The sequence below is a fragment of the Triticum aestivum genome, chromosome 7D (assembly GCF_018294505.1).
Source record: "Triticum aestivum cultivar Chinese Spring chromosome 7D, IWGSC CS RefSeq v2.1, whole genome shotgun sequence".
Taxonomy (NCBI): Eukaryota; Viridiplantae; Streptophyta; class Magnoliopsida; order Poales; family Poaceae; genus Triticum; species Triticum aestivum.
This window is the reverse complement of record NC_057814.1, coordinates 33,841,692-33,913,780: the sequence shown is the minus strand read 5'-3', so window position 1 is coordinate 33,913,780 and position 72,089 is coordinate 33,841,692. Positions and strand designations below refer to the sequence as shown.

At 44.0% G+C, this 72,089-nt stretch overlaps 2 protein-coding genes, 1 long non-coding RNA gene and 1 pseudogene across 3 annotated transcripts; 1 reads left to right on the top strand and 3 right to left on the bottom strand.

The window, feature by feature from the left end:
- Nucleotides 1-6,189: 6,189 nt before the first annotated feature.
- On the bottom strand, nucleotides 6,190-6,744 carry LOC123170116 (GDSL esterase/lipase ACHE-like). Its single transcript, XM_044587956.1, has 2 exons — nucleotides 6,486-6,744; nucleotides 6,190-6,400 (listed from the first exon to the last, which is right to left on the bottom strand). The coding sequence occupies exons 1-2, from the start codon at nucleotides 6,709-6,711 to the stop codon at nucleotides 6,207-6,209; spliced, it is 420 nt and encodes a 139-aa protein (XP_044443891.1). The 5' UTR covers nucleotides 6,712-6,744; the 3' UTR covers nucleotides 6,190-6,206.
- A 115-nt stretch (nucleotides 6,745-6,859) lies between these two features.
- LOC123170117 (uncharacterized) lies at nucleotides 6,860-7,525 on the bottom strand. The gene is made up of 2 exons (XR_006485045.1): nucleotides 7,187-7,525; nucleotides 6,860-7,071 (listed from the first exon to the last, which is right to left on the bottom strand). It is a non-coding gene; the product is annotated as an uncharacterized lncRNA (long non-coding RNA).
- A 27,130-nt stretch (nucleotides 7,526-34,655) lies between these two features.
- LOC123170701 (probable indole-3-pyruvate monooxygenase YUCCA11) lies at nucleotides 34,656-62,664 on the bottom strand (annotated as a pseudogene).
- A 366-nt stretch (nucleotides 62,665-63,030) lies between these two features.
- Nucleotides 63,031-64,935, top strand: LOC123170700 (zinc finger MYM-type protein 1-like). The gene is made up of 3 exons (XM_044588499.1): nucleotides 63,031-63,201; nucleotides 63,619-64,537; nucleotides 64,614-64,935. The coding sequence occupies exons 1-3, from the start codon at nucleotides 63,150-63,152 to the stop codon at nucleotides 64,933-64,935; spliced, it is 1,293 nt and encodes a 430-aa protein (XP_044444434.1). The 5' UTR covers nucleotides 63,031-63,149.
- Nucleotides 64,936-72,089: the final 7,154 nt, after the last annotated feature.

Sequence of the window (72,089 nt, the reverse complement as noted above, 5' to 3'; positions counted from 1 at the left end):
TAATCAACGATGGTTTTAATTAGAGAGGTAAAGATGAAAAGTTGACGCACTAATCTTTCCTCAAGAAGTCTTGAACCAAGTATCAAGCATCCATAACTGTAAATGTATGTTATACTATATCAATGCCAAAATTGTCCTTCGAAACATCGGGAAGAACAAAATACATAAAGAGCACAGTTGCAAACGCAGACTTCAAATTCAGGAGAAGATGGTCTCTACCACTTGTCAACAATCTCATGAATCATAAAGAAGGACCAATAGCTCTATGTACAAAACTACATTAAACCAGCTGTAAAAAGCATTGAACATAAGAACTGAATATATTGTGTGACAAAAGAATGTATCGTGCTATATACAGTTTTTAAGGCGATTCAATTGCTTGAGTGATATTTATAAATGAATCATCATTGGTACATGGACAAAAAATATATCACATATTCGAATACTGCCAACTGAAGCATATACTCGGTTCACTCAAATCAATTCGGTGGTGAATAGTAAGTGGCGCTTGAAGAAATATTGATGGCAATCTTGGCCTTGGTGGCAATCTTGATGGGTGCTTGTTTGGTCTCTCTGCACACCAAAATAAAAAACTCCAAGAAGATCGAGAACTCCAACAATTAGTATCTTCAAGTTGCAAAAGTTTTTAAAATAAAATAGGAATTTTGTAACAAAAAAAGCAAATGTCATATCTTGCTCAACGACGCTCCAGAATGAAATAGCTTTCCTGCACATCTTGCTAACAAAAAGTTCACCAAAACTTAATGAAGAAATAGTAAGGATATTTCTTAATGAAAAACCTAATGCATCTAAATATAACGCGTAGTAACGGGAGCAGTCATATTAAATTGGAAAAGATTTGCATACAAGTTTTAGGTTCTTCTATCTATAGTCAGCCAACAACAAAAGTACACATATGTTCCCCAAGGGTTATTATAATCTATGCCACAATCCTCCGGAGCAAACAAACTCAAGACATATGAGTCTAAGTTACTTTTTATTTTGTTAGAAACCATATAAAGTACATTGTTAGAAGAAAATTTGGAAGGTAAAAAGTAACATATTCCATGGGGTGCAACACAAGTGCGATACGTGGCCAACCGAAACTAAAAATTAATCAACTGATGTACTTGGAAATAATCATCATGGACAAGTCAATTCAAATTTTCTTGAAGCGCAAATTCAAAGTCATAAGATTAGATGTTTCTATCTTTAGGGCATGTAAAGGTTAAAACACGGTGAAGAATTCTCGCTTTAAACAAATATCATTGAACTTTTGCTAACATATTCCCGACAACAGTATGCAAGACCTGAAAAATAAAACATATCAAGAGTTTTTCTTGATGAAAAAGCAGCAGATTGCTGAGTTTCATTGATGAAGCGGTAGAAGAAAACAGTTACAGGGAGCTGGAAAGAAAGAAGAAAGAAATCCATGCAAGGCGCCAGCAGCCTCGCCTATAAACATACCAAGAGTAATGTTTCCAATCATTAAATACTTAGTAAATCCTCAAATGCCATCTTACAATCCACCAGAACATAGTAGCATCACATCCTTTCTATTTCACAGTCCTTGTATCATTCTAGAGATAGGTTTATGTCATTGTGTGAGATTTTCCTAGATGGATCACACCAGTAAGCTTAGCTATTTCCAATATCACCAATCGAACATATAAAAAGTGTATCAACTTACATAGTATAACAAAATTGGGTCTTCTCAAACTTGCTATATCGACCAAAAATTACCAATTTGCCCGCTGTTAAGGAAGTAGAATAAGTGTCACTGGTCCCAGAAGTATATTGCATACTCTACGTTGTGAGTGCTAGCACGACCAACATGATCACAGTGGCAAAACCCTCTGAGCTTGTCGTTACCACCGGTCCACCGCAACAGCCCATACTCTCAATACTTAGTTCATCAAGTTGTGTCATTAACCATTACTTAGTTCATGAAAATAGCAACAATATTATGACTTGGATATAGTAAATTAGCAGGCTAACATAATACAAAGGTAACATGAGATTACCTCAGCAATATCTTATTTATGTTTTCATCAAAGTTCTACATGCTTAAATTTTTGCATTCTGATTAAGGCTCTTTCTTTAAGTATTGACACCTGATCACACGCCTCAATTTTTTATCTTCAAATTTACAGCTTGGCATTTGCTTAGTTGTTATGATAATCCTGCTAGTACAACTATGAAAAATAGGAATCACCATGGTGTTTTCATTTGAAAGAAAGAAACACCACCAGTCATGAGGCCCTTAAGGAATCATGACATGACCTGAATCTGATCTGCTACAAGATATTTGTCCTTCCTCATATTCAGATCAAGTGGGCAAAACTCCAAACGAAACGATGTACGCATGAAAGCAACACTATTTTGGCATTTGCTAAATAATCATGGGAGTACATAGAAAACAGAAGATGATTTGGGGCTTCAGGGTCCAGTAGTATATATATTGCCTTTTGCTTACGTGTTTGATGTGACGAAGCCGATGAAGAAAAATGCGATGATTCCGAAGTACGATTTGTCGGGTTTGTAAGGGAGCTTCGTGTGCCTTACCCATAAATTGAAAACCCCAACGATTGTAATGGGAGATGTCCTCCAAAATATTGCAGGAATGGACCTTTGAGAAGCTTAGTAGAAACAAAGGTGAAAAGATGGAGATGTAGTCACTTCATTGTCAGACTCATTATTAACAAAAACAAAGGTTGGTAAAAAAGAGTGGCTATCTATAGTCTCCAAGTCTTGGTCTGATTTACCTGAACAAAGGCTACAGAAAGAATATACCAGCACAACACCTATCTGCAGCAGCTTTCCGCGGAGTTTCTGAAAATGCATAGCAGAAGGACAAGCAGATTGTCAGATACCAAGCAACTTGTCATAATAATCTGCATGGGAGTTCAAAAAATTGTGTGGGATCTCCATTGCCTGGGTAACTAAACCAGGAGGTTAATATTCCAAACTTCTCTATCAAGCTATATCATTTTGGTAGCTTATTTTTGCTTTCTAATTACATGATTGACCAGCTAAGAAATGATTTAGAGTCAGCTTGTACTATTTCCTCCAGAATTGCTCCGTGCAAATTGAATCAATCATCAATCAGAAGAAAAATATCAGCAAAATGTGATTATTTAGATGTTCCAAGAGGCGGTGGTTGCCAACCTACTCCCATAAGTTGAGCACCACCATGCCGTCGTGTACGACGAGCACAACACTGCCGACCTTTGGAGAAAAAGGGTTCTCCAGCCACATGGACCCACCAACACCAATTTATTACATCAAAGAGGCTAACCAAGTCAACGACCCTGTTCTGTTCTTGGCTCTTGAACTTTTCTCTCTAGCATTTTGGCGCTTATAACGTGTTCTTGCTTATAGTAACTAACCAACTGAATCAAAATTCGTTAGTAGTTACCATTTCCACTGTCTGTAACAATCATAGCACATCTAGCAATCAATCGCTAGCAACAAGCATAGCACTGTCTACAACAAGCCTAACATGCCCGCTTTTAAAGGATACAACACTACAGAGCTCACAACAAACAGTTCATATTGGGTAGAACTTCACAGCTTAGGTGGCGTCTGACCAACAAACTGCACATCAACCAAAATTGGAGCTCACCTTGGTGATCGGCAGTTAGGGCATCCACCTTCGCTCGTGGTGCTCGAGATCGGCGGCCGACGAGTAGGATATTAAACACGGCGACCGGGAGGAAGGGTCACGGCTGAGGTTGACAAAGCAGTGTACGGAAGCGGCATCTGGAGGTTGAAGATGCAGTCAACGACGATGAGCACGACACTGCCGACTTTTGGAGAAAAAGGGTTCTCCAGCCACATGGACCCACCAACACCAATTTATTACATCAAAGAGGCTAACCAAGTCAACGACCCTATTCTGTTCTTGGCTCTTGAACTTTTCTCTCTAGCATTTTGACGCTTATAACGTGTTCTTGCTTATAGTAACTAACCAACTGAATCAAAATTCGTTAGTAGTTACCATTCCCACTGTCTGTAACAATCATAGCACATCTAGCAATCAATCGCTAGCAACAAGCATAGCACTGTCTACAACAAGCCTAACATGCCCACTTTAAAGGACACAACACTACAGAGCTCACAACAAACAACTCATATTGGGTAGAACTTCATAGCTTAGGTGGCGTCCGACCAACAAACTGCACATCAACAAAAATTGGAGCTCACCTTGGTGATCGGCAGTCAGGGCATCCACCTTCGCTAGTGGTGCTCGAGATCGGCGGCCGACGAGTAGGATATTAAACACGGCGACCGGGAGGAAGGGTCACGGCTGAGGTTGACAAAGTAGTGTACGAAAGCGGCGTCCGGAGGTTGAAGATGCAGTCGACGATGATGTCTGTGGATGTCAGCTCGCAGCCTCAGACTTGACCTCGACATGCAGCGATGAGGACCAGCGGGCACCGGCCGCCTTAAGCTTTCCCCCACCTACTGCACTGGGGACACCTCACTCTCTCGCCAACGCTAGCGCTACCAGCTCGTGTTGCAAGCTCTGCAACCGACCAACAATCGTCGCGATAGTCTCCGGTCACCGCCAATGTCCGGCGGCGTGGGCCCGACGGCGGGGGGCATCGCGCGGCCATCGATGGGGCAACCGCCCCCGCCGCTACACCCGGAGCCCACCTCGCTCACGGCACGCCCGCACCACCACTACTACCTCTTCTCGGGGCATCTAGGAAAATAAATGCATCCGACAGACTAACAACTTTCAGGAAATTAGACACATGACTGGACTGAATACATCAAATCCTTATCATTTTAGCTAACTACTTAATTACCTCCATTATCAGTAATTCATCTACTCACCTTGGAGCTAGTATTGAACTTCAGTATTTATTATGTGCAATCACAATCGTATCAACCAAAGAACCATTACCACACTACTGTTGACAGCATGCTTGATTCGACCACTTGATGCATGAGTAAAAGTACTTAGATGGCCGTGTTTCAAGAATTTCTCGGTAAACCAAAGGGATCAGCGAATGTAACCAATCATGGTAGGAAACACAAATACAAGTAGAGTTCGACATATCTACTGGTAAAAACTGCAGACGGATACATTAGATCCTCTCATGATTTTCAGTCTCTGGCATTTAGTGCTAAGCAAACTGCATTAAAATTTTAAGGTCAGAAATTGTTGGAACTTTTAAAACTTGACTTGTTCAGTTCACAGGCTATCTGTGTATGAAAGGTGGAACAGTAATATAACACGAAGGCCACATGCATGATTTTTCACTGAAAGAAGGAAAAGGTCGACACATTTAAATATATATCTCCAAACTTCCTTATCAAAGATGAAAATAAGTAGTTCATGCATCCTAATGCAATTTAATTTTTGTTATTAGCAGCATAGTAGTGTTTGTTTGACAATGAATGTCCTTGCCTCAATTTGCAACTTGAAAGTGGATGCATATGCAGGATTGCTAATTTAGCAAAGCTTGGGCCTCATACCCGAGGATTCAGAGGGAAAAGCAACAAGATATTGAGCATCGTAGAACTGGCTCAGTTGTGAGACCAGCCTGGCAATTTTTTTTGAGGGAAACAGCAGGACTCTGCTGCATATTTTTATTATTTTTTTTAAAAATATAGTACAAAGAATAAGGTCTGAAAAATAAAAAAAATAAAAACTATACATCGAAGATACAAACAAAACTAAGGAAAGAAAGAAGAGACAGTAAACAACAAATACAGCAGCAGCATAGCAAGTTATCTAAAGGATTTGATCCAAGCCTCAAATCCACTGTATTCCTTCCTCTTGACTCTGTAGATGATCCATTTGAGTTCTTCTTTTAGCTTCTTTCTGCACCTGTATATGCTTGGCTGAATGTGTTGGAATATGCGATCATTCCTAGTTGTCCAGATTAATTCATTGATAGGAAATTGACAAGCTTCTTCTACAAGTAAATCTAAGGCTGGTTCAGCCTTAGAATGTACATGTCTAGTACTCTTCTACTGCAAGGTATATTACATGTCTAGTACAGAGATAAAACTTGACAAGCTTCTTATTCTTCTTGTACAAGTTATATTACATGTGTAGTACATAGATAAAATTATAAATTCTTTCCATGAACCAAGACTTCGAAGCAAGCATGAATAAACTATAGACAGCATAGATCATGTAATGTTAATTGTGTCAAGAACTAAATTCTCCTTGGTTGTGAGCGAGATTGTCAGCAAATTAGCTTGAATTGTACCTGCATTGCCACAGTGAACCGCTCCTTCGGATCGGGGTCATAGGCCTCAATCTGTTTGGTAGTCTTATTGGTGAAGTAGCCCACGGAGAGATCATTTTGGGCGGAATGGAAGGTGTACAGTGCCTTGGAGAAGTACTCGGATTTAGGTAGGATCTCATGATAAATTCCACCTGTAGAGCAAAATATCAAAAATTACTGTCGCGTTCTCTGAAATCTGAATGAAAATATGGAATATGACACGCCTTTACTCCTCACCCATTCTGTTATACACGAACTGGCTTCTCTTGGTGAATTGTTCCAACTCCCAGGTCTGCACATCCAAGTAGATCGGGCTGTAAATGAATGTCCAAAAAATTATGAGGCTGTAATTGGAGATGAATATACCCCAATTAGATAGCTGTGACTGAGAGTCTGAGATAGATGATGCACTGACATATGTACCGGCCGGCCGGCACCTCTCCGGAGATTTAATGAAAGACATTAGACATGATTGCACGGTATGTCAATTTTTGATATTGAATAAGATTCCTATGGATCTTGCATTAGCAGCATCAGGGAGGGACGAAGCTACATTACTCTCTCGCCGCGATTCAATACTGATCATACATGTCGCTCTCTTCTGCTTTGACATTGACCAAAACTACTGCACCTAATTACACTGGTCATACATGTACGTTCACATAAAGAAGAGAACGAAGCATCTCACTAATTTGACTACAAGAGGAAAAATACGCCACCGCCAATCCAACTCGACATGGCACGAATTCATCATCAGAGCACGTAAATTTCATTAGCTGGTACCATGAACCAAAATGATTAAAGAAACCCTGCATAAGCATCTCTGAAACATCCAACAGGAGATATGTGCACGCATTATGTATTTCAGTACCAATATAATGCAGCACAAATCTAACTATGCGAGGAAATAGACAGGGCTCACGTGAAAATCATCTTACCTGAGCCAATCTCTCCTGCCTCCTCGCAATATTCCTCTCCCTGCTAGCTAGCCTTGCTCTTGGCACGCTTGGCCTCAAACTGGTCAGAGAGGGTCTCCTCTCTTGCCTTCTCAGCCTTGGACCTGTGCCGCCGTCAGAGAAAGCTGATGCTCACACGCTGCGTACGTTGCCGCCACCGCCGCTCGCCGGAGCTCTCCCAATGCCGTGCCTCCCAGGGCCCCTCCATCTCTCTGGCCTGGCTCCGCACCTCTTCACCTCCTTCTTCTGCGATCTCCACGTCTCCACCTTGCGCCTGCACCCCACGGAGAAGTCGCCCGCAGATCCTCTCGAAGGGTATTCTCCTGGTGGCGGACAGAAACGTTGATGGCGCCCGTCGTAATGGCGGGATGGGAGGGCGTCATGGAGGTGCTTGACGGCGGTGGGGCACGCGGCGTGGTCGTCCTGCGGCCAGCGCCGGTGCATTAGAAATGAAGAGACGTTACCGCCGTCGCCATGGCCATGTACCGTCAACAATCGACGAGGTCGAGCATGAACGACCTGACCACCGCCAACATTCGTCGGATTGCTCCTGCAGTGTCGTCTATGTGACGGCGGCCGCGATCCAGACGGCGGCGGTGGCTGCGATCTGGAGAGACGGCTGCAGCCATCCCGACGGCGACGGCGGCGATCCGGGGCGACGAGACGTTGGCGGCGATTCCGACGGCGACGGCGGCGATCCAGATGACGGCGAAGGCAGCGATCCGGGGCGGTGACGGCGGTGATCCGGAGAGGGGCGGCGGTGATCCGGAGAGGGGCGGCGGCGATCCGGAGGACGCTGGGCTGGTCGACAAGCTCCTGTGTAGCGGCGGCGATCTGGAGAGGGGCGGCGGCGATCCGGAGGACGCTGGGCTGGTCGACAAGCTCCTGTGTGGCGGCGGCGCAGGAACCCTAGCGCGTGCGAGGGTACCGAGGAGACGATGTTGCGCGAGGAGAGGGAGGGGAGTGGTTCGTGCGTGGGGGTGGTTTTTTTGGCTGCGTGAGTGGGCGGGGGCAGCAGAGACGAAAAAAACAACAAAAAAAAAATCATGGAGCGGGGGGGAAGCGCTGGGACGCGGGAGGTGGGATCGAGGGCGAAAAAAACCCGTCTCTGGTGGGACGAAAATTTACCGGCGGAGACTACCAACTGCTCCATTAGGAGTAGAGATATCTGGGGTTTGAGGCAATGGTTTATGTGATTAGTATGTTGAATTATGCAGTGATGTACGAGATTCACAAAATTTTTTTACAATCAAGGTGCCTTTCTGTGTCATTCGCAAAAAAAAAGTCCCCTTTATGTGTGCATAAGTTTAGTCTGTATGGGGAATCTGGAATAACTTGTGCATTATCTCCAAATCTAATTGGCCTGCATGATTTTATCTGTTCTTTTGTATGTGATGTCTGGTTTGATAATGTTGTATTGCCCATATGCTGATTTATTAGTTGAGTCCAATTTTTGTAGCTACTAATTTCGCAAAAAAAAAAACTTGTAGATACAAGTTTAACTTAAACCTAGCCAAGGCTCAAGGTTTGTGCACCCATCCCATATTCTCTTGTGCATTTGAATTCAACCCATTGGTCACTGTCAATTTTTTTATGTGGAAAAATTATGTTGTCTTCTTATCGCCTTTGCCCTGTATATGTCATTCGCTCAAGTATGGACACATAAATTTTAATCGATTATCTCCAAGTCTAGTTCACCATTATTTTGCATTTATATATGCAGCAAAAATGACACTCACGGCGGACCTTTTATTGAGTTAACGGACTGACCTTCTCACCTCACTAATCTCTCCCCTGCCTAATCTCAGGCGGGCCTTGCTTCATCCTAAATTCCTAATATACCTATATATACTAATAAAGTAAGGTGCATTTCTTTGACTTTTTAATCTGTTCAACATTGAAAATATTTTATTTCAATCCAGGTGGTACTAATATTTTTTGTATCCGTCTGCTACAAAAGGAAAAACAGTTTGTCCAGAGCTTTCCTACGTGGGCACGCTATGGCCTAACAAAGCCAGCCCATTTATATTCCTGCCCACTTAGCTGGGAAAGCCCTATTTGAGGCAAATAGTTGGAGCTTCGCACGGGGTGCCCAAGACTGGGCCAGCCGGTTTTTATCCCTTTAATCCTTTTCTTTTTCTATTCCTTTCACTTATTTTTTTGTTTGTCTCAAAAAAAAACTTATTTTTCCGTTTCTTCATCCTTTTCCAAGTTTATTTTTATATTTCCCTTTTTCCAAAAGTTCAAAATTTTCAAAAAAAACAGAATTTCTGTTCTTGTCTTAATTTTGAAAAAAAATTAGAAATTTAAAATGTTGTTCCCGTTTTGATAAATGTTCTGAAATTTATTTTTTTTCTAGTTCGGAAATTTGTTCAAAATTAAAAAAAATCCCATTTTTATAAAAAATGTATGTTGTTTCAGAAATTGTTCGACACTTAAAAAAATGAATTTTAGATAATTTTCCAAATTGGAAACATATTCTCTTTTGAGCGAAATTCAAGAAATGCTCATTTTTCTAGAATTTCGTACGTAGCAGCGCGTGCTGTGACCAGCGAAGCCAGCCCATTTATTTTCCAGCCCACTCTACCGGGAAAACCCTATTTGCTGCATGCTGCGGTAAATAATTGGACCTTCGCACAGTGCGCCCAAGAATGTCCGGCCCTTTTTTTTAATTTTATTCTATGTCTTTTTATGTTTTTATGTTCCTTTCTCTTTTTCTTCCCATTCTATGTTTTCCTCTATATTCGTAAATTCAATATTTTCAAAAAAAATCAGAATTTCATAAAATGTTCGGAATTTTAAACTAAATTCCCGTTTAAAAAAATGATTGGAATACCTTTGTTCTCCTTCCTAAAAAATTTAAAATTTTAAAAATATTCCTTTAAAATAATGTTTGTGTTGTCAAACTTGTTTGAGTTTTTTTAAATTATTTTAAAAATGTCCCCAATTTCAAAATGTTATTGTTTTAGTAAAATGTTCACAAATTCCAACTAATGTTTGCGTTTTAAAAATGATTTTTCTCATATTATTCTGAATGTTCTAAACATGTTTCCGTTCTATAAAATTGTTCACAAAATTAAAAAAACATTCGTGTTTTTTAAAGGTTCATATTTTGAAAAAATGTTTTTGAATTTCCAAAACTGTCCTCGTTTTAAAGTTTGTTCGTATTTTCCCAAAAAAGTACGAAATTTCCAGAAAACTATTTGGATTTTTGAAAAATGTTTGGGATTTTAAAAATATTAATTGTTCCAATAATATTCAGCTATTCGTATAACAGCTACCATGCAGTTGGCCCAAGAAAAAAAAATTGCTCTATCGCCTAAGTTGTATTGGGCCTCAGCCGCACTACCCCAGTGGTCCTGCTCCGAATCTGACCCGTCGATCCTCGCCGAGGGAGGCAAAATTATTTTGTGGCCGCAAGGAATTGAACATGCGATGTCCCATCATGTTCCTCAGGCAGATGCCAACTAAGCTACGTCAACTTTGTTACATAAGAACGGCTCGTTCTCTTGTAGTTTCTGGTTTTTTTCATGCATTTCTTATTTTATCGGACGGAGTAACAACAAAAATTTTAGGCCGCAAGAGTTTGAATTATGGACCTTCCGTGTTGTGCGGATAGACAAACCTTCTTTTTTCACGAATACGCAAAATTTACGTATCATTGCACTGACAGAAGGAATAGAATGAGCATAGCGAGGGATATAACACATGACACGAATGTACGCAGGCGTGAACATGATGCCTGGAGTAGAAAGACAAGAGATGCTCGGCCCGAACAGAGGATACATCACAGCTAAACCTACCAAGCCTGAACATATGCGAAACAAATTTGATGCATCCAACGAGCAGCAGTATTGAGGCGCTAAGAACGGCAATGCCGAATTAGCAAGAATTCCAACATTACCTAACCAAAAACCGAGGACACCGCGAGCAAGTAAGATAACGCCTCAAGAAGGAAGCCAACGCCGAGACACCGTCGCTATTCAGTCTGTAGGAACCATACCTAGTGTTTCAGATAAGGATATGAAGAAGAAGAAGAGCAAGAGCAGCAGAAGAGCAATAGCACCAGCAAAAGAGAAGAAGAAACTGCAGCAAGACCAGAAGAGGAAAAGGATGGATAGCACCGATGAACTTTCCCCTATTCAGCCATATGCTTCTTAATAATTTGTATTGCCATTTGATAGTAGCTAGGATGAACTGTCATTTGTTTTCTAGCTAGGACTGAATGCACATATCTTGTGTGGGTAAGGTCACCATGAGTGAGGATTGGTGACAAAAACTTATGCAAGTTGCAACCAAACAACGTGTCATATGTGCGCCCACTACAACGCAGCCAAGAAAATGGCGGGTCAAAATTATTTCCCTCATGCAGCTAGCCCAAATGCGGGCAACCAAACTATATGCAAATGCTGATTTTTAGACTGTTTTTCCTCAGTCAGACCCATCAGAGAAACGCATGCAATGCAGGCAAAAGTTCCTACGACAACCAAACACGTCCTATGCATGTGAATGAACTGCTCTGCATGTAACAATTGACTACCTCTAGCAGAAAGACAAAGCATGATTTCTAGTGGATGAACATCAGTACATGTACTTACCCCGTAGCTGAAAAGAAATTCATTGACCAATAGCTGCAAGCGCAAGTCTGAAAAGCAGTATACATATTATATATAGACAAAACTTGTGCCAATCCGTTATTCTTAATATACTAAACCTAGCTAGGTTTGATTTACCACGGTCGTCTCCCACTGATACCGATCCAGGTCGCATCTTTTGGCCGAAAGGCGACTAGGGTTTGCGCTGGTGGCCCCACCGGCCGCCTCCTTGGCGGCAGGGGGGGGGGGGGGGGTGGCCGGCGTCTCGCTGTCCCAGGTCGACGTCTGAGGCATCGGCGCTGGTCTCTCTCTGTGACGAGTTAGATGGCTGAAGAAGTTCACATGAAGTAGGAGCGTTCTCTACTCTGTTCGTCTTTTGATCGGATCAGCAGCTTGGTCATGAGATTTTGAGGTTTGGCGACTGAGTTCCACCTCCAGAATTTGTCGTCCCCTAGCGATTGGAAGCTAGGTTTTTTCTGTCCTCCGGCGGCACTGCCGACCGAGAGTTTTTCTGTCCTCCTGCAGCTCCACTGTCCGAGAGCTTTTTCGTCAATCTTCGCTGAAAAGCTGGGATCCGTTGCCTTCCGGCGGGTTCAGCGACTGAGAGTTTCCTTCGCCACTGACCATCAGAAGCACGGCCTCCTCGCCGGAGGCTGACAGGTCATCATGAGAATTCTTAGCTGGAATTGTCGTGGCCTGCAACAGGAAGTGGCAGTTAGGGATCCGCTTGATGTATGTTCGAGCAGAAGTCCTGACGTCCTGTTTCTGCCAGAAACCCACTTGGATGAATTCCCGGCAGAATGTCTTGGTAGAAGGTTGAAGATGGATAGAAAGGAGATAGTTTGCAGTGATGGCAAAACTGGAGGCTTGCTACTGTTCTGGAGAAACGAAATAAAGATCTCTCTGAAGTTTAAATCTGATAAGTTCATTGATGTTTTCGTCGGTGATGATATGGAGAATAGATGGCAGTTTACCGGTGTTTATGGGGAACCGCGGTGGGAGGATAAACATCTCACCTGGCAAGGGCTACGTGACTTAAGAGCAAGGATGGATTTGCCATGGCTAGTAATGGGAGACCTGAATGATATTCTTTACTCCTTTGAAAAAGAAGGCGGTAGAGCGAGACCAGAACAGTATATGATGTTGGAATTCTGCCCTCAAGATCAATCACATTAAATCAGACGAACACACGTACAAAACTTTTATAACCAAGGGCCCTTGTCGTGCCCTTATTTCCCCCTTTATTCTTTTTTTTTATCCATGTTACAAATCCATGGCGTACCTGTGTATATATACACAGCCGGCCAAGACCCACCGCATATTACGACTCGGACACATACCTACACTTCCACGTCCTAAATATCCTAGTCGAACACTTATAGCCTAATAAAATACAAACTCCTATACAAACCAATGACTCAACCTGACCTAAACTAGCTAGTACTCACGCATGACACGGCCTGAGTACTAGTCCTAGCCGGACTCCATTAATTATTACTACCACTATCTACTGGCGATCAAGATTATATTAACAATCTCCTCCTAATCTTAACTTGTCATCATCCACGTGTCTTTCTGATCTTGACTCGTTGTTGATCCGCAACTTATTGATCCAAACTCTGACGCAAGATCGGAAACCAGCCCACACGGTCACGTCTACGCGTGCAACATGCAAGACTGGACGCATCATTAGTCTTCACGTCGTTCAACTTAACTGGTCACTGTCCCACTACATGCCGAGCTTGATCTTCAACTGTCATATCCGTACACTATGTATGACCCGCCTGGAAACATGCAGTGCGCCTTGTTGCTCTGCCATGTTGTGCCACCGCCATTGCTTGGCCGCTGCCTTGCACTCGGTCCGCACCATACTCAATATAGTTGCTTGCAGTAGATCGCCTTCTACCGGTCACACGGCTCCTTGCTTTACGATGGCTTCACCTACCATCGTCCGGCTTCGGCATCACACCGAATCCACAGTGGCCGCAACCAGGACGCTCCACGAGGACATGGACATGACTCACGGAACACTGTGCACACCGCTTCCACTTCAACAAATCATCACCAAGACGAGCACTTGGACATGACGACGACTCACAGACGCAACGACGACTGGCCGTGCAAACTCGCACAACTCCTTCACTCATCGGACTCCCCCTGACGACGATCTTGATGAGCTCGAGCACCGCACCTCGGCACCACCTCCCCCATCAACGATCTTCTTCCACCGTCTTCCGGACGACAGCCTGTCGCCTCCCTCCATGTCGCTCTGCTGAACGACGATCGCCAGAACCTCCTCATCGTTGAACCACCCAGTGACTTCATCGCCCGCCCCGAGGCGCTAGTCAGGTCGCCACCCCGGGGCAAGCACAGGTTCACTCGAACCTTGCTCTAGATACCAGTTGTTGGAATTCTGCCCTCAAGATCAATCACATCAAATCAGACGAACACGCGCACAAAAACTTTTATAGCCAAGGGCCCTTGTTGTGCCCTTGTTTTCCCCCACTAGTAGAAAAGAGGGCTTTGGTTCAGGCCGGGTCAGCCCATTAGTCCCGGTTCAGTCCAGAACCGGGACCAATGCAGGCACTGGTCCCGGTTCGTGAGGCCAGGGGCCTGCCGGGCCTCGTGGGGGCATTGGTCCCGGTTCGTCTAGCCCCTTTGGTCCCGGTTGGTGGGACGAACCGGGACCAATGGGCCTCGCTCCTGGCCCACCACCATTGTTCCCGGTTGGTGGCTTGAACCGGGACCACAGGCTGCCCTTTAGTCCCGGTTCATGCCACGAGCCGGGACCAATGAGGTGCCTATATATACCCCTCGCCCGCGAGCAGAGCACTCCAGTGCTCTGTTTTTCTCTGGCCGGCGAGGGGAGGGCTTTGTGGTGCTCCAGCTCACCTCCTATGCACATGAGGTGTTTGATGAAATGCCCAAGCCACACTAGTTAAGCTTTCTCCTCTTGAAGCTCGACCTCAAAGCTCCATTTTCCTCGAGATTTGTCTAGGTTTAGCGGCCCGTCACGTCCCATTCCCGTCTTCACCGCCATCGATCTCGTCGCCGGCACCACCGTGGTGAGCCTCTTGTTCTTATATTCTTTCTGAAAGAAAAAATTCTTACTTTAGATAGATACTTGTCTAATTTTCTTACTATTTATTGCTTGTTATTATATAGTGCGATGGTTTTGGTATCCGCCCCCGTCGGCCCTCGTCCTGTCTATGATTCGGATGTGGTATATATTATCTTTATAACTATTGGTTCATTTATGGTTTATGAAAATTATGCCGACCAACGTGACATAGATTTTATTTATCTAGGAGGTATGTGAACCGGAAATTCCAACCGACCCTATTGTCGAGAGGTTAAATTTAGTTGAAGAAGAAAACAATTTCTTGAAGGAAAAAATAAAAAAATTGAGGAGGAGAAGATGATATTGGAGTTGCATGTTGCGGATGTCGTTGATGATCACAAGATCAAGATGGATGCAATGCGCTTGAAGATTAGAAAGATTAGAAAATATGCCATTCATACCGAGGCTTGGTATCATTATGCCGTTGGATCAATTGTTACCTTGGTTGCGATTATGATCGCATTTGTTTTCGCATTGAAATGTTTTACATAGTTTCAATGTATGGTTTAATTAATTAGGTGCTCTGGAGAGCTATATGTTGTTAGATGAGAACTATGTATGTACTTTGGTTTTAATGTGATGATGAACTTCTATTAATTTGGTCACTTAATTATCTATTCATGATGTTCTGTAATGGTTTTTGACACACTTAATTATATATAATGCACGCACATGAACCGGCAATGGATGTACGGTGACAGACACACCTCCGAGTACATTAAGGGCGTGCATGATTTTCTCGAAGTGGCTGAGGCAAACAAGCAGAATGGTTTTATGTGTTGTCCATGCCCTACATGTGGGAATACGAAGTCTTACTCTGACCGGAAAATCCTTCGCACCCACCTGCTTTACAAGCCTAGGGTTTCATGCCACACTATAATGTTTGGACGAGGCACGGAGAAATAGGGGTTATGATGGAAGACGGCGAAGAAGAAGAGGACGATGACAACTATGTGCCCCCTGAATACGGTGATGCTGCCACGGGGGAAGCTGTAGAAGATCAAGAGGAACCAGACGATGTGCCCAATGATGCTGCAACGGGGGAAGCTGCTGAAGATCAAGAGGAACCAGTGCCCGATGATGATGATCTCCGCCGGGTCATTGTCGATGCAAGGACGCAATGCGAAAGTCAAAAGGAGAAGCTGAAGTTCGATCACATGTTAGAGGATCACAAAAAAGGGTTGTACCCCAATTGCGAAGATGGCAACACAAAGCTCGGTACCGTACTGGAATTGGTGCAGTGGAAGGCAGAGAATGCTGTGCCTGACAAAGGATTCGAGAAGCTATTGAAAATATTGAAGAAGAAGCTTCCAAAGGATAACGAATTGCCCGACAGTACATACGCAGCAAAGAAGGTCGTATGCCCTCTAGGATTGGAGGTGCAGAAGATACATGCATGCCCTAATGACTGCATCCTCTACCGCGGTGCGTACAAGGATCTGAACGCATGCCCGGTATGCGGTGCATTGCGGTATAAGATCAGACGAGATGACCCTGGTGATGTTGACGGCGAGCCCCCCAGGAAGAGGGTTCCTGCGAAGGTGATGTGGTATGCTCCTATAATACCACGGTTGAAACGTCTGTTCAGAAACGAAGAGCATGCCAAGTTGATGCGATGGCACAGTGAGGACCGTAAGAAAGATGGGAAGTTGAGAGCACCCGCTGATTGGTCGCAGTGGAGAAAAATCGAGAGAAAGCACTGGGATGAGTTTGCAGGTGACCCAAGGAACGTATGGTTTGCTTTAAGCGCGGATGGCATTAATCCTTTCGAGGAGCAGAGCAGCAATCACAGTACCTGGCCCGTGACTCTATGTATGTATAACCTTCCTCCTTGGATGTGCATGAAGCGGAAGTTCATTATGATGCCAGCAACGACATTGATGTGTACCTAAGGCCATTAGTTGAAGAACTTTTACAGCTGTGGAATGGAAACAGTGTACGTACGTGGGATGAGCACAAACAGGAGGAATTTAACCTGCACGTGTTGCTGTTTGTAACATCAACGATTGGCCCGCTCTCAGTAACCTTTCAGGACAGACAAACAAGGGATACCACGCATGCACGCACTGTTTAGATGACACTGAAAGTATATACCTAGACAAATGCAGGAAGAATGTGTACCTGGGCCATCGTCGATTTCTTCCAACCAACCATCAATGTCGAAAGAAAGGCAAGCATTTCAAAGGCGAGGTAGATCACCGGAAGAAGCCTGCCATGCGTACTGGTGATCACGTACTTGCTATGGTCAATGATTTACACATAATCTTTGGAAAGGGTCCCGGCGGACTAGCTGTTCCGAATGACGCTGAGGGACACGCACCCATGTGGAAGAAGAAATCTATATTTTGGGACCTACCCTACTGGAAAGACCTAGACGTTCGCTCTTCAATCGACGTGATGCACGTGACGAAGAACCTTTGCGTGAACCTGCTAGGCTTCTTGGGCGTGTATGGGAAGACAAAAGATACACCTGAGGCACGGGAGGACCTGCAATGTTTGCACGAAAAAGACGGCATGCCTCCGAAGCAATATGAAGGTCCTGCCAGCTACGCTCTTACGAAAGAAGAGAAAGAAATCTTCTTTGAATGCCTGCTCAGTATGAAGGTCCCGACTGGCTTCTCGTCGAATATAAAGGGAATAATAAATATGCCAGAGAAAAAGTTTCAGAACCTAAAGTCTCATGACTGCCACGTGATTATGACGCAACTGCTTCCGGTTGCATTGAGGGGGCTTCTACCGGAAAACGTCCGATTAGCCATTGTGAAGCTATGTGCATTCCTCAATGCAATCTCTCAGAAGGTGATCGATCCAGAAATCATACCAAGGCTAAGGAGTGATGTGGCGCAATGTCTTGTCAGTTCCGAGCTGGTGTTCCCACCATCCTTCTTCAATATCATGACTCAGGTCCTAGTTCATCTAGTCGACGAGATTGTCATTCTGGGGCCCGTATTTCTACACAATATGTTCCCCTTTGAGAGGTTCATGGGAGTCCTAAAGAAATATGTCCGTAACCGCGCTAGGCCAGAGGGAAGCATCTCCATGGGCCATCAAAAAGAGGATGTCATTGGGTTTTGTGTTGACTTCATTCCTGGCCTGAAGAAGATAGGTCTCCCTAAATCGCGGTATGAGGGGAGACTGACTGGAAAAGGCACGCTAGGAGCGGACTCAATAATATGCAGGGACGGGCATTCTTGGTCTCAAGCACACTACACAGTTCTACAGAACTCTACCTTGGTGACCCCGTATGTCGATGAACACAAGAACAGTCTGCGCTCCAAACACCCGGAGCAGTGTGACGACTGGATTACATGTGAACACATCAGGACTTTCAGCAGTTGGTTGGAAGGACGTCTCAGAGGTGACACCACTGTTTGTGATGAGTTGTACTCGTTGTCCAGGGGACCATCTTCGACTGTATTGACTTACAAAGGATACGAGATAAATGGGAATACATTTTACACGATCGCCCAAAATCAAAAGAGCACCAACCAAAACAGCGGTGTCCGGTTTGATGCAGCAACCGGGAGGGGAAAGGACACATATTATGGTTACATAATGGACATATGGGAACTTGACTACGGACATGATTTTAAGGTCCCTTTGTTTAAGTGCAAATGGGTCAATCTGTCAGGAGGCGGGGTACAGGTAGACCCACAGTACGGAATGACAACAGTGGATCTGAACAATCTTGGGTACACTGACGAACCGTTTGTCCTAGCCAATGATGTGGCATAGGTTATCTATGTGAAGGACATGTCTACCAGACCGAGAAAAAGAAAAGATAAGGAAGCGAATACATCATACGATGAGCCAAAGCGCCACATAGTTCTTTCAGGAAAAAGAGACATTGTGGGAGTGGAGGGCAAGACAGACATGTCTGAAGATTATGAAAAGTTTCATGAAATTCCTCCCTTCAAAGTCAAGGCTGACCCAAGCATCCTGATAAACGATGAAGATTATCCATGGTTACGGCGCAATAAGAAAATGACACAGGCGAAGAAAAAGTGAAGACTTTCTCCCGCAACTATTATGATGATACCATGCCAACTTTGTAACAGACGAGTATGATACCATTGTCTGTTTTGTACACGAAGTGCATCCAGTTTTTGCCGTAACCCTCTCAACTTTCTTGCACATGCTATGTGGATGAAATGATGATACCATGCCAACTTTCAACCTTTTCAAAGTTCATTTGAAATGCTTTTCAATTTCAGGGTCTTATAGCTCAAAATAAGCAATAAATGCATGAAAAATAACAAATGAAGTTAGAAAGGGTTGAAAATTGATGATGTGGCTTTGAATGGTGCATTTTGAACACACAAAAAGTCAGGAGTTCAAATAAGTTTTAAAAAAATGAAATCCCTTTGTAACAGACGAGTTTCCGTATGAAATCCTCATACTTCGAAAGAGATTGTCCGTTTTGTACACATAGTGCATCCAGTTTTTGCCGTAACCCTCTTAACTTTCTTGCACATGCTATGTGGATGAAATGATGATACCATGCCAACTTTCAATCTTTTCAGAGTTATTTGAAATGCTTTTCAATTTTAGGGTCTTATAGCTCAAAATAATCAGTAAATGCATGAAAAATGGTGCATGAAAAATAACAAATAAAATAAATAAGTAATTAGAAACAAAATAATATAAACTTTAAGAAAATATATAAGTAGAAACAAAATAAAATAAACTTTAATAACATAAATAAAATTTATGAAACTAAAATTATCAAAGTATTTTCTGTTCAAAACATTATAAGCAACCTCTAGTATTATTGAAACTAAAATTATATAAAATTGATGCAACTAAAATTATCGAAGTATTTTTTGTTCAAAATCATTGAAAGCAAAAAGAATTTTCATAAAGAACTTTTTTTGTTAGAAACTTTAATAGCAAAAAGAATTATCATAAAGTTAAATAAATAAGTAATTAGAAACAAAATAAAATAAAATAAATAAGTTTTTTTGTTGTAAGTAGAAACAAAACAAAATAAATAAAGCAAAAAAGAAAACAAAAAACAGGCAAAAAATAAAAATTATGCCACCTACTGGGCCACCACGGCTTGAATACGACTAGAAACCCATCCATGGGCCAGGATACAGGCCCGCAGAAGGCCCAGTAGGCCCATCAGGCATAGCAGTGACAATTAGGCCCGTAAGCCTGCAATGGAGAGGAGCTCGAGAGGGTTGGCGCAGCAGCGCTTATAAACCACTCTCGAGCTCTCTCAACTAGCGAGGTGAGACTAAACTTTGGCCGCAATGCGGGCACATGTCCTTTGGTCCCGGTTGGTGGCACCAACCGGGACTAAAGGGGTGCATTGGTACTGGTTGGTGCCACTAAAGGGGTGCATTGGTACCGGTTGGTGGCACCAACCGGTACCAATGCCCCCCCTTTAGTCCCGGTTGGTGCCACCAACCGGGACCAAAGGCCGCCGCTTCCCGTCCTTTGGGCTGCTGAAAAGAGGCCTTTGGTCTCGGTTGGTGGCACCAACCGGGACTAAAGGGGGCATTAGTCCCGGTTGGTGGCACCAACCGAGACTAATGCTTGGACTATATAACAAACACTTGTGAAAAGTTTCAGTTTTCATCGCCAGTTGCCCCCCCCCCGCCGTCAGGCTGCTCCACCTCGCCGTCTACGCCGCTGTCGCCAACGCCGTCGCCTCCCCGAGCCCGCGCCGTCCTCGTCGCCGGCATCCCTAAGCCCGCCGTCCTCGTCGTCCCCGTCGCCGCGTGCCTCCCCGAGCCCACCCCTCCTCATCCCTGTCGCCGCCTGCCGTCCCAAGACCGCCGTCCCCGTCACCGCGTGCCGCCCCGAGCCCGCCATCCTCGTCGCCGGACTCCTGCCATCGTCGCCCCCCTCGAAGTGAGCCCCCTCCCCTTTCCCATGGTCCCGATCGAGCGCCGCTCTTGCGCCCGAGTGCCCCTTGCTCTCTGCCCCTGCTCCATGGTCGCCGCCGGCCCCGACGCATTGAAGAGCAGAAGGAGTGGAGCAGCAGCAAGACGCCGTCCAATTTTCTGAAATTTCTGAATTTTTTTACATATATGAACAATGCATATAGAGGGTGTTTGATCAAATGCTAGATGGCTTTGGGCATTTTTAGAATTTATGATATTTTTTGTGGTGAGGTACTGATGCAAGACAAAGGTGATGGCAAAATTTCAGAATTTTTGGATTGGTTTAGAATAGGTTTTCAGCAAGGAATTTGAATCTGGTTCAAATTTCATTTGAATGAAATTTGAAAAATTTGAACTATGGATCATAAGGTTTTTTGGTGAAATGGAGTGTGGGTACTGTCATGAAGTTGGAGTAATTTTTGTGGTTGTAAAAGAGTTAGGAAAATTTAGAATGTGCTAAATATGTCAAAAAATGTTTTTTTGTTCATATACAGAAAGTTTTTATATATGACTATGGATATATGAGCAATGATGATCCATGGATGTATGCATTGATATATATATATATATATATATATATATGAGAAATGATGTTCATAGAATATTTACCAAGTAGAGGAAGAAAGGAGAAGAAGAGGAGAGGAAGAAGAGGAGAAATAAATAAGAAGAAGAAAAAAGAAAAAAATAGAAGAGGAGAAGAAGAGAAAATAGAATATTCTATTTTCTCTTCTTCTCCTCTATTCCTTTCTTCTTCTCCTCTTTCTTCTTCTTCTTTTTTTCTTCAATCTTCTCCTCTATTAATATCTTCTTCTCCTCTTTATATTTCTTCTTCGTCTTCTTATTTTTTATCGGATATGTCGTTGTCGATATACCCCGTGTCCCGATAACTTCAACACGAGCGGGGGGGGGGGGGGGGGGGTTCGACCTACCCCCTCCCCGATAACATTATTTTTCCATGTATGTATGTCGTCGTTGTCGATATAACCCCCTCCCGGATAACTTCGACCGTGATAACTTATACCACGGGAGCACCCCCCGGCCCTCTCGCTCGACCAAAACTCTCGAGGACACCCAAACCCTAGAAAAAAATGATGTCGGTCTCCTACCCCCTCCTGCCGTGCCCCTACCCTTGAAGCGTTGCCGAGGCCACCCCAAACCCAGAATAAGCTAGGTCTACGTTTGCACTAATATATCCACCTGCTGTCATGTTTGTGTAATAATTGCCATGTTGTAATATTTGCAGAAACAATGGAGCACGGACGAGACGAGGAAGCAGAAGAGGTGTTGGGGGACATAATCTTAGACGGAGGTGATATCTTGTCGTATCTTAACGACAATGATGGTCTGGAAGAATAGGGTGAAGAAGCAGACTACGGTGATCGAAGAGTGGAGGAGGAAAGACATGATTATGATGGCTCCGGTGACCCAATGCTGGTGCAAGAAGGAGCCCGTGGTGACGGCTCCGGTGACCGAACATAGTCCGGCCAGGTAAATATATTAGTTAAGCCTGTGCTGACTAGCTAATTGATGCTTTCATTGTTTTGGTATGTACACATATTAATTAACTCTCGTCTTTCTTCTTTTTTCTAGCCCTCCGGATCGAGCACAACTTCGGTAAAGAGACGAGGCCCGAAGAGAAAGTTACGCTCGGATGAAAGGTTTGAGATCACAGCAATCGCGCGCGATGGCCAACCGATTGAACCCATCCGGACAAAGGATGCATTTGCTGCTCAGTGCGGGGTTCTTGTTAGGGACAAGATCTCGATCGGCAGCCACCAATGGTATAAGCCTAAGAAGGAAGACCCTGAGGTGTCTTATGTCAATGATATGCAGAAAGATGATCTTTGGACTGAGCTGAAGGCAAATTTCACCCTACCACCAGAGGAGGATCCGGAGAAGACAGTTAAAGAGCAATTAATCAAGTCTCATGCTCTTAAGAAGATGGCAGACCTATTCAGGAGGTGGAAGAATGAGCTGAAAACATTTGTCGACAAAGAAGAGACACCAGAATTCATCGGCCAGTATGAGAAGATCAGAGATCACTGGCCCGCATTTGTGGCCCAGAAGACATCGGAAAAGAGTAAGAAGATGTCAGCGACAAACAAGAAGAATGCTGCGAAGAAGAAGCTTCACCATGGCACGGGGTCAGGTGGCTACCTCAAAGCCCAGCCTAAGTGGGCCAAGGCTGAGAATGATCTGCTTGATAAAGGGACCGAACCACAGACAATGAACTGGCCAGACCGTTGCCGGACTTGGTTCTTCTGGGCTGGCGGAAAATTGGACCCTGTATCAGGGAGGTGCGTTTGGACGGACGAGCTTTTGAGAATACCAGTCAAGAGGCTTTAGCACTATATCGATGCAGCGCAGGAAGGGACGTTCGTTCCAGACAGAGAGAACGACGAGCTCACAATGGCCCTCGGGAATCCCGAGCACCCTGGACGGACACGAGGCACGCCAGGCTCCATTCCGTGGAAGGCTGGTTTTCCGGACGCAGGCGGTTACAAAAGCCAGGAGAGGAGGAAAGAAGTGGAGCAGACCCAAATTCAGAAGCTGCATGAAAGGGTTCAAGCGCTAGAGGAACGAGACGGCAATCGACATGCCGAAACTACCCCCTCCTTCTCCGCCTCGTCAGCAAGGGCAAAAGAGACCGGCCGCCGCTCCGGCTGCTCCGGCGCGTCGTAGTCCTTCTCCTTCGCCTCGTAAGCAAGGAAAGAAGACAGCCGCAACCGCCCCGTCTGCTCTGCCGGCGTCTAGCAGTACAGCCAGAGGCGGGAGGCAATACAAATTCGGTCCTTCTCTGAAGACTCCAGAGAAGTTACCATACGAGAGGACCGAGGAGGAAACGACGAAGATCGTGCGAGCCGAAGTGACAAACTTCTTTGAAGGGGTGAAAGCAAATAAACATCCACCTCCGGAGGAGAAGGTAGATCCGGTGAAAGCGAAGCGCACTCTGGCTGCCCTGACAAAACCACCAAAGTCTCCGCCGAAAGGCAACTATGAGCGCATTATTGCAAAGACATTTGCCGAAGCGGAGCGGTCGGGAAGTACTGTCAGTGATCAAAGGTTAAAAGAACGATGAGCTGGGAAAAAAATTGCCCAGCTCGGCGAACAAGCGAATCAATCGTGCCCCCCGCTCAAGGTGTCTAGCGACATCGTCGCTAATGATCCGAGGATGGTGCCCGGTTATAGCAATCTTGGAGATTACCTGCCCGACGATGTACATTATGATATCTTGGAGGTGGACGAACACAAATACCAATACGGGAAGCCTCTCGTCAAAGATGAAAGATCTCTAACAACGATGATGCGAAGATTACATGATTGGTACATGAAAACCTGCAGAGAGTCTGGGGGGAGGAATACTTTGACGCTGAGCGTTAAACCGGAGCATGACCTCGTTGGAATTGAACTATTGAATGTTCCATTTGAGGAGTTCTTCCAATTTTTCAATCAAAAGGCCCTCGATAAATCAACGATCACTTGCTACTGTCTGTAAGTGTACTACTTCTGTCATTAAGTCTCTCTATATAGGTCAGCTCTTTCATTGCATGTATTTATAATTATCCTCACTATATTATGCAGATTGAAGATCGCCGAATTGAAGAAAAGACAAATTGGTGATATTGGGTTCATTAACACAAATCTCATAGATGCAACTGAGGTTAAATATCATGCCGAAAATACCGAGGCCAACTTGCTACGATCGTTGGTAATAAATGAAAACAAAGATATAATACTCTTTCCTTACAACTTCAAGTGAGTGTTACTGTCTTGTGCATATTCGGTTTCCCTTATTAGTCCAGGTTATAGTAATGTAATTGATGACTTATGCATGCATGCGCAGCTTCCACTATATTCTCCTAGAGATTAAGATTGAGCAGGGAGTAGTAACCGTCTTAGACTCGAGATGAAAAGATCCCCAGGACTATGCGGACATGACTCAAATGCTCCAGAAGTAAGTTAAATCAATCATTATCCACTATATCAGCAACTTTGTTCATTTCTTGATATCAAGTAATTGTTTTCTTTGTCTGGCAGGGTTTGGAGAAAATTCACCAAAAAAGCTCCGGGACTGCCGAAGAAGCTGCAATTTAGGCACCCGAAAGTAAGTACTATAGTAGCATGTTTCGCACATCTCCTAGTGATTCAAGCGCTAGTTTCATCAATACCATTTAGCATGCTTGCTTATCATTTTGATTGACCTCTATTTCTTGTAAGTGGTTGTGGCAGGAACCGGGAATAATTACTGTGGATACTACGTTTGCGAGTCCATCTGCTACACGACCTGTGAGCGGGGCTACTCTGACGAACAATATGAAGTGCGTCAGCAATAATATTCACAATTTTATTTTATTACCATCATTTGTGTTGAGTTTCATTTATTCATATATATATGTATTGACCCCCTTCTTCAAATTAGATCTTTCGGATGCGGGATGAACTCCTAGCACCAGATCGTATGCGAGCAATTCAAGAGGAATTGGCGGCATTCTTCCTTGACCACGTGATCGCTGAAAACGGAGAATACTATGTGGACCCTGTGTTCTTACAATTTAATTAAGGGATTATATTGTAAGAAATAATTATTGTATATATGCAGCCGGTAGTGTCGGATAGATATACGAGAACTTGTTGTTCGACCAATCTCTCGGAGAAGGAGAGGTGGTCGATATCACTTCTCTCTGTGTGCATATGTTCATGACGATCTTCTGTTTCCTTCATTTGATTACTAGCTAGCGTGTCTAGTCCTCTCTATACGTATATAGTACGTAGCGTCGACCAAGCACGGAGATAAGAGAGGACACTTCCCTCTATTAATTACCTAGCTAACACAATATATGAAACACCTAAATTAACCCCCCAAAACCCCCAACCCCCCCTTCAAAAAAAAAAACAAAAACCCCAGCCCCTGAAATGCTGACACGTGGATGCCTATTGGTCCCGGTTAGTGCCACCAACCGGGACCAAAGGCCCTCCTACCTGGGCTCGCCGCACCGGCCACGTGGAGGTCCATCTGTCCCGGTTCGTGTAAAAACCGGGACTAAAAAGTTAGGGCATTAGTAACGACCCTTTAGTCCCGATTCAAAAACCGGGACAAAAGACCCTTACCAACCGGGACAATAGGCCATTTTTCTACTAGTGCCCTTTGTTCTTTTTTCTTTTTTATCCATGTTACAAATCCATGGCGTATCTGTGTATATATACACAGCCGGCCAAGACCCACCGCATATTACGACTCGGACACATACCTACACTTCCACGTCCTAGATATCCTAGTCGAACACCTAGCCTAATCAAATACAAACTCTAGTACAAACCAAAGACTCAACCTGACCTAAACTAGCTAGTACTCACGCATGACACAGCCTGAGTACTAGTCCTAGCCGGACTCCATTAATTATTACTATCACTATCTACTAACGATCAAGATTATACTAACATATGAAAGCTTTCCGGGATGTTTTGAATGATTGCTAATTAAGTGATTGTGGTTACTTAGGCGACAAGTTCACCTGGCATCGCGGAAAACATCCGGGAGAGGTTAGACCGGGCACTCGCCAATGATGCATGGAATAACCTGTTTGTTAATTCAGTGATTCAGCATCTAAATTACTACGAGTCTGACCATAGGCCGATTCTTATGTCGATTGGGGAGGAGATGGCACAGGAGAGAGATGGTCATAAACTGCTGAGATTTGAGTCTAGGTGGTTAAAAGAAAAAGACTTCGCTACGATTGTACAAGGTGCCTGGGAGCATTCTGGACCTACAGCGCAGCCGGTATCTTTAGCAGCGAGGTTGTCGATCATACATGACAGTTTGCACAGGTGGGACAGAACTGTTCTGAAATGAACAAAGAATAAATTCTGAGGCATACAGAAAGAGCTAGAGAAGGTAGCTACTCAAGCACTTACTAGTGAAAATACCGCACAACAAAAAGAATTGTCAGCGGAAGTTGAGAAGCTACCAGAGATTGAAGAGATCCACTGGGCCTTGTGGAGTAGAGTAGACTGGCTTAAGTTCGGTGATCGAAACACATATTATTTTCATAATGCTGTGTCTGCCCATCGAAAGAGAAACCGAATTACGAGATTGAAGGATGCCCACGGTAACCGGCACGAAGGGTCTGCGTACTTAAACCCACTCGTATCAGACTATTTTGCTGGGCTGTCCTCATCATGATGATTTTATATCTCTGGTGATGGCCTGCATTACCTCTGTAAATTATAAAGTAAGGTTCAATGGACAGGAAACATATATGTTCACCCCTACTAGGGGCCTCCGTCAAGGTGACCCTATATCCCCTTATCTCTTTTTGCTAGGTGCAAAGGGCTTGTCCAGTGCTCTGGCTCATAAGGAGGAGGTTCGTGGCATTGAAGGTGTTAGGGTGTGCCAAATGCACCATCGGTATCACATTTTACTTTTTGCTGATGATTCCCTAATATTGATGAAAGCAGATATGACAAATGCAACCTCATTGAGACAAGTACTGGGTGAATACTGTGCAAACTCTGGGAAGCTGGTGAGTGAAGCAAAATGCAGTATCTTTTTTAGCCCCAATGTGAAGGCAAAAATTTGTGCTGAGCTTAATATAATGACTCATAGTTTGATAATGAGCAGCAAGCACAGATAGAATTTTTGTGATTGTCTGACTTGTAAAACGACCTTGTATGAGATATTTTCAATGGCATATCAACACAACAGGAACTGATTACATCACATACCTATTATTAGCGCACTATGTTAACTGCCATTATCGCTTGATTTATTGAAAGCATCCAGTGACATTCCTTAAACTTGAATTGGAACTTGATTGTTCTTCTCTGTGTTGCAGCGCTTCACCTTCCAATTGTAAATCTCCATCAGAGCGGAGCACAACACACAATGAGGGAGAAAGCGGCATTGAAGACCAAAGCCCGATCAGAAGTTTGCGTCATGCCGGGGTGCGATGAACTCGCTTTTGGGCCGTTGACCTAAAGAAAAATCAGGCCGGCTGTCGGATGATGCGCCCGAGAATGGGGCGTTTGCAGATGTTGACCATCCTCTCGAGGTCCCGTCCTGCAGTCGTTTCATGATTTTCATTTCAACCCTGCTCCACGCAGACGACGCCAATGCGGCTGTGGGTACTTAAAAACCTGCTCCACAGCAGGCAAACACCACCACACTCCACGCTCTAAATTTCTCAGATCAATGTAGTGTTTCAGACCCAGTGCACACATGATCTGCTCCTGTGTTTCCTCAGCAACCGAGTCATGTGCAAGTTGCTCTGCTTCACTCTGTTTTTTTAGCATGCAAGTCTTGGCATCGCTTCTGCTTCAGCTCTAGCTTGAGCATGCGTTATGTTGTGCAACAGAGGAGGAGGAAGAAGAAGAATCAAATGGGCAATGTGCATTGCATTTGCATCACAAACAATTTATTCAAGGAATCGATCGATATTCATGGATGCTGGCAATGACATCAGTCACACACTAGCAGTTCAAGGCTCGCTACGGGCAATCACACCTAGCAGCAGTTGAAGCCTCCATGTCCAAGGCTGCTCCTGGCATCATCACACATAGACATAGACATAGACATAGACATACTACTAGGGAGAGAAATCACCTGATTTATTGCAAGCCCAAGGCTGCTGGCTGGCTGGCTGGCATCAGTTGTTGAGCCACGCCACCGCCACCAGGCTTCTGACGTGGTGCTTCAAGCTCTTCCATACGATGTCGCCAAACTCCCACGTCCCTGCCGGCTTCACCGCCTCTATCCTGAACTCCACGGTGTACATCTTCTGCTCCTTGTACTTGTTGAACGCCAGCTGCGTCGGCGTGACGGTCACCACGACCCTGTCGGGCGTGGTCACCGTCACCGACAATATATTTCTTTAATGTTTTTTCAAGAGATTGTTCAATGGTTGTTTATACTTGAATATATGTATATTATAACCATCATCTAAATCGTTTAATTGCAGATACATTGTATATTAAGAAGACTTCATTGATAATTAAAATTACATTTTCTGATATAATTATGACTTCATAATGATTTTCACAATATGTAATAAATACTATATATAGGGAAAATCCATACTACCACCCGGTGGTAGTTAACCTACATATCTCATATACTACCATGTGGTACTATATATACTATTTTATTATTTTAATTATGTTCATATAATATGTCTAAGATATTTCAAAGCAAATTACATGAAAAAATTGCATATGAGTCCATAGTTTTTGTTATATTTGTGAAATACATATATATTTGTACGTAAAAAAGAACGTACTCAAAATATGATACATACTACCTAAAAATTAGTATATATACTACCTAATCATTGATATATATTACATACTACACGTACATACTCTCCGTTTTGACAGATACTACATACAACATACAAAACGGAAGTGGTGGTAACTACCACTGCTTGTAGGAAATATTTGTCCTATATATATATATGTAAAATGTTTCTCATCTATACAAAAAATATGTGTATAAAAAGCTGATCATGTATTTAAAAAATGTTAACCAAGCATTTGGATTTTTAATCAAGAATTTAATTATATATATATAATGTTAAATATGTATATGTAAAATGTTTCTCATCTATACAAAAAATATGTGTATAAAAAGTTGATCATGTATTTAAAAAATGTTAATCAAGCATTTGGATTTTTAATCAAGAATTTAACCACGTGTACATGGTATTTGACCATATATATATATTAACCACGACAAAAAATATATATATATATACCTATATAGGTAAATTGTTTGGGACACCTAGGTGCCTGGGCACCTAGGGCTGTTATGGTAACTCATATTCATTAGCGCATGGCATACAATTGATAATTAATGGCTTTCCATTTCTTTTGCATGCACTAGTAACCTAAATGGTCAATGATTTCTTTCCAAAACAAAAATAATCTGGACACTCATACCTGGGTGCGTATACACGTACATGTAACAAAGAGATAACCACGTGTACATGGTATTTGACCATGACACCAGTTAATGGGTATTATACCTAATGAAAATATGTACGTGTTGTTTTATACTCAATAAAAATATACACATAAATGTCATAAATTTTAATAAGTACGTGTTGGTGTTATATTCAATGGAAATATACACATACATATAGATACCTTAATGTGAATATACACATGAATATACATACCTCGATGTTAATATACACATGAATATGTACGCGTTGGTGTTATACCCAATGAAAATTTTATTTGTATATACCCATAAATTTCACACCTTTTAATAAGTGGTACATGTACCCGAGAAATCCACATATACATTTTATTAGACCGTGATACCGGTTAGCGAGTATCATACCTAATAAAAATATGCACATGTTGGTGTTGTACCCAATGAAAATATGTACGTGTTGGTGTTATACCCAATAAGAATATATATACGTGTTGGTGTTATACTCGATCAAAATGTGTACGTGCTAAAAATGTTGGGTATTATTTTTCTAATAAATTTATCTTGCATCTACCATTCATGCGAAAAATTATGATAAATAAATAATTACAATTTCCAATCAAGAAGGGACAAATAATGACACGTATTAATTAGACAACCATTATTACTTCCCATAACAATAACGCCATGCAAACAAATAGGAAAGTAGTAATGCAAGTATGCATGCAAAATTTAAACACATCTTATCAACAAAATCTAGTATGATCCAACGGCATCTAGGTAAGGAGCCGGGGCACCTAGGTGTCCCAAACTGTCGTTCTATATATATATATATATATATATATATATATATATATATATATATATATATATATATATAAAATGTTTGTCATGTATATGAAAATATATACAGAAAAACAATGTGCATGAAAGACAATGTTGATAATGTATTTAAAAAATGTTAAACGTGTAGAGAAAAATGTTTGTAGTGTATACAAAAAATGTACATTGTACATTAAATAAAATTAAACATCAACAACATATATTTTAAAAAGTTAATTTTGTATTTGAAAAAAATGTTAAACATGTATATAAAAATGTTTTTGATGTATATGAAAATGTATATTATAGGTGAAGAAATGTTTATTGCCATTACAAACAGTCACCGTGTATTAAAAAATGTTGACCATGTATTCAAAAAATAATAATCTTTTTTCTAAAATGTATTCGATATATACCAAAAATTTAAAATGTGTATGGAAAAATAGTCATCATATAATAAGTTTTCACAACATGTTAATCATGTATTTAAAATATTTAAATGTGTATAAAATACGTTTTTGATGTATATGAAAAATGCTGAATGTGCTATAAAAAAGTTGAGATGTGTTGAACAATACGTTTTAAATGTTTCTCATGATAAGCAAGAGGACGACGCTGTCTGGCATCGTGGTGTCGTCGATGGAAGGCCTGTCAAAGGTCGATGCGTCGGTTCCTATTCTGAAGATGGATCGGTGGAAGATGGCGGCGGCCGCCTCTGAGAGTGCGCCGGACCGGTGTGTGCCCCAGACCCGGCATTGTGGCTAGGTTGGGGTCTCCGGATTTAGATGTTAGACTTTGGTGTAAAGTCTGTTTGGTATTGGACTCGGACTTTCGGCACCCCTTCATCAAGTGGATAGGAGTAGCGACAGATATTGCCGAGATGACGGCTTTAGACTGATCGATATATTACTTTGTAAGGTCTTCGTGAATAATTAATAAAATGGTTGCATGCATACCCAGATACAAAGGCAGGGGGTCATACTCATTTTCTAAAAGAACGTGTTTGAATGACGTAGCCATGCTTAGTAAACAAACAATATGAATCGATGAGGAGCGGATAGCCACACCCAACACATGTCCTATACAATCAACAAACAATCGAAACATGCATGACCGCTAGTTCGCCCATATGCATTCTTCCGTATGTGTAAACATTCTTACTCGTGAGTCAAGATGGCAACGGGGACGAAACACATCGGATTTTGCCTGTCCAAACCTGTCCCCATGAGAAAATCGCAAATCTGTCCCGTCCCTGTCACCGTGCGTGGGGCTAGTTATTTGCACTTCCCCTAAACCCATCAGGTTTTCTAAACCCACGGGAAAATCGGCATATTTAAGCAAACATAGTAGCAACAAAGAATAACATTTCAACAGCAAAAGGAGCATATTTCAGTAGCATAACTCGAGCAAATTTCAGCACAATACAATAGTACATCGTTCAGGAGCTACAAGGGGCATATTTTAAGAGCATAACTTGAGCAAAAAGAGCAATAACAACAGCTACAAGTAGCATTTTTCAGCACAATACAATACCCCATTTCAATAACAAAAATAAGCACATTTCAGCAACAAACAGGGACGTATTTTAGCCATAGATGGTTCAACAATGAGGAAGATGGTTGTCCATGATCATCATCACTCTCAAGATTGTACTCCTCTAACAATGAGCATATCTTGGCCGGGTATTGTCGGGTTTCTGGCTCAGGGATTACCGAAACGGGTGTAAACCCACGAAACATATCGGGTTGTATAATGTGACCAGCAACAGCCCTGCGGGGATGAAAAGACGCTCATCTCCATCCCCTAATGGGGTAAAAACCCGCGGGGGCGCGGGTTTCGGGGCCCCATTGCCATCTTTGACTCGTGTGTAGGGTAACGCAGCAGAAAACAAAAAATTTCCGAACTACGCACCAGCCCAGGACCACTATGGAGACTGCATACATGGTTTGATCTTTTTCGTTACCGACTCGTAGCGCAGCGGAACTAGAGTCGATAATGAACGGCGGTGCAGATCCCCGCAGCTAGGATTTACAACCTCCCAACCGCGAGGATGTATACCCTCATCCGCCCCACGGACAGCCCTCCGGGAGGCCGTCGGACAGTCCCTCGGAGGGTGTCGCGGACAGCCCTTCGGGAGGACCCTCAAAACTCGGACGGTCACTCGGACAGCCCTTCGGGAGGATTCACATAACTCGGACCGTCACTTGGACAGCCCTTCGGGAGGCACTCTCAAAACAGCCCCTCGAGCAAAAGGATCGAAACTACGACCTATCTACGGGGTTGCACACATACGGTGTCATCTATCCGGCAGGGCTTCGCCGTCCAGAACTAGTTCCTGCCGGAACCCAGACAGCCTTTCGGCTCTACGAAACTATTTCGCTGGGAGGGAGAGAGAAGCCAGATCATGCATGGCACTTGTATGTGAGAAAGAGTGAGTGTGGAGGGCTGCCCCTCCAGCTCTATTATAGGAAATCCCAAGGGGTAGGGTAGTTTAACACAAAAACCCAAAATGCACATGAATGAAGTCCTTCGTCAAGGGCATAAGAGTAAAACCAAGGAACAAGAGGGGATCCAAGATGGAGCCCCAAGTGTGGCCGGCCACACCCCTTGGGGGCCCCCCATGAGGGCCTCCCAATCCATACACATGTCATCCCTAGATCTTTTGAGTAAAGCCCCAAAAGGTGGCTTTCCATAAAATATCCCAAAAAGCACTTTCACTATTCACGACGACATTTTTCAGCGTCCGTTCGAACTGAAAATATTTATGTGGGCTTAGAACATTTCCAGTACCCACCATAATAATTTTCAACGCGTTCTGGAACAATTCCAGTTTAGTGATTTTCAACTGCGAAAAGCATCTGAACCGGTTCCTGCAGCTCCGGAGCATTTCTGGTTTTTATTTCTGAAAATTCCAAAAAGTTTCCAGAATGATTCTGGCACCCTCCAAGAATTATCAGGCATGTGCCGAAACCATTTTGACTTAATGGCATACCCCGAAACAACTTTTTCGGTTTCACCGAAACTCATCCGGTGACCTCTCTCTGCGGAACTTTTCCGCTGTCCGAAACTTTTCGGTGTCCGAAACTTTTCGGTGATTTTATCTCAGAGTCCCTGTCTAGTATTCAGCAGATAGATGACCCTTAAGCGTGTGACCCTATAGGTTCGGTGAAGTATAGACATGACCCGGAACCCCTTCCGATCAATGATCAACATCGGAGCCGTGGACACCCATATTGACCCCTATACCCACACGAATAAATATTCGAGTGAACCTCCAGTTGCAGTGAGCTATTCCTGTTGCTTCGCGATATGTCACAAACACCCGAGGTGAGATTTATTGCATCCCCATGGACGAACAATTTGTCCATCATGCAAGTTACCTCGTTACCGGTTTTGTTCTCTTTTCTCGTTTCTGTGTTCCGGCATCCCAGTGATCAAATCACAAGGTGTCTGGCCAGACGATTATGGGTACCGTAACACCGAGAGGGCCCGAGAATATCTCTCCATCGTCGGAGGAGCAAATCCCAATCTTGAGCTATCAAGTTACTTGCCATACTTTTCCATGAACCCGTAAGTCGCCGTAATAGCCACCCATTTACGGATGACGTTTAACAAACCCCAAAGTTCATGAAGCAAGCATGAAGAAACTCGATACTCTCACGGTCTAAGGAATCATGCAAACGTTAACCATCTCTGTGTTATGTACCATTAACTTGTGACGAATGAATCTCATAGCATAACATCAATCCGGGTCGATTCAACACAAATGTTCTCTTAACATTGTGTCCTCAAAGTTGCTGGCATTGACATGCCCATGATCAGGAAAACAGAACCATCATGCAACACTTGAGCTAGTCTTAGAGGCCAGACTAAGAATACTTCTTACCGTTTATTATTCCACACGTGCATATGAGTCTTCCTCCGAGCCTCGTGTTATTGCAGACTCGAGAACCATAGCAGTTATAGCATGGAACATAAACATAATTATGAACTTGGAGATAAATAATATCATTTATTATTGCCTCTAGGGCATATCTCCTACATCGTGAGTCGTGACCAATGGGCCTGGTCGTGTGATAGCTTCTACCTAGATCTATATCCCATCGCTGTCGTCATCGCCGGAGCCCTGCCGCAGCTGCCTGCTTATGTCCTCCGCAATGAACTCGTTGTCCGTGCCGCTGCCATAGATCCCTCTCCCCGCCAGCCCCATGCGGTACAGCCTGTTCTCCCCCTTGGGAGATCTTCCGGACGCCATCCCATCATCGCCGATGAGCCCGCCGTCGTCGCTCTGAAACCAAGAAAAAAGCATACCGATTCAGCCTCAGTTCCAATTCTCGAGCTAGCATTAGCAAGCTGAGAAGTTGGCAACACTATTAATATATGTCTTGATTGGTTCTTGGCATCAGTGGTCGAACCTTGAGCCACTTCTTTTCCGTGCTGCGGTACCAGGTGGCGAAGACGATGGTGTCGAAGCGGTGCCGCTCGCCGCCGGTGAACTCCACCGCGTCCCCTTCGATGCTCGTCATTGCCGACAGCACCTGGATCTGGTTGCTCTTGATCTTGTTGTAGGACCCGACGTCGATGACTAGGTAGGCGTTGCTCTGGATCTTTCTGGTAAAGGGCCCGACGTCCGGCCGCCGGAGGCCGTGCCTGGCGGTGTTGCTGAACATGACGCGGCACACGAACTCTGCCAGCCTGTCGATCATTCAAACAAGCAGGTATGCGAACAACGCCGTGGACGTGTTCATGATCTCCCTCGTTATGAGGTGGAGCACGCCGTGGACGATGATGGAGGCGGCAGCGCTGGCCTGGGCCAGGTCAAGGGCGATCTCCATGTTGGAAATATGCCCTAGAGGCAATAATAAAATGGTTATTATTGTATTTCCTTGTTCATGATAATTGTCTATTGTTCATGTTATAATTGTATTAACTGGAAACCATAATACATGTGTGAATACATAGACCACAACATGTCCCTTGTAAGCCTCTAGTTGACTAGCTCGTTGATCAATATATGGTTATGGTTTCCTGACCATGGACATTGGATGTCATTGATAACGGGATCACATCATTAGGAGAATGATGTGATGGACAAGACCCAATCCTAAGCATAGCACAATATCGTGTAGTTCGTTTGCTAAGAGCTTTTCTAATGTCAAGTATCATTTCCTTAGACCATGAGATTGTGCAACTCCCGGATACCGTAGGAATGCTTTGGGTGTACCAAACGTCACAACGTAACTGGGTGGCTATAAAGGTGCACTACAGGTATCTCCGAAAGTATCTGTTGAGTTGGCACGAATCGAGACTGGGATTTGTCACTCCGTATGACGGAGAGGTATCTTTGGGCCCACTCGGTAATGCATCATCATAATGAGCTCAATGTGACTAAGGAGTTAGTCACGGGATCATGCGTTACGGAACGAGTAAAGAGACTTGCCGGTAACGAGATTGAACAACGTATAGGGATACCGACGATCGAATCTCGGGCAAGTAACATACCTATAGACAAAGGGAATTGTATACGGGATTGATTGAATCCCCGATATTGTGGTTCATCTGATGAGATCATCGTGGAACATGTGGGAGCCAATATGGGTATCCAGATCCCGCTATTGGTTATTGGCCGGAGAGGTGTCTCGGTCATGTCTGCATGGTTCCCGAACCCGTAGGGTATACACACTTACGGTTCGGTGACGCTAGAGTTGTTATGGGAAATAGTATGTGGTTACCGAAGGTTGTTCGGAGTCCCGGATGAGATCCCGGACGTGACGAGGAACTCCGGAATGGTCCGGAGGTGAAGATCGATATATTGGACGAAGAGTATTGGAGTCCGGGATTGTTCTGGGAGTACCGAGTGACGACCAGCGTGACCGAAAGGTGTTTCGGAGGCCCCGGCAAGCGTTGGGGGGCCTTATGGGCCAAGGGGAGGGGCACACCAGCCCACTAAGGGGCTGTGTGCCCCTCCCAACCCCTCTCACGTAACCTGGAGAGGTGGAGGTGCCTCCCCTAGGGCAACCACCCCTCCCGGCTTGGGGGGCAAGTTTCCTAGGGGTGGGGGCGCCCAAACCCATCTAGGGTTTCCCCTGTGGCCGCCGCCCCTCCCCTAGGGAACCCTAGGGCGCCTCCTCCACCCCCTTCCCCCTATATATAGTGAGGGAGATAGAGGGCAGCCGCACCCCTTCCCTGGCTTAGCCCCTCCCTCCTCCAACTCTTCCTTCTCCTCCGTAGAGCTTGGCGAAGCCCTGCAGGAATACCACAAGCTCCACCAGCACGCCGTCGTGCTGCCGGAGTCCTCCCTCAACTTCTCCTCTCCCCTTGCTGGATCAAGAAGGAGGAGACGTCCCCGGGCTGTACGTGTGTTGAACGCGGAGGCGCCGTCCGTTCGGCGCTAGATCGGATCTTCCGCGATTTGAATCGCCGCGAGTACGACTCCATCAACCGCGTTCTTGTAACGCTTCCGCTTAGCGATCTTCAAGGGTTTGAAGATGCACTCCCTCTCTCTCGTTGCTAGCATCTCCTAGATTGATCTTGGTGACACGTAGGAAAATTTTGAATTATTACTACGTTCCCCAACAGTGGCATCATGAGCTAGGTCTATGCGTAGATTCTATGCATGAGTAGAACACAAAGTAGTTGTGGGCGATGATTTGTTCAATTTGCTTACCGTTACTAGTCTTATCTAGATTCGGCGGCATTGTGAGATGAAGCGGCCCGGACCGACCTTACACGTACACTTACGTGAGACAGGTTCCACCGACTGACATGCACTTGATGCATAAGGTGGCTAGCGGGTGTCTGTCTCTCCCACTTTAGTCGGATCGGATTCGATGAAGAGGGTCCTTATGAAGGGTAAATAGCAATTGGCATATCACCGTTGTGGCTTTTGCGTAGGTAAGAAACGTTCTTGCTAGAAACCCATAGCAGCCACGTAAAACATGCAACAACAATTAGAGGACGTCTAACTTGTTTTTGCAGGGTATGCTATGTGATGTGATATGGCCAAAAAGGATGTGATGAATTATATATATGTGATGTATGAGATTGATCATGTTCTTGTAATAGGAATCACGACTTGCATGTCGATGAGTATGACAACCGGCAGGAGCCATAGGAGTTGTCTTAATTTATTGTATGACCTGCGTGTCAATGAAAAACGCCATGTAATTACTTTACTTTATTGCTAACCGTTAGCCATAGTAGTAGAAGTAATAGTTGGCGAGACAACTTCATGAAGACATGATGATGGAGATCATGATGATGGAGATCATGGTGTCATGCCGGTGACGAAGGTGATCATGCCGCGCCTCGAAGATGGAGATCAAAAGGCGCAAGATGATACTGGCCATATCATGTCACTTTATGATTTACATGTGATGTTTGTCATGTTTACATCTTATTTGCTTAGAACGACGGTAGCATAAATAAGATGATCCCTCACTAAAATTTCAAGAGATGTGTTCCCCCTAACTGTGCACCGTTGCGAAGGTTCGTTGTTTCGAAACACCACGTGATGATCGGGTGTGATAGATTCTAACGTTCGCATACAACGGGTGTAAGCCAGATTTACACATGCGAAACACTTCGGTTGACTTGACGAGTCTAGCATGTACAGACATGGCCTCGGAACACAAGAGACCGAAAGGTCGAACATGAGTCGTATAGTAGATACGATCAACATGAAGATATTCACCGATGATGACTAGTCCGTCTCACGTGATGATCGGACACGGCCTAGTTGACTCGGATCATGTATCACTTAGATGACTAGAGGGATGTCTATCGAAGTGGGAGTTCATTAAATAATCAGATGAACTTAATTATCATGAACATAGTCAAAAGGTCTTTACAAATTATGCCATAGCTTACGCTTTAGTTCTACTGTTTAAGATATGTTCCTAGAGAAAATTTAGTTGAAAGTTGATAGTAGAAATTATGCGGACTGGGTCCGTAAACTAAGGATTATCCTCATTGCTGCGCAGAAGGCTTATGTCCTTAATGCACCGCTCGGTGTGCTGAACCTCGAGCGTCGTCTGTAGATGTTGCGAAACATCTGACATACACGTTTTGATGACTACGTGATAGTTCAGTGCGTAATTCTAATGGTTTAGAATTGTGGCACCAAAGACGTTTTTTTAAACGTCGCAGAACATATGAGATGTTCCAAAGACTGAAATTGGGATTTCAGACTAGTGCCCACGTCAAGAGGTATGAGCCTCTGACAAGTTTCTTAAGCCTGCAAACTAAGGGAGAAAAGCTCAATCGTTGAGCATGTGCTCAGATTGTCTGAGTACTACAATCGCTTGAATCGAGTGGGAGTTAATCTTCCAGATGAGATAGTGATGGTTCTCCATAGTCACTGCCACCAAGCTATTAGAGCTTCGTGATGAACTATAACATATCAGGGATAGACATGATGATACTTGAGCAACTCGCGATGTTTGACACCGCGAAAGTAGAAATCAAGTAGGAGCATCAATTGTTGATGGTTATTAAACCACTAGTTTCAAGAAGGGAAAGGGAAAGAAGGGATACTTCATGAAAAGGCAAATCAGTTGCTTCTCTAGTGAATAAACTGTAGGAGATATGCCCTAGAGGCAATAATAAATGATATTATTTATCTCCGAGTTCATAATTATGTTTATGTTCCATGCTATAACTGCAATGATTCTTGAGTCTGCAATATCCACGAGGCTCGGAGGAAGACTCATATGCATGTGTGGAATAATAAACGGTAAGAAGTATTCCTAGTCTGGCCTCTAAGACTAGCTCAAGTGTTGCATGATGGTTCTGTTTTCTTGACCATGGGCATGTCTATGCCAGCAATTTTGAGGGCACAATGTTAAGAGAACATTTGTGTTGAATCGACCCGGATTGATGTTATGCTATGAGATACATTCGTCACAAGTTAATGGTTTATAACACAGAGATAGTTAATGTTTGCATAATTCCTTAGACCATGAGAGTATCAAGTTTCTTCATGCTTGCTTCATGAACTTTGGGGTTTGTTAAACGTCATCCGTAACTGGATGGCTATTACGACGGCTTATGGGTTCATGGGAAAGTATGTTAAGTAACTTGATAGCTCGAGATTGGGACTTGCTCCTCCGACGATGGAGAGATATACTCGGGCCCTCTCGGTGTTACGGTGTCCATCATCGTCTGGCCAGACACTTTGTGATTTGATCACGGGGATGCCGGAACACGAAACGAGAAAAGAGAACAAAACCGGTAACGAGGTAACTAGCATAGTGGACAAGTTGTTGATCCATGGGAATGCCAACATGTCTCACCTTGGGTATTTGTAACATATCGCGAAGCAACAGGAATAGCACACGGCAACTGGAGGTTCACTCGAATATTTATTCGTGTGGGTATAGGGGTCAATATGGGTGTCCACGGCTCCGATGTTGATCATTGATCGGAAGGGGTTCCGGGTCATGTCTATACTTCACCGAACCTATAGGGTCACACGCTTAAGGGTCATCTATCTGCTGAATACTAGACAGGGAGTCTGAGAGAAAATCACCGAAAAAGTTTCGGACACCGAAAAGTTTCGGACAGCGGAAAGTTCCGCAGAGAGAGGTCACCGGATGAGTTTCGTTGAAACCGAAAAAGTTGTTTCGGGGTATGCCATTAAGTCAAAATGGTTTCGGCACATGCCTGATAATTCTTGGAGGGTGCCAGAATCATTCTGGAAACTTTTTGGAATTTTCAGAAATAAAAACCGAAAATGTTTCGGAGCTGCCGGTACCGCTTTGGCTGTTTTTCGCAGATGAAATTCACTAATCTGAAATTGTTTCAGAACGAATCCAAAATCATTTTAGTGGGTACTGGAATTATTCTAAGACCCACAGAAATATTTTCGGATTTAGTGGACGCGAAAAATTGTCTTCATGAATAGTGAAAACGCATTCTTGTTTGCTTTCGCAGATGAAAATCACTAAACCGAAATTGTTTCGGAACGCGTTGAAAATTATTTTAGTGGGTACTGGAAATGTTCTGAGCCCACATAAATATTTTCAGTTCGAACGGACGCTGAAAAATGTCGTCATGAATAGTGAAAGTGCTTTTTGCTTGGCTTCTTGGAGAAGCCACCTTGAGGGCCTTTTTGGTATTTCCCCCCTTGGCTTCTTGGAGAAGCCACCCTTGGGCTTGGCCTATAAATAGGGGTGGAGGGGGCTGCCTAAAGGATCATCCCTTCTCACATACAAGTGCCATGCATGATCTGGCTTCTCTCTCCCTCCCAGCGAAATAGTTTCGTAGAGCCGAAAGGCTGTCTGGGTTCCGGTGGGAACTAGTTCTGGACGGCGAAGCCCTGCCGGATAGATGACACCGTATGTGTGCAACTCTGTAGAGAGATCGTAGTTTCGGTCTTAGTTCGTGAGTGCCTCCCGAAGGGCTGTCCGTGTGACCGTCCGAGTTTCGAAGGTCCTCCCGAAGGGCTGTCCGAGTGACCGTTCGAGTTTCGAAGGTCCTCCCGAAGGGCTGTCCGCGACACCGTCCGGGGGGCTGTTCGACCGCCTCCCGGAGGGCTGTCTGAGGAGCAGATGAGGGTATACATCCTCGCGGTTGGGAGGTTGTAAATCCTAGCTGCGGGGATCTGCACCGCCGATCGTCATCGACTCTACTTCCCGCTGCGCTACAAGTCAGTAACGAAAAAGATCAAACCTTGTATGCAGTCTCCATAGTGGTCCTGGGCTGGTGCGTAGGTCGGAAATTTTTTGTTTTCTGCTGCGTTACCCCTACAGTGGCATCAAGAGCCGTGCTATGCGTAGATGCAGGTTTCGATCTAGAATACATGGAGATGTATGGGTATTGCATAATATAATTAGGTAGTAGATGAGATCTATTGCTGAAAATTATTTATGCGGGTGACAGATGAAATCTGTTACCCGACGTTCTTGTTGCTTCCCTAGAATTTGCGTTTTCTCAATCTCGAGACAGCATGGTGGAATTTGACAAAGTTCTGGCAATCCGTGATCCTGATTGATCATGGAAGTGCTATCAGTTCTTTGGGTTCTGCCGTAGTCAAAAGAAAGATGAAATTCGCAGATGAAAGGGCATTGCAGATATTATCTGCACGGGGGTCATGCGTATGATGAAGTTTAGTATGGGGTTCGAGATTTAATTATCTCGTGTTTCATACACCCCGAGATGTTAATCTAGCAACTTGAATAATCATACTTGATGATAAAACGTTGGTCGCTGCGGTTTAAGTCAAAACCTTAGAAGCCACGTAAAATAAATTTTGCATAAACCGATTAGAGGCGTCTAACTTGGTTTTGCAGGATGTGCATGTGATGTGGTATAGCAGTGCTCATACTAATTCGATTATGTATGACATGACTATATGATGTAATTTGATTAACATGACCTGCGTGTCATGATTCGGCATGATGGTTGGAGCCATATGATTGCACTTTAATGACCTGCGTGTCAACCTTAACTAATGCATTAATTTTATACGCTATGGAGATAGCAATATTATCTGGTGCATCGACAGGGTGGTGGCAATCTTCGTGAAGGTGAACACCGACGCGAATGCCGAAGACGAAGAAATGAAAGACTTCTCTGTCAGAAAGGGCTATACCATATCATGCTATTATGAATTGCCTGAGATATTTATCCCTTATGATGCACCTTTCTTGATTGCGCGGTAGTCGCTTTTATTAGGGTGATCTCTCACTTAAAATATCAAGTAGTTAGTGTTCTCCCAAGTGTAGCACCGTCACGGCACCTATCTTTTCGGGGTGCGCCATGGATGCATGGGTACGAACGATTAGAGAAGTGTGAGGCGGGTGAGGTCAGACCTCGCAGCAAGATCACTTGGTTGTCTTGACGTTCATGGCAGGATCGTCCTGAGCTCGGAACACACGCATCGAAAGATGAGCAAGAGTCACATAGAGATGTGATTGGCAAGTTGGCCTACCTATTAAAATTCCCGTTATGAGATGATGATTCTATGGCGATGAATTGAAGTCTGGATCTTGTATCACTCAAAATTAATTGTGAGAGATATTGATTTGAGTGGGAGCGCACTGTTGAATTAACATGTTTAATTCTCAGTGCAATTAATTATGAACACTGTCTAAGTGTTTCTTGCATAATAGTTGTAGAATAATGGCTCGCATTTCCACCTTCCCTATTAAAATTGAATAGCTGTTAAATATCTGGTTAAAACTTTACGATTGGTAACGTAATATGAGGATTGTCCTCAAAAGTGCCAAGAAGGACTTTGTCCTATCGCATGCTTTCCGTATCCTCCCGCTAATGCTATGGATCATGTGACTCTCGTCCTTCAATCCAAAAGCTAGAATTCTGTTACGGTCAAGTGGAATATGTTTGCTTCCATGAAACCCAAACTTCGAAAGTTGGGATAGTTATATGATATTCATGGAACTGAAAATTATTTTCAGATACAAACAAAGCAATGTTTGTTTGCAAGTATTAGTAAAAGTGTTTACTATGCATTTGACTGTTGGGAAAGGGATCCAAAAGAACGCCTGTCATATAATGAAAGGTGAATAAAACAACAACTTAAAGAGAAAGGAAGTGTCCAAAGGGTGGTAGTATGACTTACACGCCTAGGAAGTCTGGGGCTAATGCCACTCTTAAGTTGGGTGCTTCTTTTGCGAGTAGCAGAAATACTAAAAGTTAAACTGTTGGAAGTATAAAGGCAGAAAGAAAGATGACTGGAATATCCAGCTCATGTATGAATGTCATACAAGTTTTTGATGTATAGTAGGCTGGTCAAAGATATAGTTCTTGGGAATTATGGTTAAACATGTTAATCACTAATTCTTGGGTATTGTGAGTTAATCACAAAGATACCCGCTCGATTGCATTCTGTTGCGAATCACTGTAAGAGCTACTATGGCCTAAAAGACTAGCCAGAAATGAGGTTAAGGTATACACAGGGAACATAGTAAATGTTACTATACCTTCCATCGGTGTATTGCCGTCTGTATTTATTTTCATAATTCATTTAGAGTTTTACAAACTCTAGCCCATTGCATAAGGTATCTTGCAAGAAGGTTGTTCATAAGAGAACTTTTTATGTTCGATGTTATGAATAACACAAGGGCCATACTTTCATTATGAATGAGATGTATGTTATGAATATTGATAATAATACAATACCTCTGGGTTTACTTTCATAATTCATTTTAGAGTTTCATACACTCTAGCCCATTGCACAATGTTTGTTGCAAAAGAGTTGTTCATAAAAACAACAATTGTTGTTAAGTATTATGAATAACATGAAGGGCCATGCTTCCATCCAAGATGGGACGTATGTTATGAATATTGAGGGTAATATGATACATCCATAACACTGACGCTAAATGTCGCAAGACTAAAAGAATACCACACAAGTGTGGCACTACATTTGGTCACATTGGAGAAACCCGCATGGAAAATTCCATTATGATGGATTTTGAAGTCTTTTTGATTTTGAATCATCTGACACTTGCAACTTTCCTCCGAAAAGTGAAGTGACTAAAATACCGTTCACAGGCCATAAGGAACGAACAACAAACTTATTAGTGATCATACATTTGATGTGTGTAGTCCGATAAGTGTTGTTAGTGGTGGATTTATTTATCTTCAGAAATGACTCAAGTAGATATATGGATATTTACTTGATGAGACGTAAGTCTGGATCTTTTGAAATCATTCGAAAGGTTTTCAAAAATGAAGTAGAAGTTATTGTAACAAGAAAAATTATGTTTCTGCAATTTGATTGCACAAAGGAATATTTGAGTTACATGTTTAGCGAATGTCTGATGAGTTGTGAAAGGGGTTTCATAACTTGCACCTCCCGGAACACCACTGCAAGTGGAAAGTCCGTGGAGATGTAATCAAACCATTTATGACATGGTAAGGTCAAAGATGACATAAATAAATTTGCCATTATCCCTTTTAAAGTGATGCTTTAGAGACTGCGGCTTTTACACTGAAAAGAGCTACATCGGGTCTGTTGAAATGAAGCCATGGTATGGTACGCCCAACCATGTTATATCTTTTCTTAACATTTGGAATATGGGGCTTGTGTAAAAGGTTACAAACCTATTCCAAATCAGACAAGTGCTACTTTGTAGGTTATACCAAAATGTTGGGTATTCCTCCCTCACTATACCGAGGCAAATAGTTTTGCCGCGAAACGGTGTGCTTTTAAAGAGAATGGTTCTTTCAAAAAGGTGAGTGGGAGAATAGTGCAACTCGACGAGATAAACAGTATCTACGTCATCAGATCAAAGGAAAGAGACCTTGGAAGTAATTCCAGAGTTTCCTACTGCGACTGATACGGAAGTCTCTACAATAAAATGTATGAACTTCGGTCGAACTTGCAGCTGAACCACGTAGGCAAGGCTCGTGCAAACCTCTCAGGTGCGCAAACGAGATATTGTTGTTAGACAACATTATACCTACGATACACAAGGAAGCGTTGATGGGCCCTGACTCCGGAATTGGCTAAATGCCAATACAACCCGAGTTAGTTTCCATATAAGTGATTCAAGATTAAAACCTTGATACACCTTTCGGAAGACTTAGAGTCTAACGAATATTTATGGAACTTAAAACTGATACGGATAAAAATGTTTTATCCATAAAGCTTGACTTGTTGAAATAACAAGTTCAAGAGTTGACTACGATGAGGTTGTTTTCATCGTAGCGATGCTTAAAGTCGGTTCGGGTTGAACTAGCAATTAATACATATTTCAATCATGAGATATGAAACATGGATGATAAAAGGATTTCCATCTGATGGAAATGAAAGCTAGGACTTGTATATGATACAGTCCAAAGTAATTTGTCGATCCAGAGGATGCTAGTAGGTATGCAAACTTCAGAGTTCCAGCAATGGACAGAAGAGAGCAAAATGGAGTTGGAATCTTCGTGTTTTGATGAAATGGTCAAAGGGGTTTTGACTTCATCAATGGGTAACGAAGATGCTTGTAATTCAAGAAAGTAAGTGGGAGCGTAATAATATTTCTAAAAACCTTATGTGCTTGGCACATTGGTAATTGGAAATAAATTTCTTGACACGAATTAGGACTTCATTTGAAAATAGTTTTTCGATGAAGTGCTTAGGCTAAATAGCCTCAATATTAGGCATGATGATCTATGGAGATAGATTTACCTAATGGGCTAAGCAATGAATACATATTGACAAGATGCTAAAACCTTTTAGCATTTAAAACGCCAAGGAGTGATTCTTGCCAAAGTCACATGGAAAGAGTTTTTGCAAGACTCGGTGTCCCAAAACACTGATGAGTAAAATACATGATGCAGATTCCACACACTTTTGTGTTTGGATTAATCATGTATTCCATGGTATGTAAAACAACCAGATATGTCCAATACTCCCAAGGTGTTGCGAGTATGGATGCCAAAGTGATCAAATTACTGATCATGGGACAACAGTGAAAGATGTCACAGAGTACTAGAGTAAGTACTGATGACATGGTTTTCTCGCAAGCAGAGATCATGAAGAGTTCGTTGTGAAATGTTACATCGATACAGTCTTCATCTTTTCTCCATGCGATTTTCAATTTAAATTAAGGGTTTTGTGTAACACACAATGTGGTGGCACAGTTAGTTGGAATTTGTTCAAACTAGTTACCGTGGCGAATTCTATAACAAGGGCTAAGTATGTTGACGCTTTAGAAGCGACAAAGAAGATGTTGAATCATATAGTTCATTCATGAACTTAGTATGGTTCCAAGATGGCTTTTGACAATGGGACACTACTGCAGATAGTTGCTCCATAAATCAGTCTGAGGAATCCAGGTTCGACCTATGATTCACATACATACAAAGCCAAGTCCACACAAAATATGAATTTTGTGAAAACGTGAAAACGCGAGGACATGCAAAGATACACACGGAGCTGAAGTCGTCAGCTCTGTTGGACATCAGGCTATACCACAAGCAAAGCATATTTACACCAGTGTGCCACAGGTGTGAAGTGCATTAGCATTAACTAGATTATTGACTCTAGTGCAAGTGGGAGTCTATAGGAGATATGCCCTAGAGGCAATAATAAATGATATTATTTATCTCCGAGTTCATAATTATGTTTATGTTCCATGCTATAACTGCAATGATTCTCGAGTCTGCAATATCCACGAGGCTCGGAGGAAGACTCATATGCATGTGTGGAATAATAAACGGTAAGAAGTATTTCTAGTCTGGCCTCTAAGACTAGCTCAAGTGTTGCATGATGGTTCTGTTTTCCTGATTATGGGCATGTCTATGCCAGCAATTTTGAGGGCACAATGTTAAGAGAACATTTGTGTTGAATCGACCCGGATTGATGTTATGCTATGAGATACATTCGTCACAAGTTAATGGTTTATAACACAGAGTTGTTAATGTTTGCATAATTCCTTAGACCATGAGAGTATCGAGTTTCTTCATGCTTGCTTCATGAACTTTGGGGTTTGTTAAACGCCATCCGTAACTAGATGGCTATTACGGCGGCTTACGGGTTCATGGGAAAGTATGTTAAGTAACTTGATAGCTCGAGATTGGGATTTGCTCCTCCGACGATGGAGAGATATACTCGGGCCCTCTCGGTGTTACGGTGTCCATCATCGTCTGGCCAGACACTTTGTGATTTGATCACGGGGATGCTGGAACACGAAACGAGAAAAGAGAACAAAACCGGTAACGAGGTAACTAGCATAGTGGACAAGTTGTTGATCCATGGGAATGGCAACATGTCTCACCTTGGGTATTTGTAACATATCGCGTAGCAACAGGAATAGCACACGACAACTGGAGGTTCACTCGAATATTTATTCGTGTGGGTATAGGGGTCAATATGGGTGTCCACGGCTCCGATGTTGATCATTGATCGGAAGGGGTTCCGGGTCATGTCTATACTTCACCGAACCTATAGGGTCACACGCTTAAGGGTCATCTATCTGCTGAATACTAGACAGGGAGTCTGAGAGAAAATCACCGAAAAAGTTTCGGACACCGAAAAGTTTCGGACAGCGGAAAAGTTCCGCAGAGAGAGGTCACCGGATGAGTTTCGGTGAAACCGAAAAAGTTGTTTCGGGGTATGCCGTTAAGTCAAAATGGTTTCGGCACATGCCTGATAATTCTTGGAGGGTGCCAGAATCATTCTGGAAACTTTTGGAATTTTCAGAAATAAAAACCGAAAATGTTTCGGAGCTGCCGGTACCGCTTTGGCTGTTTTTCGCAGATGAAATTCACTAATCTGAAATTGTTTCAGAACGAATCCAAAATCATTTTAGTGGGTACTGGAATTATTCTAAGACCCACAGAAATATTTTCGGATTTAGTGGACGCGAAAAATTGTCTTCATGAATAGTGAAAACGCATTCTTGTTTGCTTTTCGCAGATGAAAATCACTAAACCGAAATTGTTTCGGAACGCGTTGAAAATTATTTTAGTGGGTACTGGAAATGTTCTGAGCCCACATAAATATTTTCAGTTCGAACGGACGCTGAAAAATGTCGTCATGAATAGTGAAAGTGCTTTTTGCTTGGCTTCTTGGAGAAGCCACCTTGAGGGCCTTTTTGGTATTTCCCCCCTTGGCTTCTTGGAGAAGCCACCCTTGGGCTTGGCCTATAAATAGGGGTGGAGGGGGCTGCCTAAAGGATCATCCCTTCTCACATACAAGTGCCATGCATGATCTGGCTTCTCTCTCCCTCCCAGCGAAATAGTTTCGTAGAGCCGAAAGGTTGTCTGGGTTCCTATGGGAACTAGTTCTGGACGGCGAAGCCCTGCCGGATAGATGACACCGTATGTGTGCAACTCTGTAGAGAGATCGTAGTTTCGGTCTTAGTTCGTGAGTGCCTCCTGAAGGGCTGTCCGTGTGACCGTCCGAGTTTCGAAGGTCCTCCCGAAGGGCTGTCCGAGTGACCGTTCGAGTTTCGAAGGTCCTCCCGAAGGGCTGTCCGCGACACCGTCCGGGGGGCTGTTCGACCGCCTCCCGGAGGGCTGTCTGAGGAGCAGATGAGGGTATACATCCTCGCGGTTGGGAGGTTGTAAATCCTAGCTGCGGGGATCTGCACCGCCGATCGTCATCGACTCTACTTCCCGCTGCGCTACGAGTCGGTAATGAAAAAGATCAAACCTTGTATGCAGTGTCCATAGTGGTCCTGGGTTGGTGCGTAGGTCGGAATTTTTTTGTTTTCTGCTGCGTTCCCCTACATAAACCCAAGGTTGAACCCAAACCCGAGACTAAGTGCTTCTGTAATGAGGGGAACGGTCACTGAAGCAGAACTACCCTAGATACTTGGTAGATGAGAAGGCTGGCAAGGTCAACAAAAGTAGATTTGATATATGTGTTATTGATGTGTACCTTACTAGTACTCCTAGTAGCACATGGGTATTAGATACCGGTTCAGTTGCTAACATTGGTAACTCAAAACAAAAGCTATGGAATAAACGGAGACTAGCTAAGGGTGAGGTGACGATGTGTGTTGGCAATGTTTCCGAGGATGATATGATAACCATCGCACGCTCCCTCTACCTTCGGGATTAATATTGAACCCAGATAAATGTTGTTTGCTTTGGTGTTTGCGTTGAGAATAGACATGATTGGATTATGTTTATCGCAATACGGTTATTCATTTAAGGAGAATAATGGTTACTCTGTTTATTTGAATAATACCTTCAATGGTCTTGCACCTAAAATGAATGGTTTATTGAATCTCGATCGTAGTGATACACATGTTCATGCCAAAAGATATAAGATAGTAATGATAGTACCACATACTTGTGGCACTGCCATTTGAGTCATATTGGTATAAAACGCATGAAGAAGCTCCATGTTGATGGATCTTTGGACTCACTCGTTTTTGAAAAGATTCAGACATGCGAACCATGTCTATTGGTATATATGCATGAAGAAACTCCATACAGATTTATCGTTTGGACTCACTTGATTTTGAATCACTTGAGATATGAAAATCATACCACATGGGCAAGAGGACTGAAAGGCCTCGTTTTCAGTAAGATGGAACAAGAAAGCAACTTGTTGGATGTAATACATTTTGATGTGTGCAGTCCAATGAGTGCTGAGGCACGCTGTGGATATCGTTATGTTCTTACTTCACAGATGATTTGAGTAGATGCTGAGTATATTTACTTGATGAAACACAAGTCTGAATTATTGAAAGGTTCAAGTAATTTCAGAGTGAAGTTGAAGATCGTCGTGACAAGGGGATAAAATGTCTATGATATGATCATAGAGATGATTATCTGAGTTACGCGTTTGGCACACAATTAAGACATTGTGGAAATTGTTTCACAACTAATACCGCCTGGAACACCATAGTGTGATGGTGTGTCCGAACATCATAACTGCACCCTATTGGCATACCATGGTGTCTCTTATCGAATTACCACTATCGTTTATGGGTTAGGCATTAGAGACAACCACATTCACTTTAAATAGGGCACCACGCAATTCCGTTGAGATGACACCGTATGAACTATGGTTTAGAGAAACCTAAGCTATCGTTTCTTAAAAGTTTGGGGCTGTGACGCTTATGTGAAAAAGTTTCAGGCTGATAAGCTCGAACCCAAAGCGGATAAATGCATCTTCATAGAATACCCAAAAACAGTTGGGTATACCTCCTATTTCAGATCTGGAAGCAAAAGTAATTGCTTCTAGAAACGGGTCCTTTCTCGAGGAAAAGTCTCTCGAAAGAATTGAGTGGGAGGATGGTGGAGACTTGATAAGGTTATTGAACCGACACTTCAACTAGCGTGTAGCAGGGCACAGGAAGTTGTTCCTGTGGCACCTACACCAATTGAAGTGGAAGCTCATGATAGTGATCATGAAACTTCGGATCAAGTCACTACCAAACCTCGTAGGACGACGAGGATGCGTACTACTTCAGAGTGGTACGTGATTCTGTCTTGGAAGTCATGTTGCTAGACAACAATGAACCTACGAGCTATGGAGAAGCAATGGTGGGCCCATATTCCGACGAATGGCTCGAGGCCATAAAATCCGAGCGAGGATCCATGTATAAAAACAAAGTATAGACTTTGGAAGAACTACTTGATGGTCGTAAGGCTGTTGGGTGCAGATGGATTTTAAAAGGAAGACGGACAATGATGGTAAGTGTCACCATTAAGAAAGCTCGACTTATCGTTAAGATGTTTTCCGACAAGTTCAAGGAGTTGACTGCGATGAGACTTTCTCACTCGTAGCGATGCTAAGAGTCTGTTGGAATTATATTAGCAGTTACTGCATTATTTATGAAATCTTGCAGATAGGATGTCAAAACATTGTTTCCGCGATGATTTTCTTGAGGAAAGGTTGTATGCGATACAACCAGAAGGTTTTTGTCAATCCTGAAAGATGCTAACAAGTATGCAAAGCTCCAGCAATCCTTCTAAGGAATGGAGTAAGCATCTCGGAGTTGGAATGTACGCTTTGATGAGATGATCAAAGATTTTGGGTTTATACAAAGTTTTTGATGAGTATATGTTGTTAACATATTGTTGATCAGAAATGATGTAGAATTTTTGGAAAGCATACAGGGTTATTTGAAAAGTGTTTTTCAATGGAAAACCTGGATTAAGCTACGTGAACATTGAGCATCAAGATCTATAAGGATAAATCAAAAAACGCTTAATAGTACTTTCAAATGAATACATACCGTGACAAGATTTTGAAGGAGTTCAAAATAGATCAGCAAAGAAGGAGTTCTTGGCTGTGTTACAAGGTGTGAGTATTGAGTAAGACTCAAGACCTGACCGCAGCAGAAGAGAGAGAAAGGACGAAGGTCGTCCCCTATGCTTTAGACGTAGGCTCTACAGTATGCTATGCTGTGTACCGCACCTGAAGTGTGCCTTGCCATGAGTCAGTCAAGGGGTACAAGAGTGATCCAGGAATGGATCACATGACAACGGTCGAACTTATCCTTAGTAACTAGTGGACTAAGGAATTTTCTCGATTATGGAGGTGGTAAAAGAGCTCGTCGTAAAGGGTTACGTCGATGCAAACTTTGACACTAATCCGGATGCCTTTGAGTAGTAAACCAGATTCGTATAGTAGAGCAGTTATTTGGAATAGCTCCAAGTAGCGCGTGGTAGCTGCATCTATAAGATGACATAGAGATTTGTAAAGCACACACGGATCTGAAAGGTTCAGACCCGTTGACTAATAACCTCTCTCACAAGCGAGATATGAACAAACCCCATGGGTGTTGGATTCATTACAATCACATAGTGATGTGAACTAGATTATTGACTCTAGTGCAAGTGGGAGACTGTTGGAAATATTCCCTAGAGGCAATAATAAAATGGTTATTATTGTATTTCCTTGTTCATGATAATTGTCTATTGTTCATGCTATAATTGTATTAACTGGAAACCGTAATACATGTGTGAATACATAGACCACAACATGTCCCTAGTAAGCCTCTAGTTGACTAGCTCGTTGATCAATAGATGGTTATGGTTTCCTGACCATGGACATTGGATGTCATTGATAACGGGATCACATCATTAGGAGAATGATGTGATGGACAAGACCCAATCCTAAGCATAGCACAAGATCGTGTAGTTCGTTTGCTAAGAGCTTTTCTAATGTCAAGTATCATTTCCTTAGACCATGAGATTGTGCAACTCCCGGATACCGTAGGAATGCTTTGGGTGTACCAAACGTCACAACGTAACTGGGTGGCTATAAAGGTGCACTACAGGTATCTCCGAAAGTATCTGTTGAGTTGGCACGAATCGAGACTGGGATTTGTCACTCCGTATGACGGAGAGGTATCTTTGGGCCCACTCGGTAATGCATCATCATAATGAGCTCAGTGTGACTAAGGAGTTAGTCACGGGATCATGCGTTACGGAACGAGAAAAGAGACTTGCCGGTAACGAGTTTGAACAAGGTATAGGGATACCGACGATCGAATCTCGGGCAAGTAACATACCGATAGACAAAGGGAATTGTATACGGGATTGATTGAATCCCCGATATTGTGGTTCATCCGATGAGATCATCGTGGAACATGTGGGAGCCAATATGGGTATCCAGATCCCACTATTGGTTATTGGCCGGAGAGGTGTCTCGGTCATGTCTGCATGGTTCCCGAACCCGTAGGGTCTACACACTTAAGGTTCGGTGACGCTAGAGTTGTTATGGGAAATAGTATGTGGTTACTGAAGGTTGTTCGGAGTCCCAGATGAGATCCCGGACGTGACGAGGAACTCCAGAATGGTCCGGAGGTGAAGATCAATAAATTGGACAAAGGGTATTGGAGTCCGGAATTGTTCTGGGAGTACCGGGTGACGACCAGCGTGATTGACAGGTGTTTCGGAGGCCCCGGCAAGCGTTGGGGGGCCTTATGGGCCAAGGGGAGGGGGCACACCAGCCCACTAAGGGGCTGTGCGCCCCTCCCAACCCCTCTCACGTAATCTGGAGAGGTGGAGGTGCCTCCCCTAGGGCAACCACCCCTCCCGGCTTGGGGGGCAAGTTTCCTAGGGGTGGGGGCGCCCAAACCCATCTAGGGTTTCCCCTGTGGCCGCCGCCCCTCCCCTAGGGAACCCTAGGGAGCCTCCTCCACCCCCTTCCCCCTATATATAGTGAGGGAGATAGAGGGCAGCCGCACCCCTTCCCTGGCGCAGCCCCTCCCTCCTCCAACTCTTCCTTCTCCTCCGTAGAGCTTGGCGAAGCCCTGCAGGAATACCACAAGCTCCACCACCACGCCGTCGTGCTGCCGGAGTCCTCCCTCAACTTCTCCTCTCCCCTTGCTGGATCAAGAAGGAGGAGACGTCCCCGGGCTGTACGTGTGTTGCGGAGGCACCGTCCGTTCGGCGCAAGATCGGATCTGTTGGAAATATGCCCTAGAGGCAATAATAAATTGGTTATTATTATATTTCCTTGTTCATGATAATCGTTTATTATCCATGCTAGAATTGTATTGATAGGAAACTCAGATACATGTGTGGATACATAGACAACACCATGTCCCTAGTAAGCCTCTAGTTGACTAGCTCGCTGATCACTAGATGGTTACGGTTTCCTGACCATGGACATTGGATGTCGTTGATAACGGGATCACATCATTAGGAGAATGATGTGATGGACAAGACCCAATCCTAAGCCTAGCACAAGATCGTGTAGTTCGTTTGCTCAGAGCTTTTCTAATGTCAAGTATCATTTCCTTAGACCATGAGATTGTGCAACTCCCGGATACCGTAGGAATGCTTTGGGTGTACCAAACGTCACAACTTAACTGGGTGGCTATAAAGGTGCACTACAGGTATCTCCAAAAGTGTCTGTGGGGTTGGCACGAATCGAGACTGGGATTTGTCACTCCGTGTAAACGGAGAGGTATCTCTGGGCCCACTCAGTAGGACATCATCATAATGTGCACAATGTGACCAAGGAGTTGATCACGGGATGATGTGAGTTACGAAACGAGTAAAGAGACTTGCCGGTAACGAGATTGAACAAGGTATCGGGATACCGACGATCGAATCTCGGGCAAGTAACATACCGATTGACAAAGGGAATTGTATACGGGATTGATTGAATCCCCGACATCGTGGTTCATCCAATGAGATCATCGTGGAACATGTGGGAGCCAACATGGGTATCCAGATCCCGCTGTTGGTTATTGGCCGGAGAACGTCTCGGTCATGTCTGCATGGTTCCCGAACCCGTAGGGTCTACACACTTAAGGTTCGATGACGCTAGGGTTATAAAGGAAGTTTGTATGTGGTTACCGAATGTTGTTCGGAGTCCCGGATGAGATCCCGGATGTCACGAGGAGTTCCGGAATGGTCCGGAGGTAAAGATTTATATATAGGAAGTATGGTTTTGGCCACCGGAAGTGTTCCGGGCATCACCGGTAGTGTACCGGGACCACCGGAGGGGTCCGGGTGTCCACCGGGAGGGGCCACGGGCCCCGGAGGCATACATGGGCCAAGTGTGAGAAGGGACCAGCCCCTAGGAGGGCTGGGGCGCCTCCCCACCAAGGCCCATGCGCCTAGAGAGAAGAGGGGGCAAACCCTAGGGCAGATGGGCCCTAAAGGCCCATGCCTGGTGCGCCTCCCTCTCCCCCCCACTTGGCCGCCACCCCAGATGGGGATTGGGGCTACCGCCACCCCTAGGGAGGGAACCCTAGGTGGGGGCACAGCCCTCCCTCCCCCCTATATATAGTGGAGGCAAAGGGGCAGCCCAGCACACGAAGTTCTTCTTCTCTTGGCGCAGCCCTTCCCCTCTTCCATGTCCTCCTCCTCTCCCGCAGCGCTTGGCGAAGCCCTGCGGGATTGCCACGCTCCTCCATCACCACCACGCCGTCGTGCTGCTGCTGGATGGAGTCTTCCCCAACCTCTCCCTCTCTCCTTGCTGGATCAAGGCGTGGGAGACGTCACCGGGCTGCACGTGTGTTGAACGCGGAGGCGCCGTGGTTCGGCGCTTAGATTGGAATCAACCGCGATCTGAATCGCTACGAGTACGACTCCTTCATCCGCGTTCTTGCAACGCTTCCGCATCGCGATCTACAATGGTATGTAGAAGCACTCCCCTTCCCCTCGTTGCTAGATTACTCCATAGATTGATCTTGGTGATGCGTAGAAAATTTTGAATTTCCGCTACGTTCCCCAACAGTGGCATCATGAGCTAGGTCTATGCGTAGTTTCTATGCACGAGTAGAACACAAAGTAGTTGTGGGCGTCGATTTTGTCAATTTACTTTCCGTTACTAGTCTTATCTTGATTCGGCGGCATCGTGGGATGAAGCGGCCCAGACCGACCTTACACGTACTCTTACGTGAGACAGGTTCCACCGACTGACATGCACTAGTTGCATAAGGTGGCTAGCGGGTGTCTGTCTCTCCCACTTTAGTCGAATCGGATTCGATGAAAAGGGTCCTTATGAAGGGTAAATAGAAATTGGCATATCACGTTGTGGCTTTTGCGTAGGTAAGAAACGTTCTTGCTAGAATCCCATAGCAGCCACGTAAAACATGCAACAACAATTAGAGGACGTCTAACTTGTTTTTGCAGGGTATGCTATGTGATGTGATATGGCCAAAAGGATGTGATGAATGATATATGTGATGTATGAGATTGATCATGTTCTTGTAATAGGAATCACGACTTGCATGTCGATGAGTATGACAACCGGCAGGAGCCATAGGAGTTGTCTTAATTTATTGTATGACCTGCGTGTCAATGAAAAACGCCATGTAATTACTTTACTTTATTGCTAACCGTTAGCCATAGTAGTAGAAGTAATAGTTGGCGAGACAACTTCATGAAGACACGATGATGGAGATCATGGTGTCATGCCGGTGACGAAGGTGATCATGCCGCGCCTCGAAGATGGATATCAAAAGGCGCAAGATGATATTGGCCATATCATGTCACTTTATGATTTGCATGTGATGTTTATCATGTTTACATCTTATTTGCTTAGAACGACGGTAGCATAAATAAGATGATCCCTCACTAAAATTTCAAGAGAAGTGTTCCCCCTAACTGTGCACCGTTGCGAAGGTTCGTTGTTTCGAAGCACCACGTGATGATCGGGTGTGATAGATTCTAACGTTCGAATACAACGGGTGTTGACGAGCCTAGCATGTACAGACATGGCCTCGGAACACATGTGAAACACTTAGGTTGACTTGACGAGCCTAGCATGTACAGACATGGCCTCGGAACACAAGAGATCTAAAGATCGAACATGAGTCGTATAGTAGATGCGATCAACATGGAGATGTTCACCGATGATGAGTAGTCCGTCTCACGTGATGATCGGACACGGCCTAGTTTGACTCGGATCATGTATCACTTAGATGACTAGAGGGATGTCTATCTGAGTGGGAGTACATTAATCTGATGAACTCAATTATCATGAACATAGTCAAAAGGTCTTTGCAAATTATGTCATAGCTTGCGCTTTAGTTGTACTGTTTAAGATATGTTCCTAGAGAAAATTTAGTTGAAAGTTGATAGTAGCAATTATGCGGACTGGGTCCGTAAACTGAGGATTGTCCTCATTGCTGCACAGAAGGCTTATGTCCTTAATGCACCGCTCGGTGTGCTGAACCTCAGCGTCGTTTGTAGATGTTGCGAAACATCTGACATACACGTTTTTGATGACTACGTGATAGTTCAGTGCGTAATGCTAACGGTTTAGAATTGTGGCACCAAAGACGGTTTTGAAACGTCGCAGAACATATGAGATGTTCCGAAGACTGAAATTAGGATTTCAGACTAGTGCCCACGTCAAGAGGTATGAGACCTCTAACAAGTTTCTTAAGCCTGCAGACTAAGGGAGAAAAGCTCAATCGTTGAGCATGTGCTCAGATTGTGTGAGTACCACAATCGCTTAAATCGAGTGGGAGTTAATCTTCCAGATGAGATAGTGATGGTTCTCCATAGTCATTGCCACCAAGCTATTAGAGCTTCGTGATGAACTATAACATATCAGGGATAGACATGATGATCCTTGAGCAACTCGCGATGTTTGACACCGCGAAAGTAGAAATCAAGAAGGAGCATCAATTGTTGATGGTTAGTAAAACCACTAGTTTCTAGAAGGGCAAGGGCAAAAAGGGATACTTCATGAAACAACAAATCATTTGCTGCTCTAGTGAAGAATCCCAAGGTTGAACCCAAACCCGAGACTAAGTGCTTCTGTAATGAGGGGAACGGTCACTGAAGCAGAACTACCCTAGATACTAGGTAGATGAGAAGGCAGGCAAGGTCGAAAGAAGTATATTGGATATACATTATATGAATGTGTACTTTACTAGTACTCCTAGCAGCACCAGGGTATTAGATACCGGTTCGGTTGCTAAGTGTTAGTAACTCGAAATAAAAGCTGCGGAATAAATGGAGACTAGCTAAAGGTGAGATGACGATATGTGTTGGAAGTGTTTCCAAGGTTGATGTGATCAAGCATCACATGTTCCCTCTACCATCGAGATTGGTGTTAAACCTAAATAATTGTTATTTGGTGTTTGCGTTGAGCATAAACATGATTGGATTATGTTTATCGCAATACGGTTATTTATTTAAGGAGAATAATGGTTACTCTGTTTATTTGAATAATACCTTCAATGGTCTTGCACCTAAAATAAATCTCGATCGCAGTGATACACATGTTCGTGCCAAAAGATATAAAATAGTAATGATAGTACCACATACTTGTGGCACTGCCATTTGAATCATATTGGTATAGAACGCATGAAGAAGCTCCATGTTGATGGATCTTTGGACTCACTCGTTTTGAAAAGATTGAGACATGCGAACCATGTCTATTGGTGTATATGCATGAAGAAACTCCATGCAGATGGATCGTTTGGACTCACTTGATTTTGAATCACTTGAGACATGCAAATCATACCACATGGGCAAGATGACTGAAAGGCCTCGTTTTCAGTAAGATGGAACAAGAGAGCAACTTGTTGGAAGTAATACATTTGATGTGTGTAGTCCAATGAGTGCTGAGGCACGCAGTGGATATCGATATGTTCTTACTTCACAGATGATTTGAGTAGATGCTGAGAATATTTACTTGATGAAACACAAGTCTGAATTATTGAAAGGTTCAAGTAATTTCAGAGTGAAGTTGAAGATCGTCGTGACAAGAGGATAAAATGTCTATGATATGATCATAGAGATATCTGAGTTACGAGTTTGGCACACAATTAAAACATTGTGGAAAGTGTTTCACAATTAATACCGCCTGGAACACCACAGTGTGATGGTATGTCCGAACATCATAACTGCACCCTATTGGATATGGTGCATACCATGATGTCTCGTATCGAATTACCACTATCGTTTATGGGTTAGGCATTAGAGACAACCACATTCACTTTAAATAGGGCACCACGCAATTCCGTTGAGACGACACCGTTTAGAGAAACCTAAGTTGTCGTTTCTTAAAAGTTTGGGGCTGCGACGCTTATGTGAAAAAGTTTCAGGCTGATAAGCTCGAACCCAAAGCGGATAAATGCATCTTCATAGAATACCCAAAAACAGTTGGGTATACCTCCTATTTCAGATCTGGAAGCAAAAGTAATTGCTTCTAGAAACGGGTCCTTTCTCGAGGAAAAGTTTCTCTCGAAAGAATTGAGTGGGAGGATGGTGGAGACTTGATAAGGTTATTGAACCGACACTTCAACTAGCGTGTAGCAGGGCACAGGAAGTTGTTCCTGTGGCACCTACACCAATTGAAGTGGAAGCTCATGATAGTGATCATGAAACTTCGGATCAAGTCACTACCAAACCTCGTAGGACGACGAGGATGCGTACTACTTCAGAGTGGTACGTGATTCTGTCTTGGAAGTCATGTTGCTAGACAACAATGAACCTACGAGCTATGGAGAAGCAATGGTGGGCCCATATTCCGACGAATGGCTCGAGGCCATAAAATCCGAGAGAGGATCCATGTACTTAACGGTCGTAAGGATGTTGGGTGCAGATGGATTTTAAAAGGAAGACAGACAATAATGGTAAGTGTCACCATTAAGAAAGCTCGGCTTGTCATTAAAATGTTTTCCGACAAGTTCAAGGAGTTGACTACGATGTCACTCGTAGCGATGCTAAGAGTCTGTTGGAATTGTATTAGCAGTCTTGCAGAAGGATGTCAAACCATTGTTTCCTCGAAGATTTTCTTGAGGAAAGGTTGTATGTGATACAACCAGAAGGTTTTTGTCAATCCTGAAAGATGCTAACAAATGTGCAAAGCTCCAGCAATCCTTCTAAGGACTGGAGTTAGCATCTCGGAGTTGGAATGTATGCTTTGATGAGATGATCAAAGACTTTGGGTTTATACAAAGTTTGTTAGAAACTTGTATTTACAATAAAGTGAGTGGGAGCGCTACAACATTTCTGGTAAGTATATGTGAATGACATATTGTTGATCCGAAATGATGTAGAATTTCTGGAAAGCATAAAGGGTTGTTTGAAAGGAGTTTTTCAAAGGAAGACCTGGATAAAGCTGCTTACATATTGGGCATCAAGATCCATAGAGATAGATCAAGACGCCCGATGATACTTTCAAAGAACATACACCTTGACATGATTTTGAAAGAGTTCAAAATAGATCAGCAAAGAAGGAGTTCTTGGCTGTGCTACAAGGTGTGAGTATTGAGTAAGACTCAAGACCTGACCACATCAGAAGAGAGAGAAAGGACGAAGGTCGTCCCCTATGCTTTAGACGTAGGCTCTACAGTATGCTATGCTGTGTACCGCACATGAAGTGTGCCTTGCCATGAGTTGGTCAAGGGGTACAATGGTGATCCGGTGATGGATCACATGACATCGGTCGAACTTATCCTTAGTATCTAGTGGACTAAGGAATTTTCTCGATTATGGAGGTGAAAAGGAGTTCGTCGTAAAGGGTTACGTCGATGCAAACTTTGACACTAATCCGGATGACTCTGAGTAGCAAACCGGATTCGTATAGTAGAGCAGTTATTTGAAATGGCTCCAAATAGCGCGTGGTAGCATCCACAAGATGACATAGATTTTCGTAAAGCACACACGGATCTGAAAGGTTCAGACCCGTTGACTAATAACCTCTCTCACAAGTATAACATGATCAAACCAGAACTCATTGAGTGTTAATCACATAGTGATGTGAACTAGATTGTTGACTCTAGTAAACTCTTTGGATGTTGGTCACATGGTGATGTGACCTGTGAGTGTTAATCACACGGTGATGTGAACTAGATTATTGACTCTAGTGCAAGTGGGAGACTGTTGGAAATATGCCCTAGAGGCAATAATAAATTGGTTATTATTATATTTCCTTGTTCATGATAATCGTTTATTATCCATGCTAGAATTGTATTGATAGGAAACTCAGATACATGTGTGGATACATAGACAACACCATGTCCCTAGTAAGCCTCTAGTTGACTAGCTCGTTGATCAATAGATGGTTACGGTTTCCTGACCATGGACATTGGATGTCGTTGATAACGGGATCACATCATTAGGAGAATGATGTGATGGACAAGACCCAATCCTAAGCCTAGCACAAGATCGTGTAGTTCGTTTGCTCAGAGCTTTTCTAATGTCAAGTATCATTTCCTTAGACCATGAGATTGTGCAACTCCCGGATACCGTAGGAATGCTTTGGGTGTACCAAACGTCACAACGTAACTGGGTGGCTATAAAGGTGCACTACAGGTATCTCCGAAAGTGTCTGTTGGGTTGGCACGAATCGAGACTGGGATTTGTCACTCCGTGTAAAGGGAGAGGTATCTCTGGGCCCACTCGGTAGGACATTATCATAATGTGCACAATGTGAACAAGGAGTTGATCACGGGATGATGTGAGTTACGGAACGAGTAAAGAGACTTGCCGGTAACGAGATTGAACAAGGTATCGGGATACCGACGATCGAATCTCGGGCAAGTAACATACTGATTGACAAAGGGAATTGTATACGGGATTGATTGAATCCCCGACATCGTGGTTCATCCGATGAGATCATCGTCGAACATGTGGGAGCCAACATGGGTATCCAGATCCCGCTGTTGGTTATTGGCCGGAGAACGTCTCGGTCATGTCTGCATGGTTCCCGAACCCGTAGGGTCTACACACTTAAGGTTCGATGACGCTAGGGTTATAAAGGAAGTTTGTATGTGGTTACCAAATGTTGTTCGGAGTCCCGGATGAGATCCCGGACGTCACGAGGAGTTCCGGAATGGTTCGGAGGTAAAGATTTATATATAGGAAGTATGGTTTTGGCCACCGGAAGTGTTCCGGGCATCACCGGTAGTGTACCGGGACCACCGGAGGGGTCCGGGGGTCCACCGAGACGGGCCACGGGCCCCGGAGGCATACATGGGCCAAGTGTGAGAAGGGACCAGCCCCTAGGTGGGCTGGGGCGCCTCCCCACCAAGGCCCATGCGCCTAGAGAGAAGAGGGGGCAAACCCTAGGGCAGATGGGCCCTAAAGGCCCATGCCTGGTGCGCCTCCCTTCCCCCCCACTTGGCCGCCACCCCAGATGGGGATTGGGGCTGCCGTCACCCCTAGGGAGGGAACCCTAGGTGGGGGCACAGCCCTCCCTCTCCCCCTATATATAGTGGAGGCAAAGGGGCAGCCCAACACACGAAGTTCTTCTTCTCTTGGCGCAGCCCTTCCCCTCTTCCATGTCCTCCTCCTCTCCCGCAGTGCTTGGCGAAGCCCTGCGGGATTGCCACGCTCCTCCATCACCACCACACCGTCGTGCTGCTGCTGGATGGAGTCTTCCCCAACCTCTCCCTCTCTCCTTGCTGGATCAAGGCGTGGGAGACGTCACCGGGCTGCACGTGTGTTGAACGCGGAGGCGCCGTGGTTCGGCACTTAGATCGGAATCAACCGCGATCTGAATCGCTACGAGTACGACTCCTTCATCCGCGTTCTTGCAACGCTTCCGCATCACGATCTACAATGGTATGTAGATGCACTCCCCTTCCCCTCGTTGCTAGATTACTCCATAGATTGATCTTGGTGATGCGTAGAAAATTTTGAATTTCCGCTACGTTCCCCAACAGGATCTTCCGCGACTTGAATCGCCACGAGTACGACTCCATCAACCGCGTTCTTGTAACGCTTCCGCTTAGCGATCTTCAAGGGTATGAAGATGCACTCCCTCTCTCTCGTTGCTAGCATCTCCTAGATTGATCTTGGTGACACGTAGGAAAATTTTGAATTATTACTACGTTCCCCAAGCCTCCATTCCGGGTTGCCGCACCCGACGACGAACACTTCCTTTCCCCGCATACCCTTGGCGGACCGGTACTCACTGGCATGGATGGCCCCGCCGGGGAACGTGTCCAGCACGGGCACCTCGGGCTCTCCCCCATGGCCACCATGAGGTACCTCGCCACGTACCACTCCGCGTCGCCGGTGCAGAGGTGGACGACCTCCACTTCCCACCAGTCGTCCACGAAGCACGCGGAGCAGACCTCGCGGCGGAGGCGGAGGCGCGCGCGCACGGCGAAGCGGTCGGCATAGGCGTCGAGGTAGCGGACGAAGTGGTCGCGGGGGAGGTAGGCCGGCGCGTCGTCGGCGTGCGGCAGGTGGATTGAGCTCTCATGCAAGAGCCAACCTCTACGTGTGCTCCTAGGTAAAAACATTTAATGAGAGGAAAGAGATAGAGAGAAGGTGAAAAAAGTTGTGAACTCTTAGCCAACCTTATAGCCAGCTCTATTGTATAAGTAAGTAATAATGCTAACTCTTGATGACATGTCATGTCTATATAGCCAGCAGTCAGTGGCGGAGGCACCGCCCAGCACTTGCCCGGGCTCGCTTGTCCTGGACAGTAGCGATCGATCCAAATTCTAAAGGGCAAAACACGTTCCGTGGGTTGGTTCACACGGGCAAAAAAAATGGGCCTTCGATTCTCACAGCGGCCGAATACAGCAGTCTGCAGCCCAAGCCGATGCAGAAGACACGCGAGCGAGCCAGGGATCGATCGCTCGACGAACTCCCTGTCTCTTCGTTTTCTCACAGGCGGCGAGCGCATGGACTTGGACTGGCGGCTGGCACTACTGCCCTTGACGGCTAGACGCACGGCCGGCGGCGAGCGGACGCGACGCTCCCAGGCAGTGTACTCGTCCGGATGTCGCGTCGTCCCTCAACCCCCTCCTTCTCATTCGCTCCGGCTTCGTTCGGTAAAAATCCTCCATCAGAATTAGGGTTAGCCGGCTAGGGATTCTCATCTCTGAATAATTGGTGGGTAGGGAATGAATTGTTCATTGGTTCTTGCAGAATTAATTGGAAGGAGAGCTTGTTGTGCCAGCTCACATTACTGAACATCTTGAAGTAGAACTGTAGAAGGGAAGATAAAATAGATTACAGATTACGCTGTGCTTATTTTTAGGTCAGGACCTCCTAACGTTTTGATCCACATATGATTTTCCTCAACATACCATGTATAAGTATTTAGTTTCAAGTCAATTAATCTGTAGTAGAACTAACTAACTAGCAACTACTTTCAAGTAGTTCTGTACTATGAACCTGTCACTTGTAGCTCATTTTCTTATTTACTTGTTTAACAACTAACCTCAAACTTTATCATTAAATTTCAGAAATGAGGAGGTTCTTGATTGATAGAGCAAGCACTGAAAATGTGAATGGTGTGCAATCGGAAAAAGAAGTGGAGGCACAACCACCTCCTAACATTGCCAATGAATTTAGTCCAAATGATATTGAGCGCGATCCAGGAAAGAGGAAACAAATTTGTGAGTATCCTCCTAATATTCAAGATCAAGTGAGAAGAGCATATGTATTGAAGGGTCCAATGCAACCAGATTTGAATAAATTTCCTCGTACTGAATTTGGAAGTTCACGTTCATCAAGAGCATTTTCTAAATCTTGGTACAAAAAGCATTCATGGATTGAATACAGTGAGTGGAAGAAGGCAGCTTATTGTTTTTATTGCTTTCTCTTTAAGCAACCTGGAGGGCCTGTGCACTTTGGTTATGATGTATTCACCAAAGAAGGATTCACTGATTGGAAGCATGCATCTAAAGCCTTCAAAGATCATATTGGTGGTCCTGGTAGTAAGCACAACTATTGCGTCAAGCATTATGATGATTATAATAATCAGAGACAAAGTGTGGCAAGCAATTTTGCTAGAACAAACAAGGAATCAGAAGAAATGTATAAGATCCGCTTGACTTGTTCTGTAAGTTGTTCAAGATATCTCATCGGACAAGGCTTGGCTTTCCGTGGACATGATGAATCCTCTACTTCTCTGAACAAGGGGAATTTTAGAGAGATGATAGATTTGGAAAAGATTAAAAATGAACAAGTGAGAGATGCTTTTTACCGTGGTGGAAGAAATTGCACAATGACATCTGGTGACATTCAAAAGGAGCTTGCAATGTGTTGTGCACATGAAGTTACCAAGAGGATCATGGCTGAACTTGGTGATAAACAATTCTCTGTGCTTATTGATGGATCGCGTGATATATTTGTGAAAGAGCAAATGGCAGTGATGTTGAGGTTAGTAATTTCTCTTTCCTTATTATTTGCTTGCCACTTATTCTCTATGTTGTCAACTAACCTTGTTTTTATATAGGTTTTTGAATGACAAAGGAAAGGTTGTGGAACGATTTATTGCTCTGCATCATGTCAAAGATACTACATCTGAGGCACTAAAGAATGCTCTTTATGCAATTCTTGATCATTATAAGTTACCTATTTCAAGGATACGAGGGCAAGGATATGATGGTGCTTCAAATATGAGAGGCGAGTTTAATGGTTTGCAGAGAAATATCATAGATGAAAACCCTTTTGCTTTCTATGTTCATTGCTATGCTCATCGTTTGCAGTTGGTGGTTGTCTCTGTTGCTAGTAGTTGCTCATCTATTCATGATTTCTTTGAGTACATCTACTTGTGATGATGTTCAAAGTTTGGCCATGAAGATGGTTGAAACTGAGAAACATTTGGTATTTCCATTGGTATACAAACTTATTAAGTTGGCGTTGATATTGCCGGTGTCAACGGCATCTGTTGAGAGAGCTTTTTCAGCAATGAAGATTATCAAGACTAGACTGCGTAGTAAGATCAATAATGAATGGTTCAATGACTTGATGATATGTTACACTGAGCGGGAATTATTCAAGTCAGTTGATGATAAGGATATTATTCGAACATTTATTGCAATGAGATCTCGGAAAGGGCATTTGCCTCGTGATTTTCTTTAGTGCCTTGTCGGTATGTTTCATCTAACCATCTACACTCTTGCATGCTTTCGATTTCAGATCTCACAACAAAATTTATTTAGTTACAAATACATTTTTATACTGTAGTGCCTTCTAGGACCTTTGCAAACATGGCGAGTTTGCCTCTACGCAATGCTGATTGTATGCCCGTCTTTTGGCAAAAATGAACAAGTGAGAGATGCTTTTGACCGTGGTGGAAGAAACTGCACGATCACATCTAGTGACATATGGTATGGCGAGTTTTACTCTATGCAAGGCTCGCTATGTATTTTGTTGTTGTCATGTATGCACTTTATTTGGTCTATGAAGTGGATATTGATATATTAGCTCACTTTAAAATTAAATGTTTTGTGACTATTATGGTTCTGTTTTCATTTGATTATTAATGCGGATTTGTTATTCCGAAGCTTGGTGGTATAGTATATGTTGTGTATTTGAATACCTGATTTTTTATTTCTAGATCATACGCTTAGGCTTAACTTGCCCAGGCTTCACAAAATTTCTAGCTCCGCCATTGCCAGCAGTTGGCTATACTATTAACCATGGTCTTATGATGGGATGTGCCCTAAGCGCATGCAACTACTGTTATGAAGAAGCATCCGGCGGCGGCGGTGGCTGGCATTAAATTACAAGTGTGTAACCAACTAGATGAGTGTTCAAGATTTCTAGGCTCCAAACCTGATTACACCCACCTGCTCGCTCGCGTGTTCGACCAATTTGTTTGCCTACAGTTCAGCCGCATAATGAGGACCGAATAAACCAAAACAAATCTCTTGTCTTCTCTTTGGCAAAAAATAATAATTCCTCTTTTGGCGTGAAATTTCATCGTCATCAAATAAAGATACGTCTTCTCCTTTACTATGATCCTAGTATATGGGCAACACTGAAGCAAGATCAGCTTATTTTACCCAACGCAACACAGTCCTCTCCTCTCTTGGCAATTAAATTCAGAAGGCAGAAGATTATTTTACCCAACACAACACAGTCCTCTCCTCTCTTAGCAATTCAATTCAGAAAGCAGAAGATTCAGCCCGCCGTCGACAATTACATCGGATTGATTCACAACCTGAACCACAACAGTTTGCAGCTCATAAACTGATTGATTCATCTAAGAAGAAAGCATTTCCAAAACACATACACCTCTCCTATAGTAGTAATAGTAATAGAGACCATGTTACCAAGCGCCCTTTGAACAAGGCAACACCCCCTCCCTATGATTCCTAAGTAAACAAAGGGAGCAAACACCAGCAAGTTTTCTCATAGACAACTTCTTATTTATTTCTTTCCCCCACACAGGATTACAAAAGCTAAATTTCCAGGATTCGAGGCCCCTGCTTTATCACGAAAGCAAAAGGATCCAAACCAAAACAAAATTCGCTCCCACTACAAGCAAGCATCCAAACCCAACAAAACGCTACAGGACTACCAAAAAAACGAGTAAAATGGAAACTCCCATCCACTGCGCCATCCGTACGCCTCCAATACTGAGCTCTTGTGGCTCATCGACAACAGCCAGGACGCATACCCATTGCTGTAGCTGTATTTCCCGTTCCCATTCCTCCAAGACGGCTGCTCTTGCTTCATCCTCCCGACCGGCGCCGACGCGAATGACAGCGGCGAGTACAACGACGAGCAGCTGCCAGCCTCACACTTGAAGCTTAGGTTTCCACCGGACCCGGTCCCAGAGCTCGTGTCATCGACACACTTCCTTGTTCCTGCTACAGGCGCACCACCACCGTCCCTTCCCTGGAAGCTCAGGAACTGTTGCAAATGAGCAGGTCGGCAACATGCCCAGCTTTCGCAAATGAGCTTTGTAACACAAGAATAATGACATGTGTCCGGTAAAAAACATAAACACATCAATCTCCAAAAAAGATAGGTACTAATATGGTTTATTGCTATTCATGAGTCATATCATTGGCGTACAATACATCAAAAGGAAAGAACCAGGTCCCCGCGAATTACAACGTTGAATGCAAAATTGATAGCTCACTACTAGAAAAAGGGTCAAATGTGAGACACATCAGTGCCGGTTTGCATTTGAGCCGGCACTAATGTGTCCATTAGTGCCGGTTCAAATGGCTAGGCGGGAGGAGATCTTTAGTACCGGTTCGGGGCGAACCTTTAGTACCGGTTCATGCCACGAACCGGTCCTAAAGAGAATGACGCCCGGCCAGCACCTTTAGTACCAGTTCGTGGCACGAAGCGGTAGTAAAGAGGTTGTGGCAGGCTGTTTTTAGTCCCACCTCGCTCCCCTAGCACTGGTAGAAAAAAGCCCTTTAGTCCCGGTTCGCAACAGCCTTTAGTCCCGGCTGTGCAACCGGGACTAAATATGCGCGACTAAAGACCCCCCCCTTTAGTCGCGCCTCTTACGGACCGCGACTAAAGGCTTTAGTCCCGGTTCTTGTGGCTGACCGGGACTAAAGGCCCGTCCACGTGGACGCCCGTGGTCCGTCGGGGCGGAGGACCTTTAGTCCCGGTTCTCGTGGCCACCCGGGACTAAAGGGCTCCTCCGCAGGTTTAGGGTTTTAGCCCCCCTAAACCTGGTTTCTTTTTAGTTTGGAGTGTTTTATTTCTTTTATATTATATTTTGTGTTTTATTTTAATTTTGATAAAGTTTCAGTACACATATTCTACGCTACTATATACATGCATATGAAATTTCAAACAAGAAGAATTCAAGAGGAATATATAATATATATTCAATCTCGGGTGACCATATACAACTTCGAACAAGTTTCCATACACAATTAGGATGGATGACCATATACAACTTCGTACAAGTTTCAATCTCGGGTATGCATATAAATTTCTTCGTCCTCGGTATAGTGTTCTCCTTTAGGATTGATGACTTCCCTCATGAAAAATCCTGCTAATTCTTCTTGAATTGGTCGGAAGCGAGCTTCTGGACTAAGCCTCCTCCGCAAGTTATCCGTCGCGTTCCGCACGCTATCCGATGCCTTCCGCTCAGAGGTGTGTCTCCGGATGTTCTCACAAACATAGTATCCACATAGATTGGTCCCCGGTGGCTGCTTATCCACATTAACTAACCTTCTGAAATCTAGCTCATGTTTGAATTCACCGACAATTTCTTCTGAGAACCGTCTCCAAACCCTACAGGGCAAAGAAAATTAAATGAACAAGGGAGTTATTAGTTACTTGATATTAGGAAATGAACGAAAGAGACCGATCGATATAGAGCTCAAATGATTGAAAATAATTACTTTTGCAGCATTTTTCTCATGTCGGCCCAACGCTTTGGATCCGAATCCATAGAGTCCATGATTAGAACTCTGGAGGTGTGAAGTTCAATATTTAGCAGAATCCAGTGGAACCTGCGGACACGTTACATGCACAGTCATGCATAACTCATCGATTAGACATACCATGCATGGAGTAAACAAAAGAGAATGGGCACAAGAGAGAAACACTCACCCAAAATGGTAAGGAAATAGAATATGACTTTTGAGTTGATGCTTTCTAAGAAACTTGTACAAGTCTTTCTCCACGTCTTCGGGGTGATGTTGTAACACATGTCCATTAACGATATGTGGGTCAATGAACCCAACATCATGGATGTTTCTTATTTTGCATTCCCAAATCTTCAATCTGCATAATAGCGTACGCAACAATATAGTTAGGACAATATATATATATATATAGTGCAGGCAATGAAGAACGAGATGAGGTAGAAATAAATCACTTACAGAACGTAGCAACTCAGCATAGATTTGTCGAGGTCGCGCAGATTGAACAGCTGGAACAATTCACTCATATGAACTTCTACAGAGTACCGTTTGGTGTGATGCTCATCTGTAACATCCGCATAAATATATTCTTTGTCGGCCCATGTTATGAATTGCTTGTACCAACGTAGCAGATTTCGCATTTGTGGTGGTAGACTCTTTTCCCGCGCAGGCTCGACGAGAGGCCCATTCCGCACATATTGTAATGCTATCTCACATACTGGCGCATCCTCAAGGCCTAAGAAGGCACGAAGAGTCAAACCCATCTCGGACGCTTGTTTCATGGCACTCGCTACAGTCAATCCAAGTGCTGCCGCAGCTGCTATGATCTCGGGGTCCTCTTCCGGACCGGCTTTCACTATGAGCGGGGGGATCGATTGTTTCTTCTGCATCCCGAGCTGGTCAACTTGTTTCCCGCTTTTTTTACTTTCTTCTTTCTCCTCCTTCAATATTTTTGCTTGCCTACGAAGTTCATGTCCATAGTCGTCAGGCATATTCAGCTCGGCTTGGGACGGTGTCGTCAAAAAATCCTTAGCCCACTTCTTTTGCTTCTCAGTGAATACTTGCTTGGGCTCAGGCTCTTTTTTCGCCTTCATATCCGCCTTCCATTTCTCATAATCAGCAGACGCGGCCAATTTGGTTTCAGCTTCACTAAGTTCCCCAGGCCTTGGGAGGAGAGGCTTCAGTGATGGCTCCGGTACCCTTGTGGTCTTAGGTACATAAGGGTCCGGGTTAATAGTCCAGGAGCGGGTTTCCTTGCTGTCCGCCTGCTTCTGCTTCTTCGCCGGAGGTGGATTGGGGGGCGTCGTACCCGCCGGAGGAGGATTGGGGGGCGTCGTACCCGCCGGAGGTTGTGGATCGGGGGACGGCGTCGAATGGCGTGAAGGAGGTGTAGGTGAACCACCACGACCACCACCACCACCACCATCGGAGGGGGGTGGACTTGCTAGCCTTGGCGCCTCGCCTGGAAACACTATGTACTTCTTTTTCCATAGAATGAACTGGCGCTTGACATCTCCAAGTCTTCTCTCCCCTTCGGGTGTAGGTTTGTCAATCTCCAGGTCCTCAAACCCTTGGACTATGTCTTCCACCGTGACACGAGCATAGCCATATGCAATGGGGTTGTTGTGGTGGAGTGCTCCAGGTGTACAGGGTAAAGCACTGCCGCTAGCTACCTTCGTGGAAACGTTCCCCACGGGATAATGCAGATCACATTCTTTCATCTCCTTTACATCATCCACGGGGTAGTGAGGCTCCGGTGCACGAATCTCGATCATCGGTGCACTAGCAGCAGGCGGGGCATCCGTGGAAGCCACGCTGCTTCTCCGCTGCTGGCTTCCGCGATCCGCTTCATGATCTTCATGCGGCCCTACAGCCGATTTTTCTTTCACTAGTTCATGCACGGTCTGCTTCAACTCATGGAGTTCCGATGCAAACTTCGTCATAAGATCTGCATCCCGGTCCGTCTTTCTCTTACGGCTTCTGTAACAGTACGGGTCATTGTCCTGGGAAAACCCTACTTTCCACGGAACTTTGCCTTTGCCTCGTACACGTCCTCCGTGTTCATCATTCCCGAGGGCTGTTGTCAGTGCGTCTTTCTCTCTGTTGAACTTGATCAAGCCCTCTTGAGCTTGGGTCATTGCGTCAATAAGGGCTTGGGTGGGAGCAAACTGTCTCTGCCGGTGAACACACACCCCTGTCTCCGGGTCTAGCGATCCCCCATGCCCGTACCACCAGCTTTTGGCCCTTGGGTCCCATCCCTCTGTACCTAGAGGGATTCCTCGCACCCTCAGGTCCTCCTCCATCTTCTGCCACCTAGGCTCCGAAAGGCGGTATCCTCCTGGCCCCATAATATGATGGAACTTTTTCTTACTCGCATTATCCTTATTTTTTTTCGATATTTCCTTGAAATGCTCCGATTGCTTTTGCCTCACAAATTCTGGCCAATCATCTTTCAGTTTCTCATGTTGTCCATTGAAATCCGGAGTCTTGCCCTTGTTGACATAGTCACGGGTTAAATTTTTCTTGAAGTTCCGGAATGCTTCGCCCATCTTCTGAAGAGCGAACTCTTTAACTAGCCTCCTCCTCTGACGTCCACCCGGAACCTCGTTACCGAATTCATCGACTTTGTTGTATTCCGGAGGTAGAATGAAATGTTCCATAAGCTTTCTCCAGCAATCCTTTTTCGTTCTCTTGTCGACAAAACTGAAACCAAGACGTGCCTTCTTTGGCTCCTTCCATTCCTGGACGGTGATCGGGACGTTGTCTCTAACAACGACTCCGCATTGGTTGATAAACTTTGAGGTGTGCTGTAGGGGCTTGCCGGTTTCACTGACAAACTCAATGGCATATGTTTCTCCTGTTTTCATCGCCTTGGATTTGCCACGCTTTGTCGTACTCGATCCGGAGGGCTAAAAAAAGAAAGAGAGTCGCGCGCGTTAATACATATGTATTCACATTTCAGTAAGTTTGTATCACGAGAGGCTCAATGTATATATATACCTCGCCGGAGGTGGTTGCTACTTGCAATTCGAGATCGTCGGTTGTTGACGGTTGACCTCCGTCGACAATGTCCGTTCCTTCACCTTCTTGATCATCGACAATCTCTGTTCCACCGTCAAGGTTCAGAAAAGAAGAGACTACATCCTCTTGTTGCTCATATTCTGAGCCCGGCACATAAGGAATCTCGTTGTTGATGATGTCCATTAAATAACGTTCAGCCTCCGGATCCCTAAGCGGCTCGGTTCTATCGTCCGCCATATGTCACTCCTGCATGTAGTAAAAATTCTTTAAGTATAAAGGAATTAAAAAATAAGATTAAGGGGACATAGAGGAGGAGGAATTAAAAAATAAGATTCTTTAAGTAAAAATTCTTTTTTTCTTCTTCTTCCTTTCTTCTTCCTCTTTCTTCTTTCTTTCTTCTTCTTCCTTTCTTCTTCCTCTTTCTTCTTCTTCCTTTTCCTTTCTTCTTCTTTCTTTCTTCTTCTTCCTTTCTTCTTCTTTCTTTCTTCTTCTTCCTTTCTTCTTCTTCCTTTCTTCTTTCTTTCTTCTTCTTCCTTTTTCTTTTTCTTTCTTTCTTCTTC

Bases quoted from the DNA above. Each gene is read 5' to 3' on its own strand.
- LOC123170116 (XM_044587956.1), bottom strand. From the start codon at position 6,711: ATGTCTTTCATTAAATCTCCGGAGAGGTGCCGGCCGGCCGGTACATAT. The intron at 6,401-6,485 runs GTGAGGAGTAAA...TTTGCTCTACAG, and splicing joins GTTCGTGTATAACAGAATGG to GTGGAATTTATCATGAGATC.
- LOC123170700 (XM_044588499.1), top strand. From the start codon at position 63,150: ATGTCGCGTCGTCCCTCAACCCCCTCCTTCTCATTCGCTCCGGCTTCG. The intron at 63,202-63,618 runs GTAAAAATCCTC...ATTAAATTTCAG, and splicing joins ATTCGCTCCGGCTTCGTTCG to AAATGAGGAGGTTCTTGATT. The intron at 64,538-64,613 runs GTTAGTAATTTC...GTTTTTATATAG, and splicing joins CAAATGGCAGTGATGTTGAG to GTTTTTGAATGACAAAGGAA.